Genomic DNA, 72,089 nt, shown 5'->3' with positions numbered 1-72,089 from the left:
TGCCCGATTCTCTTAACCGGATCACGGTCATCTACCGATATGAAGCAGTTTTTGGGATTGGCTATCCGAGTCGTTGAACTGTGTTATCAAACATTGTTGTGATCAAAGTATATCTCTCATTGCTCACTCCGTCTCCCTCAGGCATATCCAATGGAACATGTATATTTGTGTCTGAGGGTGTGATCACTCGTCGATACTTCAGTGACACTAAGGCATGTAGACACTTCTAGAAATAGATAGGACAAACTAACAACTGTCTAATAGAGTATACCCTTTTCAGGCATCTTATTTTTGGAAAAAAATGTGGCATTTTTTTTTCTTTTTTGAGTAATTGGCATTTCTTTTATTTGAAAATATCATTCTTCAATAAAGAATATTTTATTTAAAAATAAAAAGATGTTTTAGAAAAAAAATAATATAAATTATCCATATTTACAAATCTCAATTTTAAAAGCCCCTTTCCTCATAGAGTATTTTTTATTTTTGTATTTTCTAGATACAAATAGTGAAGCCTATTTTTCTTTCTAAAAATGGACAATTGTCTGAACTTACATAAGTCAATTTTGAAATGGCTAATTTACATATGTCAGATTCAAAAACTTATCCAAATTTCCATATGAATCTTCCCGTGCTTACTAAATCAATTTTGAAAATGCCCTTCACTTTTTAAAGGGAAAAGTTTATATAGAGCCGAGGTTCTAACCAATCAAATTAGAACCTACCTCAAAACTTTTACTAGAAAAAGTTGTTTTGATGCCCAAATATCTTCAAATCGATTATCTCGACATCAAGATTCATAGACATGAGAAACAACGGATTTCAAGTTCTGAAATCAGCATATTTTTTGTAATGCATTTTTGGACTGTCAATTTTCAAGATTTTCAAGTTCTCATAGATCTGTTGATCTACAATATTTTTGAAACTTCAAATTTTATAAAAAAGGATAAAAATATATTTTAAGAATATTACAAAGATTTCTAGTATTGAAGCCATATTTCTTGCCACTCTTTGAATTTAGGCTCTAATTTGATTGTTTAGAGCCTAGGCTCCATACAAACCGCACACTTGTTTAAAATAAAAATAGTTTTGAATAAGAAATAAATAATAATTACAGTAATGGTTTTTATCTTTTTTCTATGTTATTATGATACAACTTTTGATTGGACTCCAGGAAATTTTTTATGAAAGAAAATTCAAATTTACAAATTAACAATTTTTTATTTATTAATTTAATTTAACAATTTTCTGATGCTCTACTATTGTTGTGGAATATAAATTATAGCATATTAAAAAGGCATAGTTGACATACTTTTCAATATATATATATATAGAGAGAGAGGAAGCATCTACAAAATGCCTATAGGTGAAGTCCTATAGTACTTCACCAACACCTCATCACCGTCCAAAGTTTATCACACGATCACACCAAAATAAAATATTAAAAAAACTAATAGTTATAAAATAAAATGATAAAATTACCCCTGAAAATTTTCAGCGATATTTTACATAATTTTTATCATTCAAATTATTTATTTTATAATTTATTCATATGCATCTCACTACACACACCTACAAAATTTCAAATTATTATGATTTGTAAAAAAAATATTAAAATTTAAACACTATCAGACATATGTGACCGTGTGAAGAACTTTGAATGATGATAAAGCCATAGGTGAAGTACTGTAGAACTTTACCTATAGGCATTTTGTAGTATTTTATGTGTATATATATATATATATATATATATATATATATATATATCTATATATATATATACTACAAAATGCATATAGGCGAATGATCTGAAATTTGGAGCGTGTGTATATCTTAATGAAGCACACCTAATAAAAATATGAAAAAATAATTTGTAAAATATAAATTGACCAAAACACCCCCATAAATTTTCGGGGGCATTTTGATAAATTTATATTTTCCAAATTATTATTTTTTTATATTTTTATTAGGTGCGAATCACTAAGATATACACATGCTGCAAATTTCAAGTAATTTGAAATTGTAGAAAAACTATTAAAATTGAAACACTATCGGACAACTGTGACCGTATGATGAAGTTTGGATGATGATGAGGGTAGGTGAAATCATTGTTCATTTTCTCTTACAGGCATTGGAAAGAGTGATATATATATATATATATATATATATATAGTGAGAAAAAGAGGAAAACGTTTATATAAGGTTGCAACCTTAAAATTTAGAACTACGAATACACTTCAAAAATGTATCAGAAAAAGTTGTTTTAATATTGAAAAACCCTCTAATTGAGTATCTTGACATAGAGATGTATGACTACGAAAGAAAAATGGATTTATAGTTCCAGAAATAGTGCATCTTACATCACATTATCTAGACTATCCTATTCAAAATTGTCATATGTTTTTAGATCTGCATGACTTTAAACATTTTTGGCGTTTAAAATTTTATAATTAGATATGAAAATAGATTTTGAGATAATCCTAAGAATATTTTAGGCCAAAATTATATGTTATGATCAAATTTGGAGGTGCGCCTTAATTGGATTGTTTAAAGTTGCAACCTTATAGAAACTACACCTATATATATATATATATATATATATATATATATATATATATATATATCTATTTTGCAACTTTAAATAATCTAATTAAGCCGCACCTCCAAAATTTATCATAACATGTAATTTTGGTAAAAAAAATTCTTAGGATTATCTCAAAATCTATTTTCATATCAAATTATAAAATTTTAAATTCAAAAAATGGTAAAAGCCAAGTAGATCCATAACTCTATGAAAATCTTGAAAATGGACTGTCTAGATAATGTATTGCAAGATGCACTATGTTTAGGACTCGAAATCTTTTTTTTTTTCATATTCATACATCTTGAATCAAGATGATCACTTAGAGTTTTTCAACATTAAAATAACCTTTTTCGATGGATTTTTGACGTATATATATAATTCTACACTTTAAGGTTGCAACCTTATATAAACTTTTTCCATATATATATATATATATATATATATATATATATATATATATAATCTGGGATTAGCTCACTAGCTCATATGAATATATGAGCTCAATGATCCAAATTGAATCTGGACCGATCTGATGATCACAGATGTCCAATAGTATTTTATTTTATTTTATTTTCTACAAATCCAAATAACTTGAAACTTTAGACGTATGTTTATGAAAAATAGATGAATCTTTTAAAAATATCAAACAAACATTTTACACGAAATATATTGATCAAAATACTTCTGAAACGTTTTGAGGGGTATTTTGGTCATTTTTTAGTAAATAATGTTTTTTATATTTTTATTAGTTTCACCTTGATGAGAAGAACACATACCTAAAATTCAAAGATATTTTGATTTGTAGCAAAAAAAAAAAAACCGATAGAACAAATTAATAACTGTCTAATTTAATCTTTTTGTGATGCTCTACTATTGTTGTGGTATATAAATTATAGCATATTAAAATGCATACTTGACATACTTTTCAATATATATATATATATATATATATATATATATATATATATATATATATATATATATATATATATATATATATGAAGCATCTACAAATACCAATAAGTGAAGTCCTACAGTACTTCACCTATACCTCATCACCGTCTAAAGTTTATCACACGGTCACAATTTTTGTTAGTATTTGAGTTTTTATATTTTTTATGCTAATCATATTTATCTAAAATTGGGGGTGTATGTTCATATGACCAAGTCGCACCAAAATAAAATATTAAAAAAACTAATAGTTATAAAATAAAATGATGAAATTACTCCTATAACTTTATAAGGATATATTACATAATTTTTATCATTCCAATTATTTGTTTTATATTTTATTCAAGGGCATCTCACTAAGGTGCACACACTTACAAAATTTCAAATTATCATGATTTGTAATAAAAAATATTAAAATTTAAATACTATCAGACATCTGTGACCGTGTGATGAACTTTGAACGGTGATAAAGCTGTATGTGAAGTACTGCAGTACTTCACCTATAACCATTTTGCAGTTTTATATATATATATATATATATATATATATATATATATATATATATATATATATATATATATATATATATATGTAAGATACTACAAAATGCCTATAGGCGAAAATGAACAGTGATTTCGCCTACCCTCATCACTATCCAAACTTTATTGCATGGTCACAGTTGCTCGGTAGTGTTTCAATTTTCATGGTTTTTTACTAATTGGAATGATCTGAAATTTGGAGCGTGTGTACATCTTAGTGAGGCGCACCCAATAAAAATGTAAAAAAATAATTCGTTAAATATAAATTGATCAAAATACCAACGTAAATTTTTGGAGGTATTTTGATCAATTTATATTTTACGAATTATTTCTTTCGTATTGTTATTAGGTGCGACTCACTAAGATATACACACGCTCCCAATTTCAAGTAATTTGGATTTGTAGAAAAAATATTAAAATTAAAATACTATCAGACAATTGTGACCATGTGATGAAGTTTAGATAGTGATGAGGGTTGGCAAAATCATTGTTCATTTTCTCTTATAAGCATCGGGAAGAGTGTTATATATATATATATATATATATATATATATATATATATATATAATATGAAAAAGTTTATATAAGGCTGCAACCTTAAAATTTAGAAATATGGATTCAAAAATCTATCAGAAAAAATTGTTTTAATGTTGAAAAACCCTCTAATTAAGCATCTCGACATAGAGATGTATAATTATGAAAGAAAAATGATTTTTAGTCCCAGAAATAGTGCATCTTACATTACATTAGCGAGACCGTCATTTTCAAAATTGTCATATGATTTTAGATCTGCTTGATTTTAACTATTTTTGGAGTTTAAAATTAATTGGATATCAAAATAGATTTTGAGATAATCCTATGAATATTTTGCTTCAAAATTATTTGTTATAAGCGAATTTGAAGGTGCGCCTTAATTGGATTGTTTAAGGTTGCAACCTTAAAAAACCACACCCATATCTCTCTCTCTCTCTCTCTATATATATATATAAGCAATGATCCAATGCAAGGTTGTATTATAGTATAATGCAACGACACTTCTAGCAAACCATGTTTGTGATATTTGTATGACTCCAAATGTTGTACACACACTTTCTTCATCTCAATAATCAATCCTCCCCCCAAAAAAAGTTCAATTTGAACCCTAGATATGGTCAAAATGAGTCCCTTCCAAAAACGAATCTAGACCATTCATTTTGTAAATTTCAAGATCTTAGCCTTTATAAACTCAAAATCATTTTTTTCTTTTTTAACATTGTTCATCTAATGATAATAAAGCCATTCAAAAAACTTAGAAACGAAAAAATCTTTCTAAGGCCTAGATCTAAGTATCTCACCAAAATGAATGGCCTATGTTAATTGAGGTAAAAAAACACATTTTAGATTGTGTTTTCAATTTCTTTCTTTTTTTGTGATTGTTCATTAGAATGAAAAGAGTGTATATTTCAAAATTTGGATCAAACAAATGGCCATAAGATGGTTTTTTAAAATTGTTGCATCATATTACTATACAACGGTTGCATGGAATCATTGTCATATATATATATATATATATATATATATATATATATATATATGGTGGTTGCAACTTTAAACAATCTAATTAACGCGCACCTCCAAATTTTATCATAACATGTAATTTTGGTCAAAAAAATTCTTAGGATTATCTCAAAATCTATTTTCATATCTAGTTACAAAATTTTAAACTAAACAAATGGTAAAAACCAGTAGATCCATAACCATATGAAAATCTTGAAAATGAACAGTCTAGATAATGTATTGCAAGATACACTATTTTTAGGATTCAAAATCTTTTTTTTTTCATATTCATACATCTCGATATCAAGATGATCACCTAGAGTTTTTTCAACATTAAAATAGCCTTTTTCGATGGATTTTTTACGTATATCTATAGTTCTACACTTTAAGGTTGCAACCTTATATAAACTTTTTCCATATATATATATATATATATAAAAGGAAAAAGCTGGTATTAGCCTACTAGCTCATATGAAAATATGAAGCCGCGATCCAGATTGAATCTGAGCCGATCTGACAATAACAGATGTCCGGCAATGTTTGAGTTTATTATAATAATAATAATAATAATAATAATAATAATAATAATAATAATTAGTATTATTATTATTATTATTATTATTATTATTATTATTATTATTATTATTATTATTATTATTGTAAGTCTAAATCACTTGAAATTTTAGACGTATGTTTATAAAAAATAGGTGAATCTTCGAAAAATATCAAAAAAATATTTTACATGAAATAAATTGACCAAAATACCACTGAAAATTTTTGAGGGGTATTTTGATCATTTTTTTTTCGTGAATAATTTTTTAAATATGTTTATTAGGTTTGCCTTGATGAGAAAAACACACACCTAAAATTTCAAGTGATTTGGATTTATAGAAAAAAAAATAAAATTTAAATATTACCGAACATCTGTGATTGTCAGATCGGCCCAGATTTAATATGGCCCATTGGGCTCATATGTTGATATGAACTAGTGGGCTAATCCCAACTTTTATATACACTTGTATATTATATAGAAATGTTGCATTTCAATGACCTTCTTCGGAGTTTATGTTTCTGACACTCACAATAGGCACACGTATCCATTCTTTGTAACATCGGTCATCTCTTGTTGCTGATTTCATGTGATACTCCCACTCTATTGCGACCCTTTGTCTTTCGTCTCTAGCATTGTATGGGATAATTTTATCTTTCAATAATTGCTTTAGGAACACTATCTCAATCTCGTTAGGCATTGCGATTGTGATTTTTCCCTCTCTATTGCTAGTTCTTTGTACTCATATCTCTTTAGTGTTGAGTTATGTGTGTCAGGGTGATATTTCTTGTTTTATTTCATGATACAAACACAATTATTTAGTGTTGAGTTAAGTGTTGGGGTGATATTTCTTGTTTTATTTCATAATACAAACACAATTATGGAAACATATTTAGAACTTGAAACGAAGTTTATTTAAAAAAGCACTATGGTGCCTTTTTCAAGAGGTGGGATGTGATAGTCTAGAAAATCTAAGAGAGGAGACTTTGTGAACCCATAGGCTAAGAAATTAGAGAGAAAATTTGAGAAAAAACTTAGACCTAGGAAAACCTTAGCCTTAAGACTACTTGTAGTCCTTAGATTAAGAAATCCATCCAATCAAGTCAATACGTAGTCAAAACCTGAAGAGAGACAAAGAGTACGGTCAAAACCCGAAGAGAGACAAAGAGTACGGTCAAAACCTGAAGAAAGACAAAGAGTACGCACGACATAAACTTAGCCGGTCCTGATATAGGCGAGGCCTCGAAGTCTCGGGAGTCCCTAGCCAACTGGCGTGGTCTGGTACATTTTTACTCTTTCTCGTGCTTCTTTTTATTTTTTATTTATTTTATTAAAATAAAATTTTTGTTATTATATTTTATATTATATTTCGTGTTTTTTGGATCGATGCTGGCTTTGTCACTGATCTGAGAGCGGATCTATTTTTCTTTTAATAGATCTGACCTTATATCAGAATTTGATTTTCCCCACTCTCTATCACTCTTTTAAAAAATCAGTGTGGCATTTAGATGTGAGGGATCTTCCTCTAGAGATCTCTCCGATTTGCGTCGTAAACAGTTTTGCGTATACCGTGAGGTATTTCGAGCTACATCCTTGCACGACAAAAAAATTAAAAAAAATAATTAAAACAATCCCAGATCTCCTTTTCAAGAGCACGGTTTGAAAAAAAAAACAAAAAAGGTTATTTTGTTCTTTGTGGATTCTATTCTTGAAATAAAATTTGCAAACAACGGCTTTAAGTCTTTTCCTTACTTTCTTTTTTAAAAATGCTTTAAGTCTTTTCCTTACTTTCTTTTTGAAAAATGCTTTAAGTTTTTTCCTTACTTTCTTTTTGAAAAATTCAAGGAGCAGGTGCATCTCTTTTATTCTTTTAAAAAAAAAAACAAACATAATATTTTCCCTCTTGAGGTGCACCTTTCTTTAATTCTGACAAAAAAAACAGCATAGGTTTCCCTCTTGCTAGGACTATACATGAGTGAGTTAAATTTTTTTTTTTTTCCCTGTTTTTTGCAACCATGTGAAAGTTTAACTAAGGGTTTTAAAATGAGGGAGTGAGAGAGAGCGCAAAAAGAAATTTAGTATTTTTTTTTTCGTTACTTTTGGCATCTTTATCTCCATCATCATAATTTCCTTTTTCCTCTTTCAAAAAAAAAAAATCTTTTTTTGCTTTCTCTGTACTTTTTTTCTTATTATTGTCGTAATTTCCTTTTTCCTTAAAAAAAAAAAAAAAAAAAGAGTAACCACATTGTATAATCCCAAAATTGGATGTTGCTGAATTTTTTGAATTCTAAATAAGAAAAATCTAATTTTGCAAATAAAATAAATTGTCTTCTAAGGCCTCTTTGCGTTTAAAAAGAAAAATAAATTAAAAATTTTGAGGCTTTTTCATTTTTTGAAAAAAAAAAATTCACTTGTGCTAAAAAAAACTAAAAAAAATATCTTTTGCTTAAAAAAAATTGCATTTTTTTTTAAAAGCACTTTCTTTTTCCACATTAAAATAAAATAAAATAGAATAAAATAATCGATAAAAATACGTTTTACCAGTTTTGCACTCCACGTTTTTCCTATCTTGTTAAGAGATGGTGCTTTCTTTTGGAGTCATTCGGTAGAACACTTTGGGTTAATTTTTAGACATCTCTGGTATTTCTTTAATCTCTTTGATATTGACGAGATAATTTTTCATATCAATAGTACATAGCATTAGGTTAATTGGGAGGAGCTGTTAGTGTTGTTAGAGAATTTTAGGGAATAGATATAAACTAAGGAGATTTAGATAGAGATAGATTAGATATGTATAGGGAAGGGAGATTGGGAGAAAATAGAGAAAAGAAATAGAGAAAGGAGATTGAGAGAAACTAGGGAGCAGAAATTGAGAAGGGAAATTGAGAGAAAATAGAGAGAAGAAATAGGGGAAGATGCTTGAGAAAAAAAAAAAAAAAAAAAAATATATATATATATATATAGAGAGAGAGAGAGAGAGAGGGAGAGGGAGAGAGAGAGAGGGAGAGGGGGAGAGAGAGAGAGAGAGGGAGAGGGAGAGAGAGAGAGTTTTAGGGCGTGTGAAAAAAATAAAATAAAATTAAAGCCACTTGTTAAAAAAAAAAAAATAGTAATATTTTAAGGCCATCTTGCTTAACTTTTAAGGACTTTCTCATTTTCAAAATGAAAATTTTATTTGCAAAAAAATAATAAAAAAAAATTAAGACTTATTTTGTTTCATAAAAAAAATCACTTTTGCTACAATTTTTTTTTTTTTTTTAAGCCACTTCATTACTAAAAAAAATAATATTCACTTTAAAACAAAATCACCTCTCAAGCCTCTTTTCAAAAATAAAAAATAAAACTTTGACAAAAAAAAAAAATCTTTTCATTTCTTTGCTTGTAATTCAACATTTTCTACTTCTCTTTCTCTCTCTCTCTCTCTCTCTCTATATATATATATATATATATATATATATATATATATATATATAAGATAAAAAAGAGAAAAAAGAATTCTAGGGTCACCTACACTCCCTCTCTAATTGTGCCCTGATCGAGTCACCCTCGACTCGGGCACACCCGACTAGGCACAAACTGTGCTTGGTTTCACTGTTTTGACTGAACACTTTCTTAGGGGTTGCTTACCCCACCATCTTTACTGTGCTATCGAGTGAGCTCCTGCTCGAAGCACACATCGCTTGACATGATTTGTGCCGTGCGCTCACATTATTTCTTCTACTTGGTGTTTGCTTGCTTGACCATTCTTTTTACTTGCGTGCTTTGTTGCACACTCTTGCACACAACAAACTGGGGAAGCCCAGGAAATCAGCAAAAATTTTTGAAAACCCCTAAAATTTGGCATTAACTATCGTGAGGGGAACCTAGCCTTGAGAACTAAGGTGGATGGGATTTGCGTAACTTTAACTACGAAGGCCCCTCCGTAGTCCCTAGCCTCAAAGCAACCCTACACAGAGTAGGACCTGATTGATTCCTTTAATAGGTTATCAGGACCTACGTGGGGACCTACTCAGACCTAGCCTACCCATAGTTTGGGACAAAAGTTTTCGAGTGCATTGTTTGTTTATATCAGTTGATTAGTCTTAAATCTCAGTCCAGATCCACTTTTGGTTTGAGCTGAAATCTTTTGGGTCCAAGTCCAGGCTCGTATCCGATATAACCTAGGTCCGAATCTAGGCCCCTTTTTTGTTTGAGCTGAGGCTCACACCAAATCTCACCTAGACCTTAGTCCGGGTCCACACTCGTTCTAAATTCTAAACCTTCTGGGTCCAAGTCTTGGCTTGTGCCCAGCCTAGCCCAAGTCCGAATCAGGTTCACACCTAGCTCCAAACCTAGGCCCCCTAGCCTAGGTCTGAACTTGGTTTACGCCCAAGTCTGAACCTAGGCCCCCTCTCGGTTCGAGCCAAGACTCATACCCATCTAGTCTAGATCTCAGTCTAGGTCTTAGCTTAGGTCTAAGTATAAAGTTGCCTCTAAAACTTGTTTAGGCTCATCTTGGTTTAAGGTCCAAACTGAAACTCATCAAGTCTAGCAAGATCCATCCAGTCTGGTCTTTGCTTAGGTATAGATTCAGAGTAGTCCCCAGACTTAGACTACGTTCACCTTAGTTTAGGGTTCAAACCTAAGTCCATCAAGTCAATACCTAGGTCATTCTAAGCATAGTCTAGGTCCATACCCAGGTTAGGTCCAAACCTTCCTATTTAAACACAAGTCTAAGAGTTACGACCTAGGATCAAATAAGAGCAAGGTCCAACCCTATGGCTACAGCCCAGTCTAGATCCAGTGAATTTAATCAATATGAGAGGCACCATTACAGTGCTCCCTCACAAATCCATAGCACTTATGTCAATGAGCCAAGTCTCAACCCATATGGAACCATACCTAGTCTTCCAAGCTGCCCTCAGGGCCATCATTTGGAAGGCATGAGTCAACAGATTAATAGGGTCTGTAATATCCTGAACAGTCAAGGGGTTAGGCCAGGGGCAATCCTCCAAGACATGGGGGTTAGCCTCAAATTCAATCTGTACACCAAGAGTAGGGGCCCAGCCCACATCTCTAAGTCAACCAATCTCAGTCAGGTTAACCCCCGATGTTCAATTAACAGCCCAGCATTCCAATCTTTGCAATCAGCCAGTTAGTGGGCAAGTGAATTCACATACAACTAGGAAACGTCTACCCAAACAACCCATCACTAATAAAAGTCAGGGATTGACCTAACTCGATATCAAGACAATCCTAAGGTGCATACATTATTTCAAGACCTGCTGAACAGAGGGTACACCATTCAACCGAGTGAATCTAGGCAAGTCAAGTCAAAAGCTCAAGCTATAGGCCATCTCCAACATGTTGGCTCAAACAAATATAACCTAGGGGTCATAGCCTACCAATCCAACCCACTATGGCCCAAGGGTCTAATTCTAGTCATCACTCGAGCCCAGGACTACCAAGATGGCGGACTCCGTCTGGCACTAGTTATGGTATTCCTTCACTCTTTCAATCCAGTGCTGGGACAAGAGAATACCCTCACCATAAGGATAGATCATCTAGTCATGCTCAGGGGCAGGTAGACTTAGTCACCCAAGGTCAGAGGTCTAGTCATCATAGTAGCTCGAGTCTTCCTTCCCAATCAAGTGGCGATCCTATCCTGCAGGCCTTCTTGTGTGGCCACGTAGTGCAAACTCCAAGTAATGGATCAACTCAAGCCCAGTTAAACCCAGGTGAGTCTATAGGCCGACAACCGGCACATCGAGTTCACAACACTCCCCAAGCTCAATCCTAGGGGCAACCCACTACATGGCCCCAACAGCCATTCTATACAAGCCACATACCACAATTCCATGTTCATCAGACCATGCAGTCGAGCCAGGTCACTGTTATAACATTGACTCAATTTACCCACATGAACGACTCCAAGACTCTTTGGAGAAAATGAGAATATGAGATTTCTCAGCTCCTAAAGCCTATATATAAGAAACTCTATGACACCTACAAGATCTACTAGTAGGGTTGTGATGCCACAATTCATAAACAAATTTTCTGGGAGAGAAGATCCTGAGGCACACATCAATGCATACTTATTAATCGTCCATACATTGCGAGACCTACCCAACTAACTTAAGGTCATGTTCTTGTATGGTTTATCAAACGAGCTCCTAAGGTGGCATCAGAGATTCATGGAGGATAACTCTCATGCAACTCTTGACAAAATGTTCAGGTAATTTTCCTCCTATTATTGTGGGACAGGGATAAGACCCGTCACCCTTAGTGAGTTAACTTCCACCATATAAAAGTCAGACGAGTCTCCTTCTGACTTTATAACCAAATTTAGAGAGGCTGCTATGCTAGTTGCTGAAATTCCACTCCCTGAAGCAGCGAATGTAAGCATCGTATCAGAGAACATGACTCTAGAATGTGTCACCTTCTTCAGTAAGGGGGCAATCCATTACTCATTTGATATTATGCTCGAAAAAGTATGGCGATATGAGCGAGCCAAGGAAGATGAAGCCAAAGTCTCTAACAACCTAATGATAGTCGATCCTCTACAAGAAGGAGATGAGAATGATGACATGACTAGTGAAGAACTCAAGGAAGAGAGGTGAACTCGATCAAGAAAAGAAACCCTTTTGCAAACTATCCACAAGAAGCGACAAAAAATTACTCTACAACATGGAGGATGCAGACTTCTACACTAAGGGAATTCACTCCCATTGATGAACCTATGGCCGGTGTCATTAAGAAGTTGATTAAGGCAAAGCTCATAGAATTACCTGCAGTAGTCATGATTCTTTCCTTACATGGAGGCGATACATCTCGATGGTGTGATTGGCATGAAAATTATGCCCATAACACTGAAGAATGCCGAGCTTTTAGGTAAAGAGTTCAGGACTTCATTGATAACGGCACGATAAGTGTCAGAAAGAAAGAGATTGATGGCAAATAAGAATCAGAAACTATAGATGTCTCGACAAACAATTCTAATGTCAACCTGATTAACTCAGAAGCATCACAAACTGCACCCAAAATAGCAGAGCATCCACAATGGCCTTGGAGTACAAGAAGAAATCAACTGGAAAGTTTGGTAGATGAAGAACAAATTAAGCATAGGCTCACTCGGGAGTTAAGGACTAAGGATCCTCAAGATCAAAATAATGAGGATAACCTTAGCTCCAAGCCCATAACCCAAGAAAAGGCAAAAGAAAGGGTCATGACATGTAAAATTTCACTCTAAGATACAGTCTCAAAAGTGGTGCGAGAGGTTCCCATCATCGAGAATCAAACTGGGGTAGATGATCCCTTTAATCCGTACTTCAAACTCGCAAGAGCAAGATGAACTTGAGCATAAGCTCAACCAAGACTCTGAAGTTGTGGATTCCCAAACTCATGGTGATGAGAAAAACCTTAATTTCGGGACAATAACTCAAGAGGAGGCAAATAAGAAAATTCTTCAGGGACACATATTGCCTCAAATATCAAAAGAAGTTGACCTTCTGGAAATTCTAAGAGGTCCAATTGGGTCGTCTTCACAAGACTTCCTAGATGATCCACCCATCTGGGACGAGGAATTAAAAGATGATGACCAAATTGCGTCACCTCTTCAAGAAGAGAGATTTTCGGAGCTTAACTGGAGTAGGAGAACAACTCCGATAGTTGGAGCACCCTCATATCAAGAAAGTTCATCTCATGAAGAACAAGTTCTTAACAGAACAGAAATAGGGCAACTCCATCAAACTACTCAATAGGGGCAATCTCCTCTCATGAAGAGGGCACAACATGGGCAATTAATGAGATTGAGCCTTTGTTTGTTAACTCCTAACGTGCCATAAGGTCATTCAATGTTAACTCAGTAACTCTTCTTATATGAGAGTCTCACCCGAGCTTAAGAACTTAGAAGGAGCCTCCTATGGAATTAGCTCTTGAAAAGAAACATAAAATTTGCAATGAAAGAGACAATTGAAAAGGAGTTGGTGATCACTCACCCCTTACAAAAAACCAAATGGGGCATTCATGCCTCAAATTTCAAAAGGCATTAGGGCCTAGTGGGTAACACACATTATCCCATTAATGGTGAGGACCTAATGAGCTTGTCCGTCCACGTAAAAGATTGAGGGATTATAAAACTAAGAGTGATTATTAATCCCAAAATCAAGGTTCAAGTGGGGTAGATGAAAGGATAAATCCAAGGGGAACTCGACGACCATTGTCAAAGAAATATTGAATGCCAACTTGGGGCAAAGGAAATCATAGGATGACTGAAATTAGGACCTCCCTGCCACTTGAATAAAGGAAAGAAAGATGATTAAATTCTTACATAATCTTAAAGCGAAATGCCAAGAAAGGAAAAGAAAAAAAGAAAGAAAGAAAAAACACCATTGACTCTTCTTCTTCCTCCTCCCCCTCTTCCTTTGTCATCATTTTAATCGTCAAAAAATAATAATAATAAAATAAAATAAAATCTGTTGGGCTAAAAATAAAAAAGGAACCTCAAGCATTGGAGAAAAGGCAACCGGGTTGAACACCCTAAAGGGACCTTATAGCGATGAAAAAAAAAAAATCTCTTGGGTTTAAAATCCGAAAGGAATCCCAAGCATTGAAGAAAAGGCTACCGGGCTGAAAACCCAAAAGGGACCTCGGGGTGATGAAAAAGAAGAAGTTCTCTCCTTTACTTCTATTCTCCAAAATCTTTTCTCACTAAACATCTTCTCCTCCCTCTTCCTGAGTCAGAAGGGTATCAAAAGAAAAATTAATGAGCATTAGCCTGATAGAACATTCTTATGGACCTCAATCATCTGGATTTTGAAAGGTGATTGGTGGAGGAACGAAATCGAAAATCCAAAGAGATTCTGAACACCCAGGGCAGTATCATATGTTCTTCAAAACTCCGTTTTGCTCGAAAACTCCAGAGAACTCTCATTTGAATTGAAATACAAGAGCTGAGGTTAGAAGATAAAGAAATACTTGATGATTCCTCGTCCTGAAGATTCAAGCAAGGACTCGACACGCTCATATAGGGTCCACCAAAGGGGTCACAAGTGGTTAAATGGTAAGAACCACATTTAAAAATAAAAAATAAAAATAAATAAAAAAATATTAAAATTTTCATTTTAATTTTTTTTTTTTTAAAAGACACTCAATGGTTGTATGAGCATAATGCCAACTACCATGTCCATCGCTACATAACATTAAACTGCTTAGAGGGCTCTACAGTTGCAGGAGCTAAAATTGCTAACCAAAATTTGTTTTTCAGAATATATTTCTCATTTCAAAATTTTCATTATATGTCTTGTGTTTTCAAAAAACTTTAATTTCCTAGTTAAAATCGTGACCTATCCAAAGCTTCTAGATCTATTTCAAAATCCCCCCTTTGTTTTCAAAATTCTAAAAAGACTTTTAAAAACGAAGGAGTTTGGACATCCGTATATGATGATTACCACGTTGCTACCTCATCTCTCTCTTTAGAATTGACCAGATAAACATTTCTTTAGAACAAGTAAAACTTATAGAAGACCTTAGGAAACCCTAAGGAAATAAAAAAAAAGGTCAGGTTTAAGAATTTGAAATCAAAGAAAATGAGAATTATAATCTCATAAGCCATCCTTTTGGTAAATACTCAATTGCATCAAAATGAGGTGTCCTAGCCCACAGAATGAGGTGTCCTAACATCACTTGGGCATATTATAATCCACATACAAATATGCAGCCCTATGTAAGGTCTCACATGCTAAATAAACGATTCTCAAGTAAGAAACTGGTAGAGGCTATCCAGTGGATCACTCATGTGAAAGTGAATGCATATGATCTCCATGTCATTAAATATATGGACAAGAGAGGATTCTATGTGTTAATCTTAAGCAATTAACTATTGAAAACCCAAAAGTCCAACATATAGATGCCTAGCAATTCTCAGCATCTCTTCATGTGATTCAAGTTTTCCAATTTGCAAAAAATAGAAACAAGAATATTTATAATTCAGCGAAATAATATGGCTCCTAGGTTCATAAAAGATCAATTTCAAACAAGAGACCAGACACTCCATTTGGTTTTTCCGTAAATAATTATCATATGATGCCTCTTCTAAAGCTTCTTATAAGTAAAATTGGTTTGAAAAATACATTTTCAAAAATTAAAACCAAGGTTCTCCTTTTGAGGATGGTTTTCCCATCTAACTTATCGACTATGCTCCCACTCAAAGTAAGAATGTTGTTTTTCAAAACAACTTTGAATTTTTGTTTTGGAAATACAAGTTCCTTTTTAAGAAATACTTTAAAAATCTCCATAATAAAACTATTCAACTATTGGTGACTATGAGTCACCCCACATAATAATGTGGTCATGACATAATGCTAAAAGATCCTCTACGATCATCTAGATTGAATATGGGCCCCAATGCGCTAAGTACTCGAGTTATATGAATCTGGGCCCCAGTGTGCCAAGTACCCAGATTGAATCTCTCTCTTACTCCCACTGAGCGAAAGACTCTTGGCTTTAAGGCGATATAGCTCACACAAACACCCCACATAGGTCTCCTCCACCTATAGCACACGGGATTACGGCCTTTTAACCTTGTCTCACAATAAGGGAAGCCTAGGAAAAACTCTACTCAAGATATGAGAGCATGAGATAGCATGGGATAGGGCCTTTCTTCATAACTTAGGGTTACTATGGGCTAGGGCATGCCACCCTTTATGGGGCCCCACACCCTCTAGTAATTTTAGAAATTAATAAAATGATTTTTAGCGCACAATAAGTATTTTTATTTTCCCTTTAGAAGAATTAAATTGAGAAAGTTCAATTTGAGATGCATAAAAAAAAATTAGCTAAAAATAAAATATCTAGAGGGTTTTAAAAATTCATTTTCATATTCTAAGATTCAAATAAGACATATTAAAATTTATTACAATGAATTTTTATGGGAATTGGATCTAAAGAGTTAAGGATAACATAAATATACTAAGGCACTCCATCCCTTCTAGAAACCGCATCCCACTGTCATCTTCTCAAACTGACCCAATGGAATCATGACCCATAGCCTATCGCAGGGGTTCATAATTAGTCCATCAAAGCCATCCAATAAATGAAAGGAACACGATCCTAGCCCATGGATTACAAGTTCCTCCCTGAGGATAAGTCTAGGTCCCATTTGGTGCACACACTCTCTCATAGGACCTTCCAACACAATCAGTATTACAAGGAGATAGCTCTTTCACATATGTACACGACATGCTCCTAAGGGTTGCTTATTGGACGACTATCTAATTTACATGCCATGCGGTGACAATGCTGAGGATTTTGGCCCTTCTCCTCTCCAGCCAACCACTACACACAGTGGTTACATTTAGTCCCTTGGCCAACCACCCGGGGCATCTCTTTGGCCTCATCAAGGTATGACTCTACAAACTTTTAGTGGTTGTGCCATATGCCTAGGGCTAAGGGGTTTAGACATTAACCCGAGCCTAGCCCGTTGAAACTCTGGTGAGTTACGACATTAATAATGCCACACAGTCCATCCAAACCATGCTCCTACTAAAGCCATCATATCAATATATGAAAATTTTCAGTACATGCCCTTTTAAGGCCTTCAGGTTGCCACAGAACCCCAACATCCACTTCCCTAACCTCTTTCGTATCGCCAGAGATCCCAAATCTTTGCGAAACTAATGGCCATATTCGCTCATGGAACCTCAGCTTTCGCGGACCCCTCCGCGATAGAGAGGTCCACTGCTTCCTCGAACTTCCAGCCATCCTTCACCCCCACTACCTCCACCCAAGGAGAGGACAAAATCATTTTGACTCCTCCTTTTAGAATCTTCTCAATGGCCTCCATTTACCATAAACTAGACTCTTGTAGGTCATCCCATCATTGCTAAGGCTTGGTTAAGTTTTATTCCTCCCAGAATCTAGATCGCTTTGTTGGAGAGAGCACTAACGGTTGACCAACTCCAAAGGAGATGCATGATCCCCAATTGTTGCTCCATGTGCATGGACGATGAGGAAACCAACTTGCACCATTCTGTCCACTGCAGCATCGCTCGCCAATTCTGGGACGACGTCCTACACCTGTTCAATTGGACCTGGGCGACCTCTAGGTCTGTACCCCACCTTTTCCAACATATGCAATTCCATTTGTGGCCCAAATCAGGCACCATGCTATGGAAGGCCCTTGTGGTTGCAACTCTTTGGACCATTGGAAAAAATACAACCAAAGGATCTTCCAAGTTCAATCCACACATCCCCGGGCCCTATGGGGCTCCATTAAGTCCCCAGTGATATTTTGGGCGATCAACCGTAGTAGATTATAACGTGTACATCTTTTCACTGAATACAAATGTTAATGTGTTCAATAAACTAAGCTAAGGTGTATGATAACTGATCGAGCGGGCATTGGCTCGATCCTAATTTTATCATATGCTAATAATTGACCTTGTTTTATGTATAGTGTAACTTTGATCCCTCCAAGTCTAAACTTCGATCTCAATAGCATGGGATCTCACTCCCAGGTATTCTATGATCTAGCTCCTTAACTATTTGAATGTACGGATGTCGATCCTAACCCTAGGAAGCTTCCCACCCTATAATGGTTCAGTATTCCCCAAACTGATACTGCTCCCGAGCCCGCTCTCCCTTCCAACAACTATGGTAGGGAGCTGTGTAGTGACAATAAAAGCTTTTTTGTTATTTAATTTATGTTGAAATTTTGGCTTTCTTTTTTTTTGAATGGTAACCTGGAATACAGTGTAAATGGAACTCTAGACATCATCTTGTGACACTTGTCATCCTAACTACCTTTGCCTGAACCAATTCTTTATTGAAAATTTCAATTATTTTTTATTGCAATTTTCATTTATTTTATTCTTTAAACTTCAAAAACAAATTTATCTAAGAACGTCTTTTTATCCAAGATACGAAGAGTCTTCCATGTAATAGATGTGCCTTAACCTACAGGAATCTTGTTTTACATATAAATCTTTATTCCTATATACTCCCATGTTCTGCTACAAGGTTTATCTTATGGTAGAAAACCAGTGGTTTTTTAATTTAATTTTGAGAGGTGAAGCTACAATATGAGAAGGCAATCTGCCACTCAGTCGAACTATGCTTTTCAACTGACTAATATGGTTTTCTAATTGAAGGTGGTGTCTGTTACCTTCATTAGTGCTGCTCATGGTCAGGCGATCATCTCTGACAAAGTGACATTTGGAGGGACACTCAGGAGTATGACATCTGAAGGACTTTCTAATTTGGCAAGAAGGATCAGAGAGGTAACCAGCACAAAATACAGAAAACAGGCACATTTACGCACTAAAATATCTTAGTACACATACATATATACATATAGCATTTCTAACATGCACGCACCATGGGAGACACATAACATGCATTTGAGAAGTAGTCCGTTAATTGTAGGCTCAGCTGCAATATATTTGGTGATTCCTATTACACCTGTATGTGTATGCACTCACACTCAAACACGGACATATCGATGTATATTTCAAATATAGATACTTGCAATGTATATGCACCTTAATATGTTCTTTCAGTCACATATAGTTTGCATATATATGTAGCTATCTGCTTCCATGTATTTTTAAACAAACTCTTACTTTCATGCATGATGCACACACGCAAGCTCACATACAAGTATGCTTACATGCATATGAATGTGTGCACATTTCCTTTTTGGGTACAATTCAAACTCAGGACATTGTGTTGCCATTCTTTTTGGGGTAGTTAAGTTGTAGGATATAAACTCCAAGCATTGTGTTACAATTGGCAGCACCTTGACCAATCAAGCTTGAAACTGGATTCCTATACATGCATGTGTACTAATGGATCATTCTTTATGAAGAGTACATAATACATCCATAAGTACCTATGCAAATGCATTCACATATACATCCATACAAACGTACATATGCATATACCTACATTCGTAGAGTACATAGCTGCACAAATGATGGATAATTCTCCATGAACAGGTGATAGAGGCCCAATCTGTGGTGCACAGGTGCAGTGCATCCATTGATTTCATGGAGAAGATTGGGAGACCCTATCCTGAAACACTGAATGATGACGGGATGTACATGCATGTGAAGCGGGTTGGGGACAGCTTGCTTGGTGAGCACAATGTTCACTTGAGCCCACCAGTTATGGGTGCTGAAGACTTTGGCTTTTATTCACAAATTATCCCTAGTGCAATGTTTTGGTTGTGTATAAGGAATGTGAGTGTTGGGTCCTATCACTCCCTCCATTCTCCACACTTTTTCTTGGATGAAAATGCCCTTCCTATAGGTGCAGCGTTGCATGCCGCAGTGGCAGTGGCTTATTTGGAAAGTCAGGCTTCGCGCTTTCACTAGGCAAGGGACATTTTGTCTTTTGGACCTCCTTGGTGAGAGAGCATAGGTTATGTGGTTGGAGGAGATCGATGTGGTTTCAGATGGTTTGGTCATTCTAATGTAATGGCATTTTCATCAGTTTCTAAAAATTATTGACATTTTCATAATGCTCAAGCAAGTTATTTTGATTTTGGGCAAAAAGTGTGGAAGAATTTGGGACTCTTATGATAATTGGGATCATTTGATAGAAGCTAACAAGCCACATCGTCAATTGCAAGGCCTAAATTTGGGTTGTTTCCATCAATTGTAAAGTATGTTTTCAGATCATGTAAAAGCAAAATTGTTCTCAGTTTACAAGTAGGGAATTTGTTTCTAAAAGTTGATTTAGCAATACAAGCCTGCTACTGTACTTTGCAGTACTCTCTTCCAAATTAAACAGTAGACTGATGCAGCTGGACTAAGGGTTCAGTTTGTTTCCCAGGAAAAACTCTCTGAGAAAGTTTTTCCTCGGTAGATTTCTGCTCTCGAGTGTTGGTTTCATGTGAAACCTCTTGGCAGTATAGCGACTAGTGCAATTCCTTCTTTCTTTTATCTTGGTCGTTAGTATAGAGCATTCCTGGCCTTACCCAAGGCACTTATTTCAGACATAATTATGTATGAAAGCACTTTCCTAGGCAGTAGAAAGTTGTCTGGGAACAAACTCTCCCAGAGACCCCAGAAAGTGCTTCCTGCAAGCATACCCTAAAACTCAAGATAGCTCTCTACATGTGGAGTTGTGGACATCCACACAATCTATTCAGGTTAAATCTGATTGTCCAAATATCAATGCCAAATCACAAATCCAGTCTAGGCTATTGGTTATCATGCTCAGCACCCTATTAGATGGCGAACATCAATGAGGAATTTCTCACATTAGAAGCTAGTACTTTTAAGGACTTTGCAAACCTCCATCAGCTGCTGCACAAAACATGAACACCAACACTGCTACATATACTATAACAGTCACCAAGAGATAACTAGAATTTGGTTTTCCTATTTTCGTTCTCTTGTTTCTTTTTTTTATTATTTCCAATTTATTATGTCCAATGTTGTTTTCGGATGTTTGAGTTTCTTGATACTAACTTTTCTAGGATAGGTAAGTTGGTTTTGAGGTATTGGATTGGTTGCAATGCGAGACAACTTATTAGAATATTCTAATTATTAGAAAATAAAAATTTTCATCAAGGAAAGATCTTCCCTTCGAGGCTCAAGGGATGAATATTAAATAAATTTCTGGTTCGGTTGGATCAAAAAAACTTCTCGAGCAATCAGAGAAAATTCTTTAGTTTCTTCAACTTCGATGAAATTGAAAAAAATAAAATAAAATAAAAAATATAGTATGATATACTACTCAATTTGATTGAATGAAATTTGAATATTGAAATTCAATCCATTCTGAGTCAAAGATTTCCTATCTATCCATGTTCAAAAGAACCAATTAGAGTGAAAGGTCCACCTTTTTTGTTTTGTTTTATTTTAAAATTTGATTGTTTTTATGTCATGTCATTTCATAATGTACAGTTCCTTTGTTTGTGGGATCAGTTTCCCTCAGGAGAAATGAGAAAAATTATAAAGTAAAGTGGATTGCTAGATATGCCTAGATCTCGGATAAATGACAATTTTATCGATAAGAACTGCAAGAAAAATTTAGTAGTATTTTTTATTTTTCTTTATTTTATTTAAGATTGTATTTTTGGAGTTTTGGGTTATTTTTAGTTTTTTAATAATTTGGAAGATTTTAGGGGCTATTCCGTTAGGTTTGTTATTGTTATTAAGCATTATTTATTTTGTTAGGGGATAAATTTATCATAACAAATTATGCTATACTTAGGAGCTCTATTTCAGTTAAAATTAGGGTTTTTAAGGTTTATATGGTGGGTTTAGTCTATAAATAGAGGTTTAAGGTTTTAGTTTGAAAGTTTGGATAGTATTTGGTTTGTGACACATAGTTTAACCAGAGAGTTAGAAGCTTGGCTTATAAGCTTCTTTAAATTTTCAATCAATTCATTAGATCTTCGGCTTTGTTTTTCGTGTGTGGTATCGGAGCTCAAGGGTTTGCCATTATTAGTTGGTATTAGAGCAATGCTAATTCCCAGAGTGCTTGTGCGTGATAGTTGTTAGAGGACGTTGAGTTTGTGGTAGTGGTGACAAAGTTACATAAGAGGAATTCAATGATCTAAGAAGGAGAATTGAGAAAATGGCATGTAAGTTATGCACAAAGCATTCGAAGGAGAGAGAGAGAGAGAGAGAGAGAGAGAGAGAGTTATTGGAATGAAAGAGACATTTTCTTTTATTAAAAGGAATGAGACATTGGCTGACAATGTTATCATCATTGTCAAAGCCTTTTCTCAACTAATTGGGGTCGGCTATATGAATCGTGGTTCATCATTCTGCTTTATCAAAGGTCATACCTTCAGTGAGGCTATAAGTTCCTATATCTTTTTTCACTACTTCCAACCATGTTTTTTTGGGGTACCCAACCTTTCACTTCAACTAACTCACACCTCGTAACAGGTGTTCTATTAGGTATGCGCCACACATGGCTAGCCTACCCAAGTCTACTCTCTCATCTTATCACCTATTGGTGCCACACCTAAATTTTTTTGAATGTATTCATTTCTAATTATGTCCCTTTTTATCTTGCTACTCATCCATCTCAACATCCTCATCTCTTCTACACTCATTCTATGGGTATATTATTTTTTAACATCTCAACATTCCGCCCCATAGAGCATATCCTATAGAACTTGCCCTTCAGCTTCATTGGTATGCAGCAATCACATAAAATTCTTGTTGGACATCTCCACTTTGCCCATCCACTTCTAATTCTATATGCGATATCTTCCCCAATCTCTCTGTTTTTCTAAATTATCGATCCAATATATCGAAAGTGTGCTCTTTTTTGTATTTCATAGCCGTCATTCTTAACTACTTCCTCGTCTCTACTCTTATTATTAGTAAATTTGCATTCCATATACTCTGCCTTAGTTCGGCTGATTTTAAAACATTTAGATTCTAAAGCATCCCTCCAAAGTTCTAGCAATGTATACCTCCTAATGTCATTTATAGTACTCACTTCAATATAGTAGCCACTTAAACACTGGAGAGCTATCAACAATGTGAATGTCCACTACAATCTCATTGCGGTTACATTGACACCGTGATAGTCTAAATGGCGACGCCAAAACAAAATGTCAAATCTAGACCATTGGTTTACATGCCTATCTGTCTTTTGGGCATCTCAAGATTGGATGAGGACCTCACAAACCTCCATTATCTACTGAGTAAAAGAAGCAAATACTGCCACAAAAACTATAGCGATTTGCCAAGACCTAAAATTTTGTGCGTGTGTGTGGGTGCGCACGTATTTAACTCTCACAGCAAATAGGTAGATAAGAGCCTTCCAAACCTATACAACCTCATAAGATAAAGATGAAGTAAAGCAACACTGCCTCCAAAACCACAGCAATCAATAAAATAAACCTAGACTTGGGTTTCTTTTTCCTACAATTTCCTTCAATTTCTCTCTTCCTCCTATTAACAACACCAGTCTGTTCATGTATTTGTAACCCAATTTTCCAAAATGCAATACCCTGAAAAAATGCATTCAAGTAGGCTCTCACCCATGATGTCAAAGAAGTAATTGTTGTTGAAGTTGGTGATGTGAGTTGTGCAGAAACATCTTGGTTTATTTCACTTCCTTGATAGTCATGGTTGGCTGTTCCTGGAGTGAAATTTATCGGATTATGAATGCAATTTTGTGATAACTCTAGTCCAATTGAAGGAAGGGCACATTCCATGATGGATTGCTCTGAGAACAACTGGAATAAGCATGAAATAAGAGAGTGAGAGAGAGAGAGAGATTGTCAAGATACATATCCACTTCATAATTGAACTTTAGCACCACTGAGATGATCGATTTAAAGGGTTTTCAACACTTGAATTGCAATTTTTGAAAAGTCATAAAGTGTGGTTTTACTTGTTTTGATAGGGTTCCAGCCCTATGAAACCATTTTCCATTAAAGTATACTATTGTTTATATAGTGCAATGCAACTACAAACTATGGACTAAATCACCATCGAACAAATTGATTGGATAATGATGGGAGAAAATCAGTGACCCTTGTTTTGTTGATACTGGAGGTTACAACTGTGGATATTCCAATTCAAAATTCGAAAATGAGAAGAAGAATTATGAGCAGTAAAGGTGCCTATCCTTTTTCTTTAGGTAGTTTTGGATCCTATCCAACTTTGGGTGAGATGGTATTGACAAATATAGTTGAATTATTATTACTTCTCAAAGTTGTTAAATGATCCAAAAGTGATCGAATCTTTTCTATATAAAGCCTCATAGCAATTTTCCTACAAACCACATTTCCTCACAATAAGGTGAAAAAAGGAAAGAAAATAGAAACAAAGAAAGGAGTAAAAAGGAGCATAGAGGCGAGGGAGAAATTTGTATAAAATTTCAGGTTTGCTACCATATTATGTGAACCATGACGTGCGTAGTAAACCAATAAATAATAATATTAACAAAATAAATAAGGGAACGCTGTTTATATGACCCTACCCACATATATAGTATATGTGGCCTCTAGTCTCAGCCATCAGATCTAAGTAGATGGCTAAGCTTGCTTGAGTCACAATGTCACAAATTGGTTTTTAACCGTCATATCTTGGATGGTTCAGAGTTTTTTATTTTTAATCTTTATTCTATAAATCATTTTCAAATAAAATTTGGGGTATCCATAGATCTGATTGGGACGCACATGATACAAACAATAATAAAATATTTTCGATGATGAATAATTATCAGAATACCCGTAAAAATTTAAAGGGCATTTTGATTATTTATTTTTATAGAAAATATTTATTTTTTATGTTTCCCAAGTTCACTCTAATTTTGTGATGGGACGCCATCCAAAAATATTTTGCAGAAAAGAAATGAAAAATAAAATAGTGTTTGGTATGACATTGGGGTATGAACAATCATAGTTGTTCGATTCAGATCGAATCGAACGGTTAAGAAACACATTAACTTATATGTTGTTGGGGCCACATAGAAACATTTCCCAACAAAAAATGCTTACTTTAATTCCAAAATGAAAAGGAAGAAGAAGAGCAAGAATTTTGGTCTGAATTTTTCTCGTTATTCACAAGTTTGTATTAACCTTTGTAAAATAGAGAGGAGAGAAGGACAAGAAAAAAAAGAATAAGCAAAGGCCTTTTACATGGAAGATCTCATGGTTCATATTTGCATATGCCAACCTCGGGGATGACGAAGAGAACGAGAGTCGTCGAACTTTCCCTTGATATAGTAAGAGAGCAGCTCATGACCAATGGGTCGAAACTTGAAGCCAAAAGGGAGAGAATCACCTCCCTTCCATATTCTCACCGCTTATGTTCTCTCTCATTTTGGCTGCACAATGTCCCCACGATCCAACTTAGTTAGACGGTGGTGATTGCATAGAAAGTACATCCTTCTTTAGTTTGGAAAAAGTTTATATAGAGCCTAAGCTCTAAACAATCAAATTAGAGCCTACCTCAAAACTTTCACTAGATGAGGTTGTTTTGATGGCCAAATATCATCAAATTGATCATATCGACATCAAGATGCATGGACATGAGAAAAAAATGGATTTCAAGTTATGGATAGAGTGCATCTTCTAATGCATTTTTAAACTGTCAATTTTCAAGATTTTCAAGTTTTCATAGATCTGTTCAATCTACATTAGTTTTGAAGCGTTTAAATTTATAACTAAAGGTGGAAATATAATTCAAGGCAATCACAAAAATTTCCAGTATTGAAACCATATTTCTCAACACTATTTGAAGGTATGCTCTAACTTTATTGTTTATAGCCTTGGCTCTATACAAACTACACCCTTTTAGTTTTGGTGTATCATATATAATGGTACTTTTCTCTTTTGTGTTTTTTTCTTTTGGCTTGATAAACCAACTGATTATATCACAATTAGTAGATAAGCAACCCAACACCCTAATCTGCTTTTTAAGACACAAATTTCAATGAAACTGTTATCAAGTTTAAATAGGTTGCAAAATGAATACCCAAAGAAAGATTAGGGCGAGCATACGGAGTCCATAGGGCAAGGTGATGGGAGTCCACCAATAAAAAGAACTAACAGACTAAATTTTAAATGGAACTTAAATGTGCACAGGAGGAAAAGGGACTCAAGGGTTTACATTCATCTCACTTACAACTACTCGGCTCCTAGCAAAACAACTTCTAATTAGGCTTAAGCTAGAGCTATACTACAAGGATTAAGACCCACTTAGAATAGAAACTTTAAGGGGATAAATAAACTAAGGGTGACTTTTGAAATGTGATCCAAATGGTGTACCCGAGAGGCTTCAACTTCAAGGAGGCTTGCTACCATAATAGCCGAAATTCGAGATATCCTTGAGACCAATCAAATTAGGATCAATCATCATCATGGGAAGCTAATACGGAATCAAATGGTCTGTCTTAAGGACGTGTTAACCATACCGAATGTAGAAACGAAATAACAATCCACAAAGCAAAAAAGAAGAAATAAACATCAAAAGAAAGAGACAATCAACCACAACACAAATATATATGTGGTTTGGCAACGTGCCTACGTCCATGGGGAGATGAGTGCTTCTTTACTAGCAATAGAGAATAGCGTTGCAATAACTCTCTTCCTCACACCTCTCTCTGCTTCCATATTACAAAGAAATATCTGTTTTTCCTTAACCCTAAAAGAACCCTCATCACAACAATATATATAGTCACAGGTAGATGGTACAAATTACTGAAATATCCCATGTACAGATACAAGCCCTTCGGGCTTTTAACGGCTATCCGGAGTCGTCTCTTGACTCCACCGTGGCAGATCTATTTCTTCATAATACAAGACATCAATCCTCAATACTGAAATGGTGGTAAGAGGTCCCTTTTCACTATAGTTCAATTTTACTGGCCTTTACAAATTATCTAATATGTAATTTTTATAGTAAATGAAAAAACCAAGTTTTTTATAGCAAATGAAAGAACCAAGTTTATATTCAAACAGAAATACAATGACCATGACAAGGGTGATTAATAAGTGTGTTATCCACAATTCTGTTATTAAAGAAACTGAATTTATCATGAAGACATGGAAGATGCAACTAGAGCTTAAGAATTAATTCTCTCTCATTGGTATCGGACAATTACAATTAACTGTTGGGGGAAAAAAAAAAAGGGCAACCCAAGAAGCCTTCCATTGTTCTCTTAATCAAGGGGTGAAGAGGTTGAACATATACAGAAGATCTTTTTCATTCACAAGAGGATGAGTGGTCCAGATCAAGTTTACCTTCACCTAATTGGTGAGATAGTGTCCCCTAGTTTAATATAGGCCATCCATTTTATGAAGTTTGAATGGATGGCTCAGATTCTGGCAAGCCTGTACCATCTTAAATATGGCCCGCCATCTAAATCCAAGTCCAAACTTACGACTCTAAGTGCTTCCGGCGTACTCTGCGCCACTATAGAAGTGCAAATCTCTCTCTCTCTCTCTCTCTCTCTCTCTCTCGACAATCAATCCTACTATACATTCAAAGCCACCACATGTTTTTTTACTCCTCTCTCTTCTTTGGATCAACCTCACAATATATCATGAAACACACATTATGTCCAACTATAGCTAGGGATCTTTGTCACCCCTCTCTCTCTCATCATCTCTCTCACGGGCACAACCAAACACCCTGAGATAGGGGTAGCATGCACAACCAAACACCTGTAGAAATGAATAATCTGGTGGATCTTAAAGAACTTGTCAATGGGTGTTTCATTTCCAATAAAGGGAGAAGGGAGTCTATTTATTAAAAAAACCGCACATTCAAAGGCATGATTCCAGTAATTAAATGGTATTGATTCATGGACAAGTAAGGATATGCCTATTTTGACAATATGCATATGTTTTCGTTCAGCAGAACTATTCTGCTCATGAGTATGTGGGTAAGATAGAAAATGCTCTATCCCACAAGAAGCTAAATATGGAGATAGATGATGATATTCTCCACCCCAATCTGTTTGTAAACATTTGATACGTTTTTCAAATAAATTTTCAACCAAAGCCTTAAATTTTAGAAAAGTGTCGTAAACATCTTATTTTTAAAGAAGAGAAAATATCCATGTAAATCGACTAAAGCCATCCAAGAGATGAACATAATAACGGTAGCCTTCTTTATATGCAACTGGTGCAGGTCCCCATACATCAGAAAATATTAAACAAATAGTGGATGAGTGCAAAAAAAGGGGTTTATGACTTTTCCCTTTCTGACATGCTTCATAAACATGGAGAGCCTTATTACAAGCATTGCTGGATGGCGCAGTCGATTTTTCCATTCCGTTATTGCAACTTTTTCTCCAAAGAATGTTGAACCCGTACTCTTATTATTCCTCTTCTTTGCTACTTCCAGTTGGTATAAACCATCCTTAGTCGGCCTGTGCAATAGAGCTCTCCCCATTGATCGATCCTTTACAACAAAATGAGAAGGGTGAATTTCAAACCCAACATCATTATCCTTCGTAAACTAATTAACTGACAATAAATTGTGGCCAATGGAAGGAATATGTAGAATATTTTGAAAGCAAATGTAGCATTATTTGTAATGAGTTTTGAGGAACCAATATTTTTTATGCTCAAACTTGTACCATTGCCAATCTTTATCTATTTTGGCGCTGTATATTTTGAGTGGAGAGAAAGATTGGAGAGATCAGCAATAATGTTGTTAGAAGCTCCTGAGCCTGGATGCTGGAATGCTAGAATGGTCCACGTGAAAAGCATTTAGGTTTACACCCGAATCAGGTTGAAATGCATGGTTAAAGCATTGCCGACATTGGAGGACTGACTGGCCCACACGATTGCATACTTGGCAAGATATGCAGGGACGATTACCTTGTTGATTTCCAAAGTGATAGTTATTGTTTTGCTGTTGACCATCGCCTTGACCACGACCATGACCACGACCACGACCATGGCCACGGCCACCGTGTCCACGATTTGGAAACTGACTGCCACACCCCCTTCTTGAGTTGTAGTTTGGTGTGGTTGCAAGATTGGCCGATGGAGAGCCAATGTCCAAATAGCCATGTTGGTCGGAGAGTTGAATATCTTGGTTTAGCAACATATCATAGAGATCATTGAGGTTAATTGGATCAAACTTTGTAGTCATAGACATCTGAAATGAATTATACTCAAGGGGAGTCCACTAAGAATGTGAGGTATCAAGTCATCCTCAAACACAAGCTTTCCTACTGCAACGAGATGATAAGTTATGTTTTTTGCTTATTGAAAATAATCAGCAATGTTCAAGGATCCCTTCTTGGTAGTTTACAATTGGAATCACACTTGTATTATACATGCTCATGAGTGATTCGAAAACGAGAGTTATAGTGTAGTCCATACATTTTGGGAGGTGGTAAGACCCATGATTTGGGCATGGACGCCCTCTATGAGGGAGATAATCCAGCTAGGTAACAGCTGGTCTTGTCACTTCCAATTGAGAAACGCATGGCTGATCTTAGGCTCCTCATTATTTTCAGCTGGAAGAAATTCAGCACGGCAATGGAGGGAGCCATCCACATAGTCAAGAAGATCATACCATCAAAGAATGGGCATGAGTTGAGATTTTCAAAGCAAGTAATTGGTAGTTGTGAGTTTGTGGGGAAGAAAGTGATGGAGGTTATTAATGGGAGGGTTGGGTTTATCGCCAACACGTGTAGGTGCATTGCTAGTAGGTGTGGTCATTGTTGACTTTAAGGAAAAGGGTAAAAATATGCATATGGGGAGGATAGGTGGGCACAAAGAAGCTGCTGGATGTTAAAGAGAGAGAGAGAGAGTGAAAGAGATTTTAGAGAGAGAGGGTTTAGGTGGAGTTAGGTAGAATAATAGAGATAATATGATAAGGCTACAGAGAGAGACGTATTTAAAAAAATATATATATATGGCTTAACTAGTAATGAAGAGAGGGATTTGTAAGCAGAGAGAAGAACTTGGGTTAAGGAACATCTTCAAGATAGTAGGCTGAGAGGATAGACTCTGTTTTGATACCATAATAGAACAACCCATATATTTTAAAGAAGTCTCTATCTCACTTTCTTGAACTTTCATGTGAGATGAGATTGTATATTTATAACACAAGATATATATACTTTTAAATATACTTGGGATGTGTTGTTACAACAATATTTTGAATGGGTTTAACTTTATATTTGTTGCAATAACCATTGAATGATATTGACCACAATATTAGGGATAACCCAAAGATTTAGAAGATTATCGGTTATCGCTTTACAAAACGATAAAGAGTATCTCTTTCATCATCATCATAACCTTTTCACAACAGAGAGTTTCTCTTTCACATAACCTAAAATGATGAGAAAGAGAAAGACAACATTGCACGTAATGCTAAATATGGACTGATTTGTCAATATCAAAATAGAGACCAAATTAGGTGAATCAACTTGTTAATATCATAATAAGTCAATGAAACTTAATGACCAAATTAGCTGAATCAGAACAAGTCAATGAAACTTAATGACCAAATTAGCTGAATCAGAATAAGTCAATGAAACTTAATGACCAAATTAGCTGAATCAACTTCTATAGCTCCAAATTCCAAATATTTGACAAATTCACCCAAACAAATGCAATGCTTTGTCAGTATTCAAAGATGCTACAATGGATTTCTTGCTGTTTCAATATTTTTATATCAATAAAACAAAAACAAACATATTGACTATAAAAAAAAAAGAAATTTACCAGTAGAATGACTTCTTATAAATTAAAAAATTAACTCGTACATCTATCATGTCTACGGTTGTATCCACTATAAGACCAAATGTTTTGCAATTCAATATACCAATTAAATCAAACCACTTAATCTTTAACTCTCTCTCTCTCTCTCTCTCTCTCTCTCTCTCTATCTCTCTTTCTTTAAATTTGAGAATGGCGTTGGTGCCTGCTGCTGATCCTGTGTAGCTGAGATGGATATGGGTTCTGATACTCAGTCAGTGCGTGCCACTGTCGTCCAAGCTTCCACTGTCTTCTATGACACTCCTGCTACACTTGGTACATATTCCCATTATTCCTTATTATGTTTCTTTGATTTGTGTGCTATACGTTCTTTTATTGTTGCATTAACTTATTTTGGATAGTTGTAGCTTCACTTACTGTGTTCTGATTTTAGTTTTCTAGGCATAATTTTATTTATTTATTTATTTTTCAATTGGGGATGATGCTAGCTTCAGCTTGGTTGAGAATGTGATTTTTCATTTGCATATTGCTTTGCACTATCTTGTGTTTCTTCAGTTATCATTGGTTTTGTTTTTCAAGTCTATCCTACTACAGGCCTTCCCCATTTCCCTTTTTACTGGTTAGCATATTGATTATTTATCACATTTGTTGGTTGTTAGGTTTGGAAGGGTAATGGGCACTTCATTTGGGTGTCTTCTCTGTCAAATTTTGAATATGGTCTTCCATTTTTGACTCATTTTAATTTTATTTTTTATTTTTTATATTTTTCAATTTTTATGGGTCTAAATTCTACAATTTGTGGGCTACACGAATTTGTGATTAAGGTTCAAATTTTTTTTATCATTGACTCATATACCCTAAGCTATGCACCTTTGCATTTTCTTTGTCTGCTTTATCTTTTTCTTAACTGCCAAATGAAATGATTTGGTTTTCTTTTGGCTTTTGCAGATAAAGCTGAGAGATTGATTGCAGATGCTGCTACTTATGGGGCACAGCTGGTTGTTTTTCCTGAGGCTTTCATTGGTGGCTATCCCCGTGGTTCTAACTTTGGAGGGGCCATTGCCTGCCGACCAGCAAAGGGAAATGAGGAGTTTCGAAAATATCATGCATCAGCCGTTGGTGTACCAGGTAAACTCCTTTAGTCCCTTTACATCAATTGTATCTCTGTCTCATTGTCAAATCTCTCTTTCTCTTCCTATCTTCAATGGTATCTCATCAGAAATTTCACTTTTAATTGGATAAGTTATATATGTTTTCCAGGTTGGTTGACTTGTATATATAACAAATTTCCAAATTTACAACCCATGGCTTAGAGCATAACTTGGAATAGAGGCCCATGGACTTCGAAGTTTCTACTTTTTCATTTCTAATGCAGCATATGTTGCATGCAGTTGGTATTTTGTTGAAAAATGTGAAGTTGTTAGGTTATAATATGTCCCAAGATTTTTGTGTATTTTAATGTTTTAATCATTGTAACGTTAGAAGTTACCCTTGATTAATGACCCTCTTGCTTGTTTACTTTTGGTGGTTTAGTTTTTGGGTTAAAGATGGCCTAAACATCTACCTCTATTTGCTTTAGTTCACTCCCTTCAGTTGAGTTTCATGAACGATAGATAATCTTTCTTTTGGGTGGGCAAGTTAATACACATACATACACACATATATATGTTGTCCAATTCTTTACTCAAGAAAGCTCCAATCCTATTAAACTTCCAGCTAAAATTTCTAAAGAAATAAGCAAAAGGCACAAGAGGAATTCCCTGTAAAAATCTGAAGACATTTTCAAAATGAAATGTATTATCAAGGAAAAAGACTTATTTGGAGAGAAGACGATGAATTATTAATGACGACAAGGTTAATTATTAGCTTTAATATCAAATATCGAAGAAAAGGAATCCCCAATATGCAATCAAGTTTCCTTAAAAAATTACCAAAGCCACTCTTTGTGACCTGCAGTAATACATTGCTAGAAATTTATCAAGAAATGTATAACGCAACTCATCATTTATTCATTATTAACCATGGAGTAAGATACCCACATTTCCAAACTCTCGAGGCCTATTCTATAGAGAAAAGAGTATTTCAAAAGCTAAGGCAGAAGGATTTTCCAATATCTATAAAATAATAGAAGATGATTTTGACATTGACCAGAAAATTTACCATCAAGAGAGAGTAACAATTATTATACCCAAGGGATGAGTTAATCTAATCCCAAAAGAATGAGATAATATCGAAAGTTCAGTAGTATATCTTAATACTATAGAAATAGCTCAAGTAAAAGGAAGTCCTGAAACCATAAAACTTCCCAATCAAGAAATGAAAGGATGAAGAATAACTTGATGAAGAGATGGTGATGGAGAAGATTTTTATGAAAGCCTAGATGACGTGGGATTGTCCCATCTAGACAACATGATGGAAGATTAAAGGGAAGATGTTGTAGGAAAATAGACATCGATGAAAACAGAAAAATACTTTACAAAAAGCAATGTCGGTGCAATGATGATGTTGTATTAAGCCCACTTTATGCTTTCTTTCTACTCCAAGCAACAATTACACTTGCTTTGCTTCCAAGCTAAGTAACTGGTGTCGATCGATTAGGCTTATATAGAGGATGATAGAAATCAATTGAAGGCATTGGAAGTCGGAGTGTGAGTCTAAGAGAGTCTTGTAAAATAGTTATGCGTCTATAAGTCCTAGTCTGAGTTATCTATTTGTAAACCAAAAAGAGAAAAAATGAGCTAACTACAGGTACTAGATAATAAAAAATTAAAAAATTGTTCCTTGAGGTTATGTCCACAATCCTTCGCCTGCTGTGGCTCCACCTAAAAACGAACCTTCTCACGCCCGGCTAGCAGTTACCAAACCCAAAGGATCTAAACAAATGCCTCTCTCACTTCCTTTGTTTCGGCAAAACAAGAACTTTTAATGGCACACTCTTTAGTGTTTTGAGATTCACAGGGAATATGTTTTAATATATAAATAAGAAACTAAAAGTTGGACATTGTGATCTAGCATGGTGTATATAGGGTGTATTTTTTCTTTTTCTCATCGACTAAAACACTTACAATGGTCTAAATACAATAAAACTCACTTGAAATAAATTAATAAATAAAAGTGGATTGCTCTTGCTACCACTACTTACACCTCCTTTTATTGAATAAACAAAAAGTAACACAATGCTATGGAAATAAGAAAGGCACAAGAAAGAAAATACTGCAAACCACAAAGTAAAAGATCCCGGGGATTATCTCAACCAGGCTTAGTACGCCCCACACTGGGTCTCCTCCAATGGCGCATGGGATCAATGGTCTTTCTCGGATCTACCAAGTATGGGAAACCTTATGGCCAAACCCTACCAACAAGAGAGCATGAAACAACATAACCTAAGGATCTACCAAGTAAGGGAAAGCTTAAGGCCAAACTCTACCAAGAAGAGAGCATGGAACAACATAACCTAAGGCCTCAATTCCTTGTCTCTCATGAATGGGCGTGCCCCCCTCTTGATAGTTTAGTAGGGGCGTGTCCCCTTTCCTTTATTATTATCTAAGAGACATGACCGAGAAAGAGAACTCAAGATGAGAGAGGAGAGAGAAAAACCCTAGGTGGGGCGTGCCCCTATATAGGGAGAGAGTAGAGAGAAAAGAGAGGTGTGTAGAAAATATGGGGAGAGGGAATCCCTATTTATAGATTTTTCATGGGCTAGGGACCATCATTTTTTTTTGCTCTTTTTACCTTCACCTTTTGTTTTTGTGCCACATCCTCTAGGGACGTGGGCTTTAAGTGTTAATGTAACACGTTCTAAACAACTTATGTATAAGGTGGGTTAATGATATATTATAATAATATTTTTTTTGTGTTTAAAAAGAGGAGAACAAGTTCGATTCTCTCTCTGCAAAAAAACTCTCTCTTACGCCCCTCCCTCTCAATAACGCTGAGCCCTCTTTGTGAATTAAAGAACGCAATGAACTCCTTCTCTCTAGCCGAATTTTACCGAAAGTTCACTCTCAATTATTATAGGTAAATGATCTCATTATCCTGAAAAAATAGTCTGTTCACCAATTTTATACTGTAATTTTATGCGCATATGGTATCATTTTTTTCTGTTAAAATTATTATTTTTGTTTATTAGAAATTTAGACATTGTAAATTATTAAAAAAAAAATTTCTGCCTATTATTATTACTTTTAGACACCGTAAAGTTTGTGTAAGTGATGTCATTTTTGGTAAAATCATTATGTGAAAATTGATATTTTTGCAATTAATTATAATACTACCAATAATGTGAGATTTACGCATTTCTGCATTTAATTGTATTTTTGTTTGTCTATGAATTTTAGATACTATAAGTTTTACCTATTCTTGTAAAATAATTAATTATGAAATTACATTCCATAAAATTGTGATATTTATGTGTTTAACCTTGGATTTCTATAAAAGCTCTTAAATTGATAATCGACTGCTAATTGGATTCCATTTCAAATGTACCTATTCGATCTGCTACCTTTCTGCAATTTTTATCCAAATTGTTTGATTGGTTACTTTCAAATATTTCAATGAAAGTAATTGTTTAAATTTCTTCAAGTGAATTCCTGTTAATGATTTCAATGATACCTTGAATATAGGATGTTGATGCTTTCTGATGTTAAAGAGTTTGTGAGATAATTTAAGTATGTGTGTGACCTATCCGGGACGTCGATAGGGACTATTTGGACTCATCTGGTACACCGATGAGGTACGTTTGGACCTGCAGGGATTGTTTGGATCTATCCGCTTATGCCGCTAGAGACTATTTGGACTCATTGGGGCTCCGGTGAGGTATCTTTGGACTTGTAGGGATTGTTTGGACCTATCTGGTTACGCCGGTAGGGACTATTTGGACTCATTCGGGATACCGGTGAGGTATGTTTGGACCTACAGAGATTGTTTGGACCCATCCAGGACGCTGGTGGGGTATATAGGTGACCTACTTGGGACACCAGTAGCGTATTTTGTGAAATCCTTTGAGTTGTGCATTGCTGTTAAAATATTTATATGCGTTTCAATTATTTGGATGATGTTTAATTATGCATTTCTGAAAGTGAAATTGTTATCCATAAATGCTTTTTGACTCGTATTGTTTCTAATAGACCTCCCTTTTTTAAAATGCTTACATCTTTCGACTATGATTATTTTTGAGGACTATGATGATCACTTACTGAGTAGCCAAACTCATCAAACTATCGTAACAAAATTTCAGGGTAATTGCAGCCTCCCTAGTTGAAGGCACAACAAGACCAATTTTGGAAGAAGTCATAGTTATAATGAAATTTTCTCTTTGTGACTTTTGTTCAAATTCACTATTGTAAATTTTGTCCTATCAATAGATGTATATCTAAACCTTTGTGTTAATACTAGTTATGAGTAGACTTTGTACAGACTCTTAGAAATGGAAAAATCTATTTTAGTGCAATAAATGGTGAAGTAGAAAAATTTTGTTTTGTTAAAGATAGACTGTTACATCTCAGGGATTCCAGTGTTATAAATCTTGGGGTGTGACAGGTTTCCTTAGGCTTTGCCATCCTTATATAGATTTAATCTCGACCATTGATCATAGGAGACTTGTGGTGTGAGAGATCTGAGTCATCCAATCCTTAGATTAACCATCATGATTCAAAGAAAAGTGTTAGAACTTTATCCTCCAGCTTCCTAAGCCTAATCTCATCAAATATTGCCATATAGAAAATAATATCATACTTTCTTATTTTATGAATAATCTCTCTTATTCATTCCATCTTTGAAGAGTCAAAACTTCAAATCACAAAAATTTCTAAATCACATTAACTTGATTACCTAGCCTAAATGGCTTGAATCAAATTTGGTAACCAAAGTTTCCTTAAGTGGCGTGTGCCACCCTGGGTGGCCTTATGTGGGCCCCACTCAATTCTCCCATATGTTATAATATGGTGGGCCCATAGCTCTTTGTGGGCCCCCATGAGTTTAGTGATTTATAAATTAATAAAAATGCTTTTTAGTTAATTGAAAATAAATTTTATTTTCCTTTGAATATTAAAATGCTAAAAATTGAATATCTTTGGATTTATAAATCCAATTTGTAAAAATAAAATATCCAGATATTCACAAAAATTCAAATAATCAATCTAAAAATCATATATCATCAAAATAATTAAAACTAACTAATTTTGATGGGAGTCAGATCCGTATAGGTCTAGGAATTATAAAATCGTTGGAGCACTCCACTTTCTACTGATCCACAAACCACTGCAGGATTTCCTGATTGGGTCACCATAGTTAGCCAATAGGTAAGGGGACACAATCCCTGTCTATGGACTACAAGTTCTCACCTAGAGATGAACCAAGGTCACCTAGACTTGATGCAACCACAACTTTATGGTGCATAGGGGTTATCTCTCACACATGTACATGCTTCACCCTGAAAGGTCGTTCGCTTTCCAAATACGGATATCATATGTACATGTCATGTGATGATTCAATGATGAGGCTTTGGCTCTCGTCTCTAAAGGCCAACCATCACACATAAAGGTCACATAGTCTCTCGGCTCACTCATCCCGGCAACTCTGATCTTATCAAGGGATAACCCATGAAGCGGTCATCGATTTAATTCCATACCCAGGTAATATGGGTTTTCCAACTCGTCTTGCCTAACACGTCAAGCCAAGTCGGACAAATAGCATTTGCCTAGTATGGTCCATTAAGGACCACACTCCTACAGAGCTTATGTTCTACTATGTAAAATGTTTATATACTAGCTCTCATAAGGCCGTTAATGGCCACAAAAACCCAATAGAAAGGCCTTATACAAGGTTTAGGAAAGAAACATATGATAAAAATGCTCACAAGTATTTCATTACTCAAGAAAACTTATTGGTACATAAGTAAGTCACATATAAGTCTAACTCATACTTTTCTATTTACAGATAGATAACTCAGACTAGGACTTATAGATGCAGAACTATTTTACAAAATTTTCTTAGATTCACACTTTGACTTCCAATGCCTTCAATTGATTTCTATCATCCTTTACATAGACCTCATCCATCGACACCAGTTATTTAGCTTAGAAGCAAAGCAAGTTTGATTCTTGCTTGGAGTAGAAGGAAAACATAAAGTGGGCTTCGTACAATATCGTCATGGCACCGACATTGCTTTTAGTAAAATATCTTTTTTTTTCCACCGACGTCTCTTTTCGTACAACATCCTTCTTTTAAGTCTTTCATCATATTGTCAAGATTGGACAATCCCACATCATCTAGGCTTTCACAAAAATATTCTCCATCATCATCTCTTCCTTCAGTTATTCTTCGTCCTTTCATTACTTGATTGAGAAGTCTTCTAGTTTCGAGATTTCCTTTCACTTGAGCCATTTCAATAGTATTAAGATATACTACTGAACTTTCGAGCATATTATCTCATTATTTTGGGATAAAATTAACCCATCCCTTAGGTATAATAATTGTCATTCTCTCTTGATGGAAAATTTTCTGTCATTGTCAAAATGCTCTTCTATTTTATAGATATTGAAGAATCCTTCTGCCCTAGCTTTTGAAATACTATTTTCTTTACAGAATAGGCCTCAAGAGTTTGGAAACCGGAGCACTCTTCTTTCTCCATGGTTAATATTGAATACGTGATATAACGCTCCTTGATAAATTTCTGGCAATACGTTATTGCATGTCACAAAGAGCGGCTTTGGTAATTTTTAAGGAAACATGATAGCAAATTGGGGATTCCTTTTTTGCTATCTTCGGTATAGAAGCTAAGAATTAACCCTGTCGTCATTAATAATTACTCATTCTCCTTGATGGAGTTGTGTCTTTTGATGCCCTTCTCTCCAAATAACTCTTTTTCCTTGATAATACATTTCATTTTGAAAATGTCACTAGGTTTCTACAAGGAATTCTTCTTGTGCCTTTTTGCACATTTCATTAGAAATTTCAGTTGGAAGTTCAATAGGATTGGAGTTGTCACCTTTTTCTCTTATCATTTTCTTGTTTAGATCGGTGGTTTCTATTACTTCTTTCTCTTTCGTCTTCCTGACTTCTCGTACTTCTTTTGTAGGCGGCCACCCTAGAGATTTTGCAAGATGTTCCAAAGCTTCTTGGTCAACAAAATTTTTGTTAGTAAAACATGATCATAAATTTCCTGAAATTTGTCTGAGAGAAGGACCTCAGTGAGTTCCTCTACAAATCTTCTTACTTTTCCAAGTATCAAGATAGCCTTGTACTTTGATAATTCTTCAATAATTTTTTCGGTGTTTCCGAATTCTGGTTAGTAGCTTTATTATTCTCGCTCCATATCCATGATGGATTAATCAAAAACCCTAATCAAACCAACAAGTCTAGATTTCTTCAGCTACAAGACATAACTGTGATCTCATTTGCCTTTTCCTTCGTTCTCTCTAAATGTATGAAACCCTTCTTGGGCCAAAAATATTAGCTACTGTAGACATAAGGGTGTATCCCTAGTATGAGGGTGCACCCAAGTGGACCACACCCCTTTCATGTTTGACTTACGTTACTACATGAAGGGCGGTGAGGAGAGGTTGCGCCTCTTCATGACGAGGTTACCCTCTCATGAATGACACACATTATGCACCATAAGGGTGCCCATTCATGAGGAGGTTACTCCCACATGAATGAGAGGGCACTTTTTCATTATAAAAGAGGTGTGGAGGGCTCTACACACTACAACTCACATACGAGAAAGGTGTGAGACGTGTGAGAGCTCTTATTGTGAGATATAAAGTGTGCGAGAGAGTGAGAAAAATTCCTCTCCCATTCGAGTTTTAAGGATAAAACCAGCTCTGAGAGAGTCGAGCTAGGACAGCTCCTATCGCATTTTGTGAGAGTATTCGCGAGCTTGCACCTCACTCGGGATTTGCGTTGTGGAACAGATTTCGGCAGCTCTAGTAGCTGTCCGACGTGCCTACGTGAGTTGACCGTTTATCTTCACATTCGTTCATAAAATCTGTCGTGCGAGCACTCAGGTATGATACCCGGTTTTCGATCGTTTTATTTTGCTTTCGCTTTGGCCGTTGGACTGTATTTTTTTTTTTTAACATTGGTATCAGAGCCATCGTGGAACTGGGTTCCCGATTGTGCCTCCATTATCGTTCCCACCTTACTCTTGAAGGCTTGGCTTTGGTTGGCCTATGATGTGCAAAGTACACATGATGGTTATATTAGGACTGTAGGAATGTGCACAATGTAACCTTATGTACTAACCACATAGTCGTGTTGGCCTTATGTATGGGCTATGCAAGTTGAGGCATCCTAGACCATGAGAATCATGACTAACTAATCTTGATAGGCCTCATATGCTAAGGCGTGCATGGTGGGCCCTACTCATTTTTTGAGCATTTTAAGGCCACATAAAAGGGAATTGTTTTTGTGGGAGTGCAGTTTTTTAGAATTTTAATTGGTAAATTTTTGTTGTTTTCACTTAGAATGACTTCTAAAAATGCGATCGCGGATCTCACTTAAGGTGAAAAGTTGAGTGGGAGTAATTTTCCTGTATGGCATAGGAAAATGCAATACCTTCTAAATGAGCAAAGTACACTTGAACACCTAACTACCATTAAAAAAAAACTTGAACAAGGTGCCGTTGAAGAACTTGTCCGTGAGTATGAGGCATGGACAATGCTAACCGTAGCACTGCTTTACTTTGCTAAGTGCTATGGTTGATGACCTCATTCGTAAATTTGAGGGATGCACCACGACAAAGACCATGTGGGATGCGCTTTAGCATAAATATGTTGGAAATTTTGCTACTCGGTTACGAGCCTTATCTATGGCTTTTGAGATATACAAAATGCCTCCAAATGTGTCGATGGCAGACCATGTCCAAAAAATGTCTCAAATGATACGTGACTTAAAAGCAATAGGAAACAAACTCAGTCACGAGCAACAGATGCTCAGATTGCTTAGGTCTCTTCTAGAATCTTGGGAAAACACAAGTCATTGATGCTGCATAATGAAGCTGTAACAAATTTTTCCTAACTTTCTCATCACCTTGAGAAAGAAGCTGAGTTCCGCTCATCTTTTGGAGTTGGAATTGCTCTAGTTGCCCAATCAAGCAGGCCTCGAGGCCGTAAACCTTGAGGTAAGTTTAGGAATCGGGCACCTTAAAGGAAGGAGCAGCCTAAGCAAGAGGTTGAGGAAAACAAAAAGGCCAGGCATAGACGTGGGAGGCGCACAAGGTACAAATTTGAAATAACTTGCTACAATTGCGAGAAGAAGAGCCACTATGCACGCGAATGTCTTGAACCTAGAAACGTACGAACTGATTTTCCTAGCTTTACAAATGTTTGCACTCAGGTGCTCGTTGCTCATTCACAATTTTCTGGGTGGATTGTGGATTCAGGAGCGACGAGGCATATAACAAGGGATCTAGAAGGGTTCATTGAACTCCAAACTTTGTTGATTGGAAGTCAAAAGATCTTCATGGGGAACTGTGCATCAGAGGATGTGTTTGGCGTTGGAACTTACCAATTCCGATTCCGAAGTGGCCGGACCCTTCTTCTCCATAACGTCCTCTATGCTCCCGGAATGAGAAAAAAGTTTACTTTCAGTTCTATGTCTAGTTCGAGACGGTTGCTTTATCAGTTTCATATTTAATTATGCTACCTTTATATTTCCAGATGGTTTTCACTGTTATTGTAAGATTATGAATGACTTGTTTATTTTGGATAATGTTGATGTTAATTTTTCACTTCTTCTACCTATATGATATCATCATCCTTTTCCACCTCTTCTATTACACACAACTCCATAATGTGGCATGCCAGGCTTGCCCATATAGGAAAAGATAGGATGATCCGATTAGCCAAAGAAGGATTGTTGCCTTTATCCAAAATAGAGCTGCCTATCTGTGAACCATGTATAGTTGGAAAATCAACTAGAAAGCCATTTCCTAAAGTAAAGAAAGCAACCGGTCTTCTAGATATAATTCATTCCGACATTTGTGGTCCATTTACTGGTCCGTGATGGTTCCCGTTATTTTATCACACTTATCGATGATTATTCTCGCTATGAGTATATATACCTAATCACGCATAAATCGCAAGCAATAGATTGCTTTCATTGTTTTATGCTAGAGGTTGAAAATCAGTTGGACAGAAGAATTAAGGGCCTTTGCACTGATCGAGAGCGAGAATACTTATCTGATCAATTTAAGAGCTTAGTTCTAGGGAGCAGAATCTAGTCTGGGAACCTGTAGATTTGCCGCCTAATAGAAGATCAATTGGAAACAAGTGAGTCTTGAAAATCAAGAGGAAGGCAGATAGAACTATAGATAAGTATAAAGCCCGCTTAGTGGCGAAAGGGTTCACCCAAATTGAGGGAGTAGACCACGATGAGACATTCTCCCCGGTAGTGAGAATGACCTCGATTCGCTTAATCCTAACAATCATCACATATATGGACCTGGAACTCTTCCAAATGGATGTGAAGATTGCTTTTCTGAATGGTGACTTGATGGAAGAGATCTACATGGAGCATGCTAAAGGTTTTGTAGCCTCTGGCCTTAAGCACAAAGTGTGCAAGCTCAAGAAGTCCATATATAGTCTCAAACAGTCATCAAGACTGTGGTATTTCAACTTCCACAAGGCTATAATGACTTATGGTTTTGAAATGCTTCAAGAAGTCCATTGTTTATATATTAAGAAGTATAAAAAAAACATCCAGATACTGTCTTTGTATGTTGACGATATTTTATTAGCTGGGAATGAACTAGAGCAACTTGTTGCCACGAAGGAGTAGTTGTCCTCCAAGTTTGAGATGAAAGACATGGGTGAGGCGAGTTACATACTCAGTGTTAAGATACATCGAAATGGCTCTCAAAAGTTTCTTACTATGTCACAAGAAACATATATCCAAAGGATTCTTGAGCGATTTTGTATGCAAGACTCGAAACCCATAGATACTCCAGTTGAGAAAGGGCATACTATAAGTCATGGCATGTGTCCGAAGATAGAAGTTGAGAGGAAAAAAATGTCCCGTGTTCCATATGCAAGTGCAGTTGGAAGTTTGATGTACGCGATACTCTGTACGCGTCCAAATATTACCTATGTAGTGGGTCTCGTTAACCGATATCAAAGTAATCCAGGACAAGGTCATTGACAAGCAGTGAAAAGGATTTTTCGATACCTTTGGGGAACCTTGAGTCAAATGCTATGTTTTCAAGGAGCCGATTTGCGATTACAGGGATATAGTGATGCCGATTTAACAGCAGACCTAGATGAGCGTAAATCGACTTCTGGTTTTGTCTTCTTGCTAGGAGGCGGTACAGTCTCATGGTGTAGCAAGAAGTAGTCCTGTGTCGCTCTCACCACTATGGAGTTTGAATACATTGCTTGTAGTGGAGCAGTACAAGAAGCCGTATAGTTGAGAAGATTCCCAAGGAACTTGGGTGTTGTCGTGACTGGTAATGAGCTTGTCACTGTATTTTGTGATAATACAGCAGTGCTTGCTTTTGCAAAAGACCCAAAGTACTATGGAAAGTCAAAACATATTAATATTAGATATCACTATATTCAAGACATTATTGCACATAAACAGGTGGTGTTAACTCATATTCCTACGATTGAAATGGTGGTGGATCTCTTGATTAAGGTAATTGTCAGGGCCGCATATCAGATTCATGTAAGAACTATGGGCCTCAAGATCCTATCAGTTTAGAGGATCTTGGTACACTATTATAAGAAATATGGATGCTATTTTGTGTTATGATGGATTGTTTGTGTACTTTAATTCACACACAGCAAAGGTTATCATTTAATTTGTCGGTAGACTAAAGCTCACTACTCGCATGAGCTACGCTCAATATCTGGGATATTGGAGGATGAGATATACGCATGGTGTATTTATCGCCGCGACCAAGGTTTTGAGATGAGATTCCGTAAGAGAATTGACATGATATATTTAAATTGACGTCCCGAAGATCATGTAGCCTGCAAGTAACAGGGATGAACATCAAGGATGTTCAAGTTGACGCATGGATGTGATTTAAAAGCGCTGGATGACGACCGGTTGCATGGCTGCGAAAAGACTATAACCTGCAGGGTGTGGATTCCAACGCACATTTGATGTGATCCACCATAACGTGTGATTCGTACTACAAGTGTTATATTAGTGACCAAAACACCTACTTGTGTGGAAAAAGATGATCATGTTCCTTTTTTCCATTGTACGAGGCTAATAAGTAGGTGATCCGTGATGCCCTCATACACTCTAAACGGCATTAGGAAACTTTACTTCGATCATTCACTTTGACATGTACTCATTAGGGTCAAGTATGAGACTCGTCTGGAACATTGTTGAGACAATGGTTGTGGTCATAGTAGAATATTGTATGTTGTAACGGAAGACCATTTGATATCACACTCTATTTTGGTATCACAAAAAAGCAGTACACATTACGCGCGCATTGAAAGTAATTGTGTACGAATGGGCTAAGTAATCTTCTGAGCTGGGCTCATGATGGATTAGTTGAAAACTTAGTCCGGTGTGGTCAAATTGGGTCTAAGGCAGGTGGAGCAGTTTTTGTTTTGCAGGTATTCGAGAAATGAGGTGTTCCATGCCAGTTGGTTGGAAACTTGGTATGGTACTCTCTAACAGAGTGTTTGTTCCAGTAGTCGTACACCGCATTTTCCCTTTGTATGAAAGAATACTCATGATGCATGATAATGAACAACAACTCTTATTTGGGCATGTAACCCATCTCACATACGGGACAAGTGGGAGATGTAAACAAGAGGGTGCATCCCTAGTGTGAGGGTACACCCAAGTGGACCACACCAGCTTCATGTTTGACTTACGTTAGTACATGAAAGGAGGTGAGGAGAGGTTGCACCTCTTCATGAGGGGGTTACCGTCCCATGAATGACATGCATCATCCACCATAAAGGTCCCCATTCATGAGGAGGTTACTCCAAGATGAATGAGAGGGCTCTTTCTCTCATTATAAAAGGGGGAGGGCTGGAAGTCTCTACACATTACAACTCACACACGAGAAAGGTGTGAGAGCTCCTATTATGAGAGAAAAAGTCTGAGAGAGAGTAAGTAACCCATTTGAGTTCTAAGCAAAGAACCAGCCCTGAGAGATAGAGTTGTGCGTGAGAGAACAACTTCTATCGCATTTTGTGAGAGTGTTTGTGAGCTTCCACCTCGCTCGGGATTTGCGGTGTGGAACAAATTTGGACAACTCTAGTAGTTGTTGAACGTGCCTACGTGATTTGATCGTTTATCTTCACATTCGTTCATCAAAATTGTTGTGCAAGCACTCAGGTATGATACCCGGTTTTCGATAGTTTTATTTTGCTTCCGCTTCGGCCATTGGACCGTATTTTTTTTCCAACAGGTACTTTTGCAAATCCAATGTTAGAAGACACCCTTTTCTTCGTGCTTTCACAAGTGTCACTTTGTGCCCCAATATATTGTAGAATACTGCAAAAGCGTAGCGAAGGGGTAGACAATTTTGTAATTGATCTCACAACCTAAGGCGATCTATAGAATGGGCATTTCAAAGTCGACATTTATCTTCCCATCTTGCCATGTCAGTTTTATTTATTTTATTGCAATGAATCTTGAAATTCATTTAGTTTGTTATGTTAATTTCAACAATAATATTTTCACAAAGAAAAAAAAAGTAGTGAGAAAAATAAGACATGGGAATATAGATAGGGCTTTTATATGCTGATTATTCTTACCAAAAAGATGAATTTTGATATGAGTATTTAGCTTATCTGAAAAATGAAACTTCCAATTTGAAGGTTAGATAGAAAATTAAATAAAGGTAGAAAAGATTTTTCTCTCTTTTATACACATTTTAAAATGATGGCAAGTCAAAATCTCATAACCATTTATGACCTATGTTGGACCCATTTGGTGTACTAAATGCAGATTCTTGGGCATTATATCTAAAGCTTAATCTTTAAGTTGATGAAATACGAATTTGAAAAGTTATTGCCTTCTTTTTATTAATATGCAATTATATCTAAAGCTTAATCTTTAAGTTGATGAAATAGGAATTTGAAAAGTTATTGCCTTCTTTTTATTAATATGCAATTATATCTAAAGCTTAATCTTTAAGTTGATGAAATAGGAATTTGAAAATTTATTGCCTTTTTTTATTAATATGAAATTATTGCTTCCTTTTTTGATGGATAGGCATCAATATTTTAAAACATGGCTATGACAAGATACTTGAGCCTCTGCCGAGCCGAGTGACTACCACGAGTCCAAGGCGACTCACTCGAGTCTAGCTCGAAGCCCTCGAATTCCCAAAAAAAGGAAGAAACCTTGAAACAAAAACTAGAAAAAATCCAAAAAAGTCATACAAAAAAAAAGGAGAGTATATAAAACATGAAATATGGAAAATTTTGATGTTATTGGCTTGAAAAAGGTAAGAAAATCCAAAAATATGTGAAAGTAGAAATAATAGAGGAATACAAATCATAATAGGTTGCAAAAAAATTTAAAAGTATATCCAAAATCTAAAAAATAAATTATATGAATATGAATTAATGAATTGAAAAAAAAAGGGATAGCCCCACCCAAACCTCTCCACCCATTCTTAGGGAAAAGAACTAAAATACCTTGTTCGTTGTCTCTATTTCTGCCCATGAGTAGGGTGGGAAAATTGCGTTGTATAGACTTGCCTTATCCAGCCCTTCACTCGTGTGGTACCTATGGGAGTGGTGTGTGTTGCACGTGTGACGCATACACACGTGTGGAAGTGTTTTTGAGGCCTGAACTGACTAGAACCGGTGTACACGTGCACACGTGCATGTGTGTATCATATGTATGGCACGTGTGGGAGTGTGTACCGCTCGTGTCACATGTACACACATGTGGGAGTGGTGAGTGTCGCACGCGTGACGCGTACACACGTGTGAAGGTGCTTTCGAGGCTAGAACCAGGAGGGAACCGGCTAGAACCGAGAGGGAACCGCTAGAACCTGTGGGGACCGGATAGAATGGTAGGGAGTCACTCCTGCCCCGGAAGCTCATCTCTTTCTCCAAGACACTGGATATCAATTCCAAGCATTTCCTTGTTTTAGGGATCTTGATCTAGGAAATGGGGAAACTACATGCCCATTTATTGGGATCCAGATGCCTACGCCCAAAAGTCATGGTTCCATGAGTAATTGGAACCGCGATTCACCAACTCGGAATTGAGTATCTTTTACTTCGGGAACGACTTTTACCGGCACATTTTTAGGTTCATAAACAATGGCATGTGGATCTCCAATTTTTAGGACCAGCAAACTTTCAAAAAACCCGAGGTTGCTATATATTTTACAATTTACAACTTTGTACAACTTGGGAATTAAGACTTGCGACTAATTTAAAAAAAAAAGCAATAAGAGATGGCGAGGAGAGAGAAGGAAGAAGATGGTTAAGTGTCAACTGTGTATGAGTTCTATCTTTTTCATTGGTTCCTCTTTTCTTTCTTGAAATTTTGGTAAAAGGGGACGCTCATGGTTTCAACTCCATCATTGATCAATTATTAACTGGCCACCATTCGCATGATGCTTTTCTTCCATTTCCAAAGATGAGAAAAAAATGATGGCCAAAAACGATGCCTGAAAAATTGCCTGAACTAATGGTGGAAGGATTTTAGCATCCTTAGTCTTATAAAACCACCAAAATTCCATGAATTTCTCGAATGTTGTGGATAGTTATCATGTTTGTTTAGATTTTGTTACCAACTTCCTCAAGATCTGTTTGGGGGCCTTGGAAGCAGAAATAACTTGACCTGATGATCAAGGACTAAGTGTACTCAGAATAGTTAATTAACATATTTGATATAACCTGGTTTTGTAGTTCCATATTGACTATAGATACCCCTAAAATACCTTCCGCTCTCATCTGTGTCAATAGTATCTCATTACATGTTAATCCGATTTTATTATATTTTCTTAGTTACCTCATATTCTAATCTTGATGTGAATTCGGAATTTCGATAGATTTTGTTTTAGTCTTTCTCTCTCTTGGATTGATTTTGTGGGAAGGACAAAATCAGAAACCTTTCATTGTTTTTTTCCTCACTTGATAAAGACATACAAGTGTAACATTTAGAAGAGAAAGAAATCAAATGATGAAATCAAGGTTTGATGTGGCTTGCCTCATATCACCGTGCTATAATATTCCAGTAACCATCCTGGTTCAATTTTGTCCATGCTTTCTGTCTTTATACATATTATATAATCATTCCATCCTTTATTTTTTCGCTTTTCTGGTTATATATGGAAAGTGAAATGTGTTCTTGAACTTTTGAATTCCATCGGAATAATTTTGTAATCTTTCTTGTTTTACTTGCGCATTCTAATGATAAATTTTTCTTCGATGCATTGTTTGCTCAGATGGTTTCCCCCTTTTCTTTTTTGTTTTAATTCTGGCAAACTTTTATCGTACAGTTCTCTTTTAATGACTGGTTTGGGCTGGAATATTATTCTTTTTTTGCCAGTTTATTATACAATAGTTACAAAACCTTTGCAAGTATCCTGATGCTTAGTCTTGCTGTTTCTTTATATTCTATTTTGCATTTTGCTATTCTTCCATCTTGGGAAAGATAAGCTTAGTGGATCTTATTTGTTGCCAAGTTCTGTCCGATTCTGTTTTTATCTTATAATATCTTCATTCAAATTTTTTTGCTTACCTCGGTCAGTGAGTGAATTGACAAATTATAAAGATTCTCCATTTCTGTTTGTAAACTAAACTTTGTACCTATTACCTGCATTTTGCTGATGTGGTTCATCATAGTTTAGGAAATAAGCTGGTGTGATTTGCAAAATTTGAAGCTTAACCACTTGTTTGGCTGCTGCATGTGTCTGTTTAATTTCCCTTTGGAGTTTCATCGCTGCTTTTGTGCTTTGGGGGAAAATTGGTATTTTCTATTTCTTTCCATTCACAAGAGCCAAAATAAACGTAGGCCTCCACCCATGAAGATCTTCTCTATCGTGTTCCTCAGTGCAACTTGGTTTTTAGTTTTCTTGATGTACGATTGTTTTCTTGCAAAGAAATAAATGAAATGGTTAACAGATATATCCATTTTATTTCTTTGGTTCCTTTTCTTCTCTATTTTCATTGGACTTTAGCATGAATATTTACAGTTCAAATAAAGGCCAAACTCTTTTGCATTATGTGATATTGCATTGTAACTTTTATCTAATACTTGCAATTCATGCGTTAGGTCCTGAAGTTGAGAGATTGGCAGGAATGGCTGGTAAATATAAAATTTATCTTGTAATGGGTGTGATTGAAAGGGAAGGATATACACTTTATTGCACTGTTCTTTTCTTTGATTCCCAAGGCCAATACATGGGAAAACATCGTAAGCTCATGCCTACAGCTCTAGAGCGTGTCATATGGGGCTTTGGAGATGGGTCGACGTTTCCTGTTTTTGAGACTCCTATTGGAAAATTGGGCTCCCTCATTTGCTGGGAAAACAGAATGCCTCTCTTACGAACTGCAATGTATGGTAAAGGTAATTTCCCCCTTCTAATCTTTTGCTTAGGAATGGTGACTTCTTTGACATTGTTTTTCTCTAGATGGAGTCAAATCACTTTTGTTGAGATGTTCTATTCGCTTTTATCTTTATTTCTTGACTGATAAAAATATAAGTTGATTACCAAGCCTTAGCTCAGAGGCTAGTTGTCTTTCATGCTTTTTTTGTGCACAAGCAAGATAGCTTAAAAGCATTGTGGTACTCATTCTCAAAATAGTAAAATAATGATTTTATTTGCCTCTATACTTGCACACATTTCAGCTAGATTGACTTGATATATCAATAGTTTTTTCTAAATTTGAGGGATGTATGTCATTCATTCCCGAATTTGTTATAATATGGGACCACGCTTTGCTTGTGTTTACCAAATGTGTTAGCTATATAGGGATGCTCTCAAATGTTAAATTCATCTTGAGTGCTATCTCTACCTATATATGTTTTTTTCATTTGACACATCATGTGAATAAGGTGCTAGAACCATTGAGGGATCCTACAAATTAGTTTGTTAAATTCTACGTTTTTTTATCAAGATCAGGGATGAAAAGAAGATTGGCAAGCGGCAAATACTGAAAATGTAGACATTGTGGATACCACCAACTTGGCAGATTGACCATTGGCAAGGCACATCTATATTTTTCCAAAATTGGCAAGTTCGTGGAATTGGCCCTATCTAGGCTGCATCAAGAGTTTCATTGGGCCTTAGAGATTAAAACCCTGCTTTGGAGGATGTGGTTGAGTGGTATATCTGTAACGGGATCTTTCTAGACTATAAACTACTTAAAATTGGGTGAAAAGGAACTAGGGCTTATATCTATGGATTCCCAAACCCATTTCCCGGCTTTTCCTGTGTGAAATCATGACTTCCGAGTAAGTCAATATAATTATTCAAGCTGAAGGATTAATCATTTATTTTGCAGGTTTTAAACCAGGAAAAGGGCTAAAAAGACCTTGAGTCACTCATTTAAAATTTGAAAAGTTAACATGGGACTGCGCTGTTCTTTAAGTTATTACCGTATTACTACAACCTCAGCTACCACCATGGAACTTTACTGAAAACTTATGGGCTTTGATCCCTTCATCAAATTTTTTTGCAACGGTCACCGCAACACATTTGTTTTTCCTCCCAAGAGCTGGTCCCTAATTCATGACTGCTATTTTGTTTTCTCTGAAAATTTTATTTATTTTTACCCCTATGGTGGCAAAACGTGGTTTTTTATGTTTTTTCAAGTGAGAACTGATCCTGAAATAATGTGTGATATAAGTTCTACTTTGGAAATTTTATCCTTTGACTCCCCAAATTTATTTCTCTATCATTCTCTCCCTCTCTCATGATGTATTATTTTATTCAGGAGTTGAAATATATTGCGCACCTACGGCAGATGCAAGGGAAACATGGCAGTCATCCATGACCCACATTGCACTTGAAGGGGGATGCTTTGTTCTTTCTGCAAATCAATTCTGCCGAAGAAACGATTACCCCCCTCCACCTGATTATGTTTATGGGAACATGGAGAAGGAACTCTCACCAGACTCTGTTGTTTGTTCAGGAGGCAGTGTGATTATTTCTCCATCGGGTGCTGTGTTGGCTGGACCCAATTATGAATCAGAGGCTCTGATCTCTGCTGATTTAGGTATGACAACCTTGATACACTTACGAGGAAGTATACTGACAATGGAGAACCATAGTTCATTGGGACCATCCCCATCCAGTGTCATGATGGCTGGTGTTGGAAAGAGATATTGGACCCTACAGAGGAAGATGAGATCCTAATGGTGGTCCCACCCTCTCTCTCACCATCCATTATATAGTAGATGGTAGATGGTGATGGTCCCAATAAAATATGATTATTCATAGTCCATTTATATTTTCCATACGATGGCGGTGGAATGCTCAAAATATTGCAAACTTGTTATATTCACAAAATTTAAGTAGCCTTGATTTTCATAATGAAAAATCTGATTCATCCTGTTTCACTGGCAAAACTGCCATGGCCTCCTTTTGGATGAAATATGTGAAGTCTTTTCTTCCCCTCATGTTTTACGAGTGATTTCTTTTGTAAAACTGAATTATTCTAAAAAGCCACAAGGCAATCATAATTTGTTCATTTCTAGATTTGGAGGCACGGTTATTTCTTTTCTTTTATTCACCAGTAAAACTAGGTTGCTTACTAATATTCGGGAACCAGAGAAAATTAAGATCTATCTGGATTGGAAAAACAGCAAATCACATGGAAACTATGGCTTACATGGTAAGTAACCTTATTATTTGAAAATAACTTAACATTTATCAACCTTATGCAGTTAAGTTCACATGAAGGTCCTATGATTTGTGTTTTAGTATAATGTAAGGTTTAAAAAAACGGATTAGTGACTCGAATCGGTCACACCCATAGCTGTGTCGAATTAGAGAATCGGTGGATCGGATCGGAGAATCGGCAGAATCTGTAATTTTTGTCCCAAATTGTTTAAAAAAAATCACTATAAATCTCTAAAAATAGTGTTCTTTTAGTTTCTAAAATAAATTAGGAGTGATTCATTATGCGCTTTCATTACTTTATAAAAATAGGTGAATAATGAAATGATGTTTTCATGTCTGGATGTTTGTATAATTATTAATTATAATGTAGTATTTTAATATTATATCAAAATAATTTAAAATATTAAAAAACACTTCCACATTATAAGATTAAAAAAATAATTTCCCATATAATGTGAAATTCGTATCGCATCAAAGTATCAAACATATATTAATTCGCTTTACTCATCCAAAATTATCACAACCTAACTAACTATAATATTATATACTAAAATTGAAAGTGTTGGTTTATATTTTATTATTATTTTACATGCAAATTGGAACAAATCTAAAATGTCTTATAATATCACCTAATTTAAAAAAGGACACGGTTTCTACGCGGCCAGTCCGCATATTGTAGAAATGCAGGCTTGGTAATAAATATAGTTTTTAAATAAAATTTGATCATAATTTTTAGAGAATATATAATCTTTAACATGGAGATGATGAATATGACAAAAAAAAAATTGAAAACTAGAAATAATAATTATATTAAGAAAACATTTGGACCGTTAGTTACACTTGTTTTTAGATGGACCACCTATTTGCATCCATCTTTAAGATAGATGCTTTATACCTCTGGACCGCATATCGTAGAAATGCGGTCCAGCTCGCATGAAACAATTTTCCTTTAAAAACTATTGTTTACAAGTACAAGGGAAAAAATACATTATATAATTTATATTGTAAATAAATTAATAAATATAATCCCAGATTTGGGTGTATAATTATTATTTATAATAAACATGATTGAAGAATTTCTATATAACAACTTAATACATTTCAAAATTATATCAAATTTTTATTGCTATATAAAATAAGTTACTATAATAATAACAAATTAACAATAAATTATTTGTTAATATTTGTAAAAGTTAAAATATATTACTTATAAATACCATTTAGACTAAATATGAAATCTACCATTGATTTTATTTCTAGAAATGAAAGCATCCAAAGGCCGGCTATCTACCATTAGTCCTAGTATCTAATGGCAAAGAGGAGCAACTCCTCTGCAATGGCGTTTCAAAAGTAGACAAATGGTGACTTCCACCGTCAATTGATGAGATTAGCCAGTTTATGTTAGCATAAAATGGACAAAATAACATAGGGGTGGCGATGGGAGAGAGAGAGAGAATATGCGATAATTTGAAATGGAAGGAATGGGACAATTGTCCTACATCGAAAAGTAAGTAGAAGTTTAACATTTATAAAAGCGCTAACAACTGCCGCATTTGTGCACATGTGGTATAATGGGAAGCAATTGTGATATCAAAGCTTTGTTTTTTTGGAGTCTTTGTTCTGTTATAGATTTACTCATCTCATCGTTAATGTTTTTACCACTTTATGGAGACTTGGATTTTAAATTTTAAATTATACGAGGACGCCAGTCCAGTGGACTATGGAAAAAACCATCCATTGGATCCACGGAATGGATGGTGTTGTGGAGAGTGGTGGAACGCAGCATTGGGGACCTCTTTTCTGGTGATCATCTCTTCTTCAGTTCCATTCCATCATTTCTTCGCAATGGGCAGTGTCATCACATATTAATTGGACATTTTAGTATCTTCCATTTTATTTATCTCTAGTTAAGGAAATTTCTTGGGACTTTATCATAATGACAAACTGTTTTTTATTCTAATGGTGTAGATTTTGGAGAAATTGTGCGAGCCAAGTTTTATTTTGGGACTTTATCATAATGACAAACTGTTTTTTATTCTAATGGTGTAGATTTTGGAGAAATTGTGCGAGCCAAGTTTTATTTTGATGTGGTTGGACATTTTGCGAGGCCTGATGTTATGAGCCTGACTGTGATGGACCACCCATTGGTGCCTGTCTCAGTCGCTTCCAATACCAATGTTGAAGGGCCAAAAAAGTTGTTATAGTGGCATTTGGTTTTCTAGAATGCCCCTTTTTAGTATATTTTGGCATCCTTAATGTACAATAATGATGCACGTATAAAGCTTCTATGTTTCTCTGTTTCCTGTACTTCTTTTAGTACATTTTATCAACTTTAATGAATGAAGATGCATTGCATCTTATGGTTAATGAGCTTTCTTTCACTTCACAATGGCATCATGATCTTAGGGGCTTCTTTGTTGTAACTTTTCTATCTAGCCCAAAGTTTGTTATATGTAAATTTTATGCCCAGCATTTACAGTTGAAGATGAGGTAGTCCTATTACTGGGAAAGACTTGATGTAAATTACATACCCAACATTTCCAATTGAATATGAGGTGGTTCTATACAGGGGAAGGCTTAAATTATTGATGAATTTGTGTCATTGAAATTTGTGTTACTATTAACATTTGCCTGTTTAGGGCACTGCGCAATTGCAGTTGGAGTCTTGGCTGCTCCATTTTTATGTGTTTATATTATTGTTTGAGTTTATATAGACGTATAGTTCAGATGAATGTGGCTCTCTCTCCCTCTCTCACACAATATCTCTCTCTCTCAAACATACAGTGCATTGTACCATGAGAATTTGAATGTCGGTAATTAGATTCCGTGGTCCTTATCTTCAAATGTGCTCACAGTTTATTGGGGGGACAATCCCATTGGAAAGCAGAAAGGGATCTGTCAAAAGTATAGAAAAGGAAAAGTATAGGGGTGAAGAGAAAAAAAATGAAATGTCCGTACAAAACAGAAAACCCAATTGAATACGTCAAGCCTCATGAACAGGTCCCCTTCGATTACTCAATATAGTAATTTCCAAGGTCCCAATCGACCACCATTTCCTTGTCTCTGTACTCGCATTGAAATTCTCGAAGTAGGGTTTGTCCTGTTATCCACCTCTGTTTCTCTCTCTCTCTCTCTGCTTCTTTCTGCAGGTCTTGAAAAGATCCAAGTCTGGGTACTAAATGGCTTCCTCTGCAACTTATTTCTTCAAGTCCTGAAAAACCAAATTATGGGGGCTGAAATGGCTTCCTCAGCAATGACAGTAGCTGCACTAATTTTCTCTCTCTTCTCTTTGTCCAACTCAATCAACACTCTCCCTCTCTCCTCCCATTATAGGTCAATTGGAAGACCATCCCCTCCCTTCCCTTCCCTTCTTCTCTTATTAAACCTGAACTTTTGAGGCCAACTATTAGCTATTCAAGTGAGAAGGTCTATTATGAGATTAAGTATTTTACACAGACATTCGATCATTTCAACTATGTTCCATGGGGCAATGAAACTTTTCAGCAGAGGTATCTCATTAATTCTAAGTACTGGGGTGGCCCCATAGACAAGGCTCCAATCTTTGTGTACACAGGAAATGAAGGGGACATCGAATGGTTTGCACAGAATACAGGCTTCATGTTTGATAATGCCCCTTATTTCAAAGCCCTCTTAGTTTTCATTGAGGTAACAAAATCCCTCTCTCTCTCTCTATCTCCCTCTCGTATCGATCTCTATCTATCTATATGATTTTTGAAATTGGTGTCGTTCCATCTCTTTTGGTGTGGGTTTTTCAGCATAGATATTATGGGGAGTCTATACCTTATGGGAGTGAGGAGATTGCTTATAAGAATGTTACCACCCATGGGTATCTGAGTTCGGCTCAGGCGTCGGCTGATTACGCGATGTTGATCATTGATCTCAAGAAGAATTTGTCTGCCAAAGACTCTCCAGTTGTGGTCATGGGTGGTTCTTATGGTGGAAGTAAGTTTGAGAGAGCGAGAGGCAGAATTCTGTTGTCATGAGAGATTTATGGTAGAGAGAGAAAAGCATGTGTTTATTTCATGGTTTCCTTTGTAGTGTTGGCTACATGGTTCAGGTTAAAATATCCACACGTCTGCATTGGAGCTTTGGCATCTTCCGCTCCAATTCTAAACTTCGCAGACATTACCTCTCCCTATTCCTTCAATAACATCGTCACCGAAGATTTCAGGGTCTCTCTCTCTTGTTTTGATATGGGTTCATTTAGTTTGTTCCCCTCCCTCTGCTAATCTTATTAGATCTGTCGCTCTAATTTGTAATTATGGTTCTTCTGTTTGTTGAATAGAGCGAGAGCGAGAACTGTTACAAGGTGATAAAGAATTCATGGCAGAAAATTCATGAAACCGCACAGCAGCCAGGGGGACTTGAAGAGCTTAGAAAGTCTTTCAGAATCTGCCCGTAATATTTTTACTTTTTCTACACCTTTAGCGAAATTTGCCAAATTTAGTTGCTTTGGGCTAAACTCTCTCTCTCTCTCTCTGTGAATTTGCAGGAATTAGATTAGCGAAGATTCGTTGACAAATTGGTTGGAAAGGGCGTTCATATACACGGCCATGACTGACTATCCTGTTCCCTCTAGCTTTCTTGCACCCCTACCTGCTTTTCCCATTAAACAAGTATGTTACTTTACCCAACTTTTTCTCTCCGGACTTTTCGTTCGAGGTCTTTTTCGAACCCTAGTTCAATGAACAATGAAAAGGTGTTATCATGATCGAACCAGCTATCCAATTGTTATGGGGTTCAATTTAGTCAAAAACCCGCCCATTGAAAAAGACACAGTTAGTCAAAACCGGCCCATTAAAAAAAAAAACTTAAAGGGGTGCGGTTTGTAAGGAGCCGAAGTTCTAAATAATCAACCTGTGTCGAGAAATGTTGTTGCAATACTGGAAAGTTTTGTGATAGCTTTAAAATATATTCTTATCTTTAATAATAAAATTTTAAGTTTATGTAGATCGAGCAGATCTATGAAAGCTTGAAAATTTTGAAAATTGACGGTTCAAAAATACATTACAAGATGCACTATTTTCAAATCTCGAAATCCATTTTTCCTGATGCCCATACATCTTGACGTCGAGATGATAAATTTGAAAATATTTAGACATTAACACAAATGAAATTTTTGTGGTAGGCTCTAATTTGATTATTTAGACCCTCGGCTCTAGATAAACTTCTTCCAAACTTAAAAACATTATTTACTCTATGAGATGGATATGACAAGTGTGGGGAATATTTGGGATATTTTTGTGGAAAGGGGGGCAGAGGCTGAGGATTATGTGTAAAATACAGATGTGCAAGGCTGTGGATGATGCGGGAGATGAACTGTTCATAGGAATTTATGAAGCTGCCAATATTTTCTACAATTACACAGAAGATTCCATGTGTTTCAATCTCTCTGATAACTCCGACCCACACGGCTTAAATGGATGGGGATTTCAGGTCTCTCTCTTTGAAACCGCTTATTAGGATTAGAAGATGATAATTCAAAAAAAATTTGAAATCTAAAAATTATATGATCTTTATTGGATAATTTTTTTTCAAGTGCATAGAACAATTAGGAATTTTTCTTTTTAATAAGTTAATCTATGAGCTGAAGAGGTTATATCTCCAAAATTATACGATCTCTATTCATGCTTGGGATTTTTTTTTTTCAAGTACATAGAACATTTAGGAATTTTTCTTTTTAATAAATTAATCTATGAGCTGAAGAGGTTACATCTCCAAAATTTAAGATCCTAAAATTAAATGTAAATGGGGTATTAGCCGAGGGAGTAAATAGACATCCTATAGAAGAATATCTTTTGGCATTTTCTTGTTCCACCACGGTGAAAGGATTTACAGTGCATTAATGCTAGTTTTAAATATAGAGTGATTATGGCATTCTCATGTGGCAGCACACTATACAACAACTCCCTCGGGTAGAATAACTATTTTTTTTCTTTAAGGGTGGTCATTAGGTTCTAGAGTATACCTCCACAAAATTTAAGATTTAGAAAATGTTCCTAGCATGAAATTTTTCCATGGAGTAGATGGACAAGATACTCTTGAGGGAGTAGGAAATCTTTTGGCTTAACTATTTAATATTTTATCTATATTTTTAAATTTAATTTGAAAATTTCTATTAAAATATATATAATTTTGAATTGGAAGAGTAGAAACATAGTTAAAAAATCAAATAGTTGAAAATAAGGTATATTCCTTTGATAAGGAAAAATAGTACAGGCCTTGCGCATTTGTGAATACTTATTTTTAAGGCGAAACGGACAATCTAGATAATGTGTTACAATATGTACTACTTTTAGGGTATGAAATCTTAATATTTTTTCACAACCATAATGATCAAGGCTCAAATGATCGATTTAAATGTTTTCCGGCACTAGAACAACTGTTTTTGGTGAGTTTTGAAGTAAGGTTTTACTTATTTTGATATGGCCGCAACACTATCGAAACATTTTCCTTAAAAAGAATTATCTCTATGTCCTATTTTCCTTCCATGTATTTTTTTTTGTATTTTTAAATTTTTTTTATTTTTTTATTTCTCCCAAAATGCCTCTCAAGAACTCAAGTTCCAAACCAGTGTATTTCCTTTTAGAAAATTGTTTAATGAGGATTGCATTTCTATATTTACGGTAACCGAGGCATAAAGCATCCATCTTAAAGATGGATGCAAATAGGTGGTCCATATCCTTCCTTTTTTGCCTCATTTTCTGTTTGAAACTTCCAAGTTTTCCACTGAATTTTGTTTACTTATATATTTATAAAAAATTACCCCTTAAAAAGATTGAGTATACCTAGGAATTTTGTTTACTTCCAAGTAAAAATTTTGCTCTAAATACTATTGTGCTTAAGTCAAGTCGATTAAATGTTGGATTATTTTTAATCAGTAGTTGTTTTGTTTATCACCATTGAGGGTTACATGTCATTGTTATAAATAAATTTGGTTTTCCAAAATTTTTTATGACAGCCATGGCATCTTGGTATCTTGATTGCATGTCTCTCGGTCCTCCAATAAAATATGATGGTAAAGTAATTCTTTGACCAATATTACATGCTCGAAATTCACCATGTAGCACAACATCATGCAATCCTTTGTACATCTCCACTCTAAGTTTATCTTGATTGTTTGCTACATATCTCAATCTTCTTGTTTCAATTTTCACATACATATTAATTATATATTATTGGAACAACCTTCCTGCATGTATTAGCAAATTTCTTTCCTGATGTCGAATTTATAACTTGTAATTGTAATTTTCTCTTAATGAAACATATTGTTTTTTCTCAAATTTTTCATTTCATATCTTCAATTATTATTTTGCCATCCATATTCTCCAAAAGGGAATAGTAAGGGATATTGTAGTGGAACATAGCATCTGTAGTAATCAAGTATTGTTTCTAAGGTGTTTGATCGTGATTGGACTGACACAGTTCGTATTCCAAGTTCTTCATCTTCATTTTCAGTAATCCAAATTGTTGCCACTTATGATGCAGTACGTTTGTTGTGTACTCGTGTCACAGCCCCGCCTCCTGCCCCCTACTACTGTACATGCTAGAGAGCAACAGGGTGTGGGACTGCGATCAAAGGTAGCGAATGCCACTCAGGTGAGAGTGCACTCAACGCTGTTGAAAAAAAAGAAATCAAAGCAAATCATGAAGGAAAACAAAACTCCAAACACAACCATCAAAAGCTAGGCAAACTAAAATCAAAATATTTACAAGAGCTCCAAAATTATTACAAATATGTCTAGGGCACTAGAGGCCCAACAAAATTACATAACACTGAATCAAAACAACTATATGGCCAAACTACCATCTAAAACCTACAATCGAACAAAAGCTTCCTCGTCAAGTTCGGGGCTCCAACCGTCACAGGGATCATCCACCCGTCTGTCCTCAAATCGCGAGTTATCACTCTACAATGGAGAAAGTCAAAAGAATGAGCTATGAAGCCCAGTAAGTTGATCAAAGCGCCATGCATTCATGCCTATACAGAGTTATTCATAATCGTCCCCATGATTTATGCAGGTTTTACATTATGGGGGTCATGCATAACAGTTCTTTTTATCAGTAATGTGTCGTGAATAATTTCTTTCATGATGGAGCAAGCACAAATCCGATACCAGATATCACATGAGCTAACACTCTATCAAACCTTTCTATTGAAATAAAAGATCAATAATTCAAGCAAACAGATAATAACTGCAAGCAATCCTAATATCATATATTATCGAAGTAGAAGCTCTATCAATCTAGCCATGCTAATCTCATTACTTATGCTTCGACCATTACTCAAGAGGGAAGACAATGATAAATGGATGACCCATTTCGTAATGTCTTCACACACACACATACACATACGCAATCCCCAGCGCACTTTGGGGCTTTTGATAGGCGGTGACTTTGCAAGATGCGACCCTCATTTACTATCCAATTGGAGGGCATTACACCACTAATGGATGACCCATTGCATAGTATTACTTATATATATATTGGGTGGCGCGACCTACCCATATGACTCACATCCTAACTCCCTTCCTATCATCGGGAATCAGGGAAGATCTCAATTGCCGACATAACTTTTGTATCATATCATATCACATTATACTGCCAGCAGATGGCCTGTTGCATAGTGCCCCATATCACATCTGTAGCATGTCTCATTTCAACCCTGCACATTCAATATTTCAAAGCATGTCTTATTACGCCCATGCACATTCAATAATTCATAGTCATGTCTTATTACAACCATGCACATTCAATATTTCAAAGCATGTCTTATCATACACATTCAATAATTCATAGGCATGTTTTATTATAACCACGCACATTCAATATTTCAAAGCATGTCTTATTACAACCATGCACATTCAATAATTCATAGGCAAGTCTTATTTCAACCATGCACATTCAATAATTCATAGGCATTCACTATTTCATAACAGAGCAGAAATTCCAACGTGACAGTCTTACTGAAAAATGGGCATGACTTTCAATCCATAGGAAATTTCATCATGATTCTAAAACCATTTTAAAAATATACTTATACATCTTTCTTTTAGAAGTGGTTTGGTCTCATTCTAAGACATTTTGGTCAGTAAACAATACTACACAAAACATGTGATAGTTCTGAAAAATTCAGCACAAATTCTAGTGTGGTATCCTTGTAGATGAACGAAGATAATTTTCGAATCATGAGCAATTTGATCATGCTTCTTGGACTATATTCAAAATAGATTCGTACATCATTCTTTCAAAAGTGGTTTTAACTCATTTTGACATAATTTGGTTAGTAAACCATTCAATAGAAAAACATGTAAAGGTTTTGGAAAATTTCCTGTTATCACTATAGTGACATCTTTATAGAAAAAGGGGCATAATTTCTAGACCACATGGAATTTCTTTTGATTCCAAAACTATATTTAAAGTAGACTCACTCATATTTTATTCAAAAGTAGTTTGAGCTGATTCTGACATGATTTGTTTAGTAAACCGTTCAATATAAAAACATATAGAGTTTCTGGAATTCTTTTCACAATTCGAGCATATTCTAGAAAATAACTCATAACTTTCCAATAAAAGAGATATTGATATGGGGTCTTTTCCCTTTTAAAATAAATTCAAAGAGGTACATCCCCACAAAATTTCATAATCAATGGAGGTAATTTCAGTACTCAAACAATTACTCAAAGGAAAGTCACAATCCTAGAAAAACGGAATGCATACTTAACTAAATTTCAAAAGCATATTTCCACGATCATATACTTATCCTTACTCAATTTTCATTCTAAAACAATTAAGTTGCATGTGCATCGAACAAGGCATGAGACAAGGGATCTTAAATCGCCTTACATGCACCAAAGACTCCAAGTTTCCCCCACACAAGCCAAGCTATGGTTTCAAGCTTGAGGTTCTAAGCTTTTGAAGGGAGGTCATGGGAGAGAGTGAGAGAGAAAAACTCTTGAGAGGGGTGTGAACGGAGGTACTTATAAGCAAAGAGGGGGAGGCAGTAGGCAGGTGGCATGCATGAGGCACACAAGTGTCATACAGTGGCATACATTTAGTGGCATACAAGTGACATACATGTGCCACATGGCACTCATAGAAGTTCCCTGGACAGCCATATGCATTCACTCTCGACAGCAACGCTCACGATGGTGTCGTTCTAGGCGGCAATGCGAGCAAAAACTTCCTCCTTGGCGGCAACGCTCATGGCAGTAACACGCATGGTTGCAACACGTACGGCAGCTTACTCCTTGGCAGCAATGCTCATGGCAGTAACACGCACGGTGGCAACATACACGGCGGTGTCGCGCACGGCGGCATCACGCACGGCGGTGACGTGCACTGTGGTGTCGCGCACCGCGGTGACACGCACAACAGCATCCTCGTCACGCACGGTGACCTCCTTTGTCACACACCGCAGCTTCCTTCGTCATGCATGTTGGGTTCCTTCATCACGCACGGAGGGTTCTTACATCATCCCCCCCTTAAGAAGGATTTTTTCCCCAAAATCATACTCCTGCTAATCAAACAATTGGGGGTACTTATCCTGAATCTCAACTTCCCATTCTCAGGTCGACTCTTCTCATGAATGGTATTGCCATAAAACATGGACCAGAGGGATCCCCTTATTACGCAATACCTACACACTGCTCGATGAAGGTCAAGTCTTTTGTGATCAGAATTGGTTCATACCTCAGAGTATGGGACGGGTTGGATTGGTACTTCCTTAACAGAGATATATGAAACACACTCTTGACGTTTGCCAAGTTGGGTGGTAGGGCAAGTTGTTATGCCACGCCTCTCACACTCTCCACAATTTCAAAAGGTCCAATATAACGCGGGCTCAACCTCCCTTTCTTGTCGAATTTCATAATGCCTTTAGTTGGCAATACCTTCGAGAAAACCTTATCACCCACCTCAAACTCCATGTTTCTTCTTCGGTTATGGGTATAACTCTTTTGCCGATTCGGAGCTGTCCTGAGCCTATCTTGAATCAAAGAAATCTTGTCTAATGTCATCTGGACAATTTCTGGGCTTAAAATCCTTCTTTCACCAATCTCATCCCAACAAATGGGTGACTTGCATTTTCTTTGATACAGGGTCTCAAAAGGTGCCATCTTAATACTGTCTTAGAAGCTGTTCTTATAGGCGAATTCAATCAGGGGTCATTGATCATTCCAATGTCCCTTAAAATCAAAGACACAAGCCCTTAACATATCTTTTAAGGTCTGAATGGTCCTCTCTGATTGTCCATCAGTCTGGGGGTGGAAGGCAGTGCTAAAAGTAAGCCTCGTCCCCAAGGCTGATTGCAGACTAGCCCAAAACCTAGAGGTAAATCTAGTGTCCCTATCGGACATGATGCTGACTGATATTCCATGCAACCTGACTATCTCCTTGATGTATAGCTGGATCAGGTTTTTCAAGGTGTAGGTCATGCGGATCAACAAGAAGTGGGTAGCTTTGGTTAGCCGACCACAACGACCCAAATACTATCATGCCCAGAACTCGTTCTAGGCAAACTAGAGACAAAGTCCATAGCAATGTGCTCCCATTTCCATTCCAGCATGGGTAAGGGCTGCAGCAATCCTGCGGGTCTTTGATGCTCAACTTTCACTTGTTGGCATGTCAAGCACTTAGAGATAAACAATGCTACTTCCTTTTTCATTTCGTTTCACTAGAACGTTTTCTTCAGGTCCTAATAGATTTTAGTACTCCTAGATGTATAGTATAACGAGAGCGGTGAGCTTCCTCCAAGATAGCTCTCTTCACATCGTTATTATTTGGGATACAAGCCTGAATTTTGAATCTCAACAAGTCATCACTGCTCATAGAGAAATTATCTTTTCTTCCCAGCTTCATTCTTTGAAAAGTTTCATGAGCTGGGAATCTTTCCTTTGTCCCAACAAGATCCGTTGAAAAAGCTGGGGCTCTATCCTTATGTAAGTTGTCATACTTACCATACCACCAAGGGGTGGTGCTGGGTGCCATCCAACTACATCCTCTAACAACTTCATCTATCAGACCATTAGATGAGCTACCGATATTACGGCTTCCTGCTTAAAGCATCTGCTACTGCATTAGTTTTACCTCGGTGATATTGGATGGTACAATCATAATCGTTCAATAGGTCCATCCATCTCCTTTACCTCATGTTCAACTCCTTCTGGGAAAACAAGTACTTGAGGCTCTTATGGTCCGTAAATACCTTAAATTAGGCTCTATAGAGGTAGTGTCTCCAGATTTTCAAGGCGAATACTATAGCCACAAGCTCTAAATCATGTGTTGGTTAATTCTGTTCATATGCAATGACCTTCACTCGCTGCATAAGCAGACATTCAAGCCCTTTATGAGAGGCATCGGTGTAAACTGCAAAGTCCTCATTTCCTCTAGTAAGGTCAGTATCGGAGCCGTAGTCGGTCTCTTCTTTAGCTCTTGAAAACTTTTCTCACAGTCATCTGACCATACAAATACACATTCTTCTGGGTTAGACCATTCAGATGGAGCGCTATTTTTTAAAATCCTTTTACAAAGCATCTATAATAACCTGCTAACCTCAAAAAACTATGGACCTCTGACACATTTGTTGGTCTTCCCCACTTGAGCAGGGCTTCAACCTTAAAAGGGTCAACCGCAACCCCATCCTTAGAAATAACGTGCCCTTGGAAGGCCACACTAGCAAGCCAAAACTCACTCTTGTTCAATTTGGCATATAACGTTTTCGACCTTAAAGCCTGAAGGACCACTCTCAAGTGCTGCTCATGCTCTTCTAAGCTCTTCGAAGACAACAAAATATCATCGATAAAAACCACAACAAAATCATCCAAAAAGGGTTTGAAAATTATATTCATCAGATCCATGAAAAAAGTTGGGGCATTAGTTATTCCAAACGACATTACTAAACATAGTGGCCATATCGGGTTCTTAATGCAGTCATGGGAACGTCCCCCTCCTTGGCCTGCAGTTAATGATAACCTAATCGGAGATCAATCTTAGAGAACCCTTGGGCCCCTTGAAGCAGGTCAAAGAGGTCATCATCTTAGGCAGGGGGTACTTGTTCTTCACTATTACTTGATTCAACTTCCTATAGTCTATGCAAAGTCTCATGGATCCATCCTTCTTCTTTACATATAGAACCGGCGCACCCCAAGGTGACACACTGGGTCGGATGAATCCATTTCCCAACAATTCCTGCAATTGCTCCTTCAGCTTCTTCAATTCTGCTAGGGTCGTCCTATAAGGGGCTTTAGAGATGGGAGAAGTATCAGGGACCACATCTATCTCAAACTCTATCTCCCTTACTGGAGGCAAGGATGACAATTCCTCGAGAAAGACCTTTGGGTATTCTCTTACCACTGGTATCTCTTCTAACTTGGACTAAACGTCCCGATTCTCTATCACATAGGATAAGTATCCAACACATCTTTTAGCCAAAAGATGGTAAGCCCAAAGGGCCGAAATAAAATGTAGAAGGGGAACCTCCTTGATACCAACAAAGTGCAACTCAAGTTGTATATGGTGTCTAAGGGTAACAGTCTTATCATCAACAGTGGCATGGAGTGTGGATAACCAATCCATGCCCAAAATAATATCAAAGTCCTGAAAATCTAGAAGTATCAAGTTTATGGGCAAGACGCACCCCTCAAGCAAAACCCCACATTGTTTGTATATCATGTTAGTTTCCATAGAATCCCCCATATGCGTGCACACTATTTTAAAGTCCAGTCAAGAAGTGAAGGTTCAACATTTAGATGGCATGCAAAATGAGGTGCAACGAAAGAATGAGAGGATCCAAGGTCAATTAAAATTCTAACCTCTTTACCACAAATAGAGAGCTTACCTCAGATCACTGAGGTAAGCCTTTGCCTCCTGTTCCATCAGCACAAACACCCAACCCTGAGTTTTCGATCTATCCTCAGGCTTCATCATAAGGCAGTTCTTGATCAGGTGGCCAGGCTTGCCACATCGATAATATGTTCTCGACTTCTTGTAGAACTCAGTCAAGGAGTGGTTATTCAATCCACAGTCTGAGCAGGCCGGGTGCCGGTTATCCTCACATCACCCGGAAAGGTCTTTTGGATTTTCACATTGCCCTGAGTAGGACTTCCCTTATAGTCTCTTCTAGGAGGCGACCGAGTCTTCCTCCCAAAACCCCTGGACAGGGCGGACCTTACTCTCCCTTCCTTCTTCAGTCGGAACTCTTCACAATCTCTCTCAATCTTCATGGCTAAGTCTACTTATGCGGAGAATGTCTTAAGATTGACTGACATTATTCTCCCTCGGATATCTGGCTTGAGGCCCCTCTCAAACATGCTCGCCTTACGGGACTCTGTATTGATGATATGTGGCGCATAGCGGGAGAGCTCTGCAAATTTAGCAGCATACTGCTCCACTGACAATCCCCCTTGCTGCAACTCAATAAATTCCACTTCATTTCTTTCACGGACTAAATAACGGAAGTACTTCTCATTAAATGCCACTAGAAAACTTTCTCAGGTTGCCGCAGTTCCTATCTCCTCTTAGGATTGCCTCACTGAACCCCACCAGTGCTCGGCATCCCCTTCTATCATAAGGGTCCCCAGTCTCACTTTCTGCTCATCAAAACAGTGCAATACTTCGAAAATATTTTCTACTTGCCTCCTCCATTTTTTAGCCTTTTCCACTCCTCCATGTCCCAAGAATGCTAGAGGTACAAGTCTTTTGAACCTCTCAATGAAACCACTATCCGACTGATCTGGGGCATAAGCAGCTGGGACCGGCATTAGTCCTTCATCATTTGAGTCATGGCCTCGAGCGTCTTGAAGAATTCCTCGAGGCCTCTCTATTCCAAGTACTCAACCTCGCGTTATTAGCACGAGTCCTCGTCATCTCAACCTATAACAGGAACATCCAGTTACTAACCTATCCAAAACCACCCTAAGGACACTTCTAAGACTCTCTAGACCAAGAATCCCATCATGACTGCTCTGATACCATAAATTGTCACAGCCCTGCCTCCTACCCCCTGTCATACATACTAGAGGGCAACCGGGTGTAGGACCGCGACCAAAGGTAGCGAATGCCACTCAGGTGGGAGTGCAGTCGACGCTTTTGAAAAGAAGGAATCAAATCAAACCACGAAAGAAAATAAAACTCCAAACACAACCATCAAAAGCTGGGCAAACTAAAACCAAAATATATATAAGAGCGCCAAAATTATTACAAATATGTCTATGACACTAGAGGCCCAACAAAATTACATAACATTGAAACAAAACAACTATATGGAAAAACTTCCATCTAAAACCTACAATCGAACAGAAGCTTCCGCGTCAAGTTCGGGGCTCCAACCATCACCGCGATCACCCACCTGTCCATCCTCAAATCGTGAGTTATCAGTCTACAATGGAGAGAGTCAAAGGAATGAGCTTTTAAGCCCAGTAAGTATATCAAAGCGTCGTGCATTCCTACCTATACAAAGTTATTCATAATCGTCCCCAAGATTTATGCAGGTTTTATAACATGGGGGTCATGCATTATAGTTCTTTTTATTAGCAATGTGTCGTGAGTAATGTTTTTCATGATGGGGCAAGCACAAATCAGATATCCGATATCATATTAGTTAACATTCCATCAAACCTTTCTATTGAAATAATACATGAATAATTCAAGGAAACATATAATAATCGCACGCAATCTTAATATCATATATTCCTGAAGTAGAAGCTTTATCAATCTGACCAAGCCAATCCCATTGCTTAGGACTTCTACAATTACTCAGGAGGCAAGACAATGACTAATAGATGACCCATTTCGTAATGTCTTCACTCACACATACAGTCCCCGACACGCTTTGGGGCTTTTGATAGGCAATGGCTTTGCATGACACAACCCGTATTTACTCACTAACTGGAGGGTGTTACACCACCAATGGATGACCCATTCCGTAGTACCACTTATACATATATTGGGGGCCACAACCTACCCATATGACTCACATCCTAACTCCCTTCCTATCATCGGGAGTCAGGGAAATATCTCAAATGCCGGCATGACTTTTGTATCATATCATATCACATTATACTACCAACGGATGACCCATTGCGTAGTGCCTCATATCATATATGTTGCATATCTTATTTCAACCATGCACGTTCAATGTTTCAAAGCATGTCTTATTACAACCATGCACATTCAATAATTCATAGGCATGTCTTATTACAACCATGCACATTCAATATTTCAAAGCATGTCTTATCATGCTCATTCAGTAATTCATAGGCATGTCTTTATGCACATTCAATAGTTCAAAGCATGTCTTATTACAACCACACACATTCAATAATTCATAGGCATGTCTTATTTCAACCATACACATTCAATAATTCATAGGCATTCACTATTTCATAGCAGAGCAAAAATTCTAGTGTGACAGTCTTATCGAAAAATGGGCATGACTTCCATTCCATAAGAAATTTCGTCATGGTTCCAAAATCATTTTTAAAATAGACTCATTCATCTTTCTTTTAGAAGTGGTCTGGTCACATTCTGAGACATTTTGGTCAATAAACAATGTTATACAAAACATGTGATAGTTCTAGAAAATTCAGTAGAAATTCAATTATAGTATCCTAGTAGAAAAACAAACATAATTTTTAAATCATCGAGAATTTGATGATGCTTCCCAGACTATTTTCAAAATAGATTCATACATATTTCTTTTAGAATTGGTTTGAACTTATTCTGACATAATTTGGTCAGTATGCCATTCAATACAAAAGCATGCAAAGTCTCTTAAAGTTTTCCTGTTAGCACTACAGTAATATCTACATAGAAAAAGGAGCATAACTTCCAAATCATAGGGAATTAAGTTTTGATTCCCTGAAAATATTTAAAATAGACTCACTCATCTTTCTTTCAAATGTAGTTTGAGCTCATTTTGACATGATTTGATTCTAAATTGTTCAATACAAAAACATGTAGAGTTTATGAAATTTCTTTCGACAATTCTAGCATTTTCTAGCAAATGACTCATAACTTTCTAATAGAAAAAAATATTTATATGGGGTATTTTCTCCCTTAAAATAGACTCAAAGAGGTACTTCCCCACAAAATTTCATAATCAATGGAGGTAATTTCAGTACTTAAATAATTACTCAAAGGAGAGTCACAATCCTGGAAAATCAAAGTGCTTACTAAACAAAATTTCAGAAGCATATTTTCACAATCACATCCATATCCATACTCAATTTTCATTCTTTAACAATTAAGTTGAACATGCATCAAACAAGGCATGAAGCATGGGATCTTAAATCCACTTACATGCACCAAAGACTCTAAGTTTTCCCCCACACAGGCCAAGCTTCCAAAATTATTTCAAGCTTGAGGTTCTAAGTGTTTTGAAATAGAGGTCGTGGGAGAGAGAAAAACTCTTGAGAGGGGTGTGAAAGGAGGTACTTATAAACAAAGAGGGGGAGGCAGCAGACAGGTGGCATGCAAGGGGCACACAAGTGTCATACAATGGCATTCAGTATGGCATACATGTGTAACATGGCACTGATAGAAGTTCCCTGGACGGCCCTATATATTCACTCCCGGCGGCAATGCGCACGGCCGCTTCCTCCTTGGCAGCAACGCTTATGACAATAACACGCATGGAGGCTTCCTCCTTGGCAGCAATGCTCATGGCAATAACACGCACGGGGGCATAGCATACAGCGGCATCACGTACGGTGGCATAGCGTACCGAGGTGTCGTGCACAACGGTGACACACACAGCAATGTTGCACACAGCAGTGTCGCGCACGGTGGTGACGTGGACGGCAGCATCGTCGTCACGCACAACAGCTCCTTCGTCATGCGTAGTGGCTTCCTTTGTCATGCGCAGTGGCTTCCTTTGCCATGCACAACGACTTCTTTCGTCACGCACGACGGGTCCTTACAACTCATTGATCTAAGTTAGGAATACAAGAGAATAACTCCCTGGCTTAACTTGCTTTGCGTTGGTACTGGATAAGAAGAAGAACTCGACTTCTATTGCTTTTAGTTAAGTGCTTAGTAAAGTCCTTGCTTGCTTCCCTTGTGGGTTAGGGTTAGGTGCTTGCATCTTTAGTGCTTTCCTACTGGGTTTGACTAGGCAAGGGTGAGTCGGGCCTTGTCAATATCGAAAGTTCTTTTTCCTTGTCATGCTATTTTGTTCCAACAATATCTTGTATTCTTCTAAGTTTTCGATTTCAATAAGACTTCGGAACACTTTCACTAAAGGATTGTATATTCTTAATGTGGTTTGAATGTGTTCAACTACTATTGGATCTAAATTGGTTATTTGGTGTTGTCTGTTGCTTGTCTCATTTTTTGTATCATAATAATATAATTGTAGAAATCTCAGTTTATCAGTTTCTGAAATCAATTGTGGAGCATAGTTGTATAACTGACCTCTTATTTTAAATATGTAAACTCCTTTTTTGTGATAATGATTTTCCATTGTTTCAGGCACTAAGAATATAGTGAACTGAAATGTTGAATTATATCCTCGGGTATGTCCTTGGAATATTTTGCAGTGTCAGCCTTTCCTATAAATAATTCTCATATTTCTAATGGAGGCTCTATGTATGATAGTAGAATATGTCCCTTGCAGCAACAAAAGCCGGGTGGCTTATATTGTAGTCTCATCGCGTGATAGTGTGAGCTATTTGAATGTATCTCTATGTAGTTTTCCATAGTTTCGAAATTTGTATTGAAAATTTGTTTGAGAACTAATGTATCATCTTTTGTGGCATGTTTGATCTTTTGTTTGTTTTGTGTTCTAGTTATGGCACACATTCATGCTGCATAACGATATTCCCTAGATCGCTTTCATGTTTGTGATCGTTGTTGCTTCCCTATATGCAGCATTACTTTTCCTTGAAAGAAAAATGATGCTGATTAGTAAAAAATTATTGGAGAAAAATGTAAGTAGCATTGTAATAGCTGATCTGAGAGAGTAAAATAATGATTACAATGATGATGGACATTGTAGTGAAGATATATATCTACAACTACTTATCATTTTTTATATAACATTTCTATAATGTAGAATTATGATGTAATTCTTGGTATAATACAAAATTTTCCAAAAATGAATCAACCTAATTGTCTTCTGACAAAGTGAAATATAAGAAACAAGTTTAAGATTAGAGACTGTATTTGTAAGATAAGAACAAAATATGATATATAATAATAATAAAAGATAATATATTTGGATAAAGATTCCTCTTACATTTTCTTCAAAATATATCTCTCAAGTCGTTGATGTTGGAGGCTGCTCCTATAAAAATTTTTGATGATGAAGACGATGAATGAAAATGTAGAAATATAATTGTTTTAAAATTGATGTAACATATTTCTTAGATTGAAGCCTATAACCAAAATCTTGTAGGCACAAAAAGGTTTAACAAATCGAATTAATATGGTTTGTACCTTTGCTTACAAATTTCTTAAGCTTCCAAGTTGTTGACAGTCTAAGATGCTCCTATAAACAAATAAATATTAGTACTGCTTATAAATAATTATTAACACATAAAAAAGTAAAGTCAATAAGTTAGTTTGAGATTTCCGTGTCTTTCACACACACACACATATATCTATATATATAATAACAACAAAATCCAAAAATTAAGAAAGAAAAAAAATAGTATTATTATACATATAACTTGAAAAAGTCACATATAAGTACCTTTCTAATTAATAAGAAGTAAGAGATAGGAGAGACTCACACAACAATCCCTTGCAAATAAAGATTTAGGAGAAGTTCAAATGACATACAGAAATTGTTATATTTGTTTTTTTTCTTTTTTTAATACTTTTAGGAGTTTTCCAAACAAAATCTTGATTGGAACCTTTAAAGATAATTTCAAAGGACATCTCAATCCTAGAAGCAAACCTATTTAAAAGTGGTAATTTGAAATTTAAATGTAATTTGTGTAGAAACTTTACTTTTACTCTATCTAAACAATTAT

General features: G+C 36.1%; 1 protein-coding gene and 1 pseudogene across 12 annotated transcripts; both read left to right on the top strand.

Moving 5' to 3' along the window:
* The first annotated feature begins 31,286 nt into the window (after positions 1-31,286).
* LOC148779749 (bifunctional nitrilase/nitrile hydratase NIT4A-like) lies at positions 31,287-54,663 on the top strand. Of its 11 annotated transcripts, XM_020662750.2 has the most exons (6): positions 31,287-31,625; positions 32,259-32,438; positions 49,524-49,556; positions 49,644-49,817; positions 51,188-51,469; positions 54,145-54,462. In XM_020662750.2, exons 1-6 carry the CDS (start codon positions 31,541-31,543, stop codon positions 54,297-54,299), a joined length of 909 nt encoding a protein of 302 aa, XP_020518409.2. In that variant the 5' UTR covers positions 31,287-31,540; the 3' UTR covers positions 54,300-54,462. The 11 variants fall into 11 exon arrangements, with proteins under 11 accessions (XP_020518409.2, XP_088708638.1, XP_088708647.1 ...); XM_088852512.1 differs by having other exon boundaries at positions 49,524-49,817; positions 54,064-54,462; XM_088852521.1 differs by having other exon boundaries at positions 31,527-31,625; positions 49,524-49,817; positions 54,145-54,663.
* A 670-nt stretch (positions 54,664-55,333) lies between these two features.
* LOC148779748 (uncharacterized) lies at positions 55,334-59,907 on the top strand (annotated as a pseudogene). Its single transcript, XR_016043522.1, has 8 exons — positions 55,334-55,354; positions 55,429-55,761; positions 55,872-56,058; positions 56,155-56,288; positions 56,402-56,514; positions 56,609-56,732; positions 57,403-57,552; positions 59,632-59,907. The product of XR_016043522.1 is annotated as an uncharacterized LOC148779748 (transcript).
* Positions 59,908-72,089: the final 12,182 nt, after the last annotated feature.

This window comes from Amborella trichopoda, chromosome 11 (assembly GCF_054954075.1).
Source record: "Amborella trichopoda isolate Santa Cruz 75 chromosome 11, AtrichopodaSantaCruz75HAP2 v2.0, whole genome shotgun sequence".
Classification (NCBI taxonomy): domain Eukaryota; kingdom Viridiplantae; phylum Streptophyta; class Magnoliopsida; order Amborellales; family Amborellaceae; genus Amborella; species Amborella trichopoda.
Note: the sequence above shows the minus strand (reverse complement) of the source record. Positions and strands in the feature narration are given on the sequence as shown.

Bases quoted from the DNA above. Each gene is read 5' to 3' on its own strand.
- LOC148779749 (XM_088852521.1), top strand. From the start codon at position 31,541: ATGGATATGGGTTCTGATACTCAGTCAGTGCGTGCCACTGTCGTCCAA. The intron at 32,439-49,523 runs GTAAACTCCTTT...TTCATGCGTTAG, and splicing joins ATCAGCCGTTGGTGTACCAG to GTCCTGAAGTTGAGAGATTG. The intron at 51,470-54,144 runs GTATGACAACCT...CTAATGGTGTAG, and splicing joins TCTGATCTCTGCTGATTTAG to ATTTTGGAGAAATTGTGCGA.